This window comes from Ostrea edulis, chromosome 6 (genome assembly GCF_947568905.1).
Source record: "Ostrea edulis chromosome 6, xbOstEdul1.1, whole genome shotgun sequence".
Lineage (NCBI taxonomy): Eukaryota > Metazoa > Mollusca > Bivalvia > Ostreida > Ostreidae > Ostrea > Ostrea edulis.
The window spans coordinates 16,646,993-16,719,081 of NC_079169.1; the positions used below are offsets into that span (position 1 = coordinate 16,646,993).

At 35.7% G+C, this 72,089-nt stretch overlaps 2 protein-coding genes across 2 annotated transcripts in view; both read right to left on the reverse strand.

The window, feature by feature from the left end:
- Positions 1 to 5,729: 5,729 nt before the first annotated feature.
- On the reverse strand, positions 5,730 to 53,519 carry LOC125683868 (uncharacterized). The gene is made up of 12 exons (XM_048925366.2): positions 53,029 to 53,519; positions 52,321 to 52,518; positions 49,676 to 50,640; positions 47,696 to 47,949; positions 43,326 to 44,117; positions 37,314 to 37,664; positions 30,719 to 30,985; positions 18,065 to 18,213; positions 11,956 to 12,194; positions 9,496 to 9,553; positions 9,182 to 9,364; positions 5,730 to 8,010 (listed from the first exon to the last, which is right to left on the reverse strand). The coding sequence occupies exons 2-12, from the start codon at positions 52,444 to 52,446 to the stop codon at positions 7,879 to 7,881; spliced, it is 3,516 nt and encodes a 1,171-aa protein (XP_048781323.2). The 5' UTR covers positions 52,447 to 52,518; positions 53,029 to 53,519; the 3' UTR covers positions 5,730 to 7,878.
- Positions 53,520 to 71,090: 17,571 nt separating this feature from the next.
- The window catches only part of LOC125683855 (peroxisomal acyl-coenzyme A oxidase 1-like), a 20,451-nt gene continuing 19,452 nt past the window's right edge, over positions 71,091 to 72,089 (reverse strand). The window contains exons 13-14 of the mRNA XM_048925346.2: positions 71,579 to 71,785; positions 71,091 to 71,452 (exon numbers count right to left, since the gene is read on the reverse strand). Of these exons, the coding sequence (XP_048781303.2) occupies positions 71,381 to 71,452; positions 71,579 to 71,785 (279 nt within the window). The 3' untranslated portion in view covers positions 71,091 to 71,380. The remainder of the gene's footprint in view (positions 71,453 to 71,578; positions 71,786 to 72,089) is intronic.

Consider the following 72,089-nt stretch of genomic DNA (forward strand, 5'->3'; position numbering starts at 1 on the left):
CACACTCAGATTTGCGAATCAAAACAAAAGCACATCCATAGACGATTTATTCGCAACTGGAGGAGTTTTTGAATAGGGAACCATAGTTTGTTATACAAGGATATCACTTTGAACTCATAATTAATGTAAATGCCAGCCACATCGACGATTTTTCATCGGAGGACGAAGATCGATCAAGATCCTAATTTATTCCGAATCGGTTGAAACAATACTGACTGATTAATGATAAATGTATGATAATTCCAGAGTACATTCTCTGATGACAATAAGAGAAATATAGATAGTTATTACTTGCGCTTTCTAATCCCATGCAGACACAGCGACGCAGCATCGGTTTTTCCCCAAAGGGGGGGGGGGTGGTGAAGGTTGACTGACAAAAAAGGTGGGCACCCCCTCATCCCTCTTTGGTTTTATGTACCCAAGTTCCACCCTGACTCGGATATATTTTATAGCCAGATCGAAATTTCCTTTACACACATCGTGAACGCCGTTTTTTTTTTTTTAAATTTATTTTCATAGGATTTTTACAAGTATCCTGTACAGCTATTTTAGTTTAACAGGTGAATCTAATAAATATAAATGGCTTTAACATTCTTTTACAATAAAATTTGCGACATTAGGGCCTATATGAAGAATAATTACAACATTAGACGCTATAAGGGCTCTTTCTTGCGTATAATGGTTGGAACTGGAAGCCAGAGGAAGAACGAATTCTTCGTCTGGACCAGTTATTGAAGGAACTGTCGAAAAATCCGAATGTCCTGACTGTTTTTGTAGGCCATGCGTTATGGACGAGTCACACAGACAACTTTAGGTAGCCAAAGAATTCTGGAATATATTGAGTCATCGTGGGGTGTGGGACGATGATCGGTTCATAAGCTGTACATAGCCAGAAAATCTGCACAGTATGCAGGAACTCAGGTCGGAAACTGTATGTTTGGCTGTCATACATCGTCGGATACTGGGTATCCGACGAAGGCAGTCAAATGGATACAAGAAAACGTAGAAAAAAGAATAATCTGCCTAATTTATCAATGGCTAACGTTCTCATATATACAAAATAAATTTATCGAGCTTTAATTCTTACATGTTGATTCATTCAACTGACCGGTTGTTCAAAACCCTCGTTTATTATTATTTTTTTTTTACCCTAATAAGGAAACCAACGTGCAAAGTGCTTCATTTAAAAGGGAAAAAATCATCCCCCAACTCTTGCATGACCGTAAAAATTGGTTTATTTCACCCGATATAAAAACTTGTAATTTCAATATGTTCCACCATTTGCTTTGAACATTCTTTTTCAAACAGAAAAGAGGGGGGGGGGGCTGATAATGCAACTTTCAACATATAAAGTTAGACCTATTCATCTTCAATTTATTTACTTATGTATTCAGAGAGAAAAATTCTGATCAGAAGAGCTTCATATAACTATTTCATAGTCAGATTTCATTTCTAAACTAATCAGATCATGCATGTTTATACTAAATTATGAATATCTGTACTACATGTAGTCTACCGTCATTATATACAGTCAACGTTTTGCAGGATTTTCTCGTCTTCGCCGTGCTTGCCGTTGGTTTGTAGCCTAGTCAAAAATAGTTAGAACTGCATCTGGTCGAAGATTTAATTTCATAAACCCATTAATTTTTGCCAAAGTAGAGTGAATACAATAACGAAACTGATCCTCATCAACCCCCGTAATCGCGTAAAATGATTGTCAAACAACTTCGAGTTCTGTGTTCTCGGTGTAGATTTCACACCCAAGTCTTTCTGAACGTTGGATCATTTAGACAAAAGTATATAGAAATACCTGACTTGCTAAATTACAGTTGAATGTAAGCACATTGAAAATTTTGACGGCTAAAACCCGCAGTTGTTAGTATAAACAAATACACATTTGCGTCAGGCTGGTCTCTTTTGACGTCATCAAGCAAGGGAGATAAGTAATCTTACTATTTTGATACTTCACACCACGGCAACATTTGACGGTCTGTAGCGCCTGTTACCTTACGATTTTTTCTGAATGACTTCTTTACATATGTTAAGTAATTAAAGAAGAACACATTTTCGTGCAAAACAAATATTTTTTGAAAATCGTCTCCTATGACCTTTAAATGACGTGTACGCGGTGGCGTATACACGTATCAACACTTCGCGAAAGTTACGTCCCTTGTCCGCCATCTTCCGGATAAAAATCGTATTTCCCTACGTTGGCCTTTGTAATTTTCCTCTCTGTAGCTTTGATATCTGTTATTTTTCCATCAATTGCAGTCAACTACAATATGCCCCAGATTGGGGCAACCCATTAACTTGTATGGAAACTTGGTAATTGGCTAAAATTCAAAGTAATAACATCTTACATTTGGTAAGGTAAAGAAGGAAAACTTGGTTTTTCACCGATTGACCTTTGGTTGACCCCGCAAAGGGACGTAACTCGCGGCGAAGTGTTGATACGTGTATTGGGTAGGCAGCTACGAGTCTGAACTCTCATATTCTAAAAAGAGTGACTTGTTTATTGGTATATTGATTCTTGTCAATATTTCATTTTTTAGGCAAGTTAAGTTATTCAGGTATCCTCCTGCGATCTCTTTCCGTCAAATTTAATAATTTTCACTAATGGAAAACTTACGATGTGTGAAAAACAACTTATTGCATTTGTATGGCCTAAAATGATATGATTGAGCTTTTCTGTAAAGACTAAAACCAATCCAGCCCAAATTATACTTTGTTCCAACAAGAGGTACTGTGGGCAATGCTCACTAAGAATACCCCCCTCTTACCCCAATCTCCCAAAGGGTGTTGGTAATAGGTATAAACTACCTCTTTTCTGAGTGTAAAAAAAAAAATGGCATGACAAACCGAACCATATTGCTACTTCGATGTCCAGTGCGCGTGACCTTTGATCTTTTGACCCCAAAATCGATAGGGAACATCTTCATCCCATGGGTAGTCCATATGTATGATATGGTGACTGTAGGTGGAAAGGATAACGCTTTAGAGCCTGGAAACCATATTGCTACTTCGATGTCTAGTGCGCTTGACTTTTGACCTTTTGACCCCAAAATCGATAGGGAACATCTTCATCCCATGGGTAGTCCATATATATGATATGGTGACGGTAGATGGAAAGGATAATGCTTTAGAGCCCGGAAACCATTGCGTCTACAGACGGACGGACGAACGGACAACCCGATTCCAGTATACCCCCCCCACACACACACACAACTTGTTGCGGGGGGTAATAACCTTATATAGTTAGACGACAAACAACTTTTATGTATATTACGCAAATATTTCATAAATTCTGTAAATTACCAAATGACTATGCTTATAAAATGATCACGCCCAGCAATAAGCAACTTCATTGGATGATTCATTGTTACGAAATTACGTATGGTCTTGTCCAATCATAACTCTGCAATAGCGATGTTTGTCTAAGGCTTCGTCCTTGACCGTAAGAAGATGCTTCAACCACCTCTTTTATAATTAACTTTTGTGACTTGTTAATGGCAAATAAAACTTCAAATTACTCGCCCTTGATTACAGGTGGCGCACGATCCGTTAACGTCCAAGGCGTTTCTAACCAAGTTTAAGAGAGCGTCGGGAGGACATGTTTAGATTAGAAAGTTGTTGAATATTTAGTAACGATGGCGGATTACGGCTCGTAGGACCTCACTGCGCTTAGAGACGAACTTAGAAAACGCATTGCAAGACTCTCTGGGCGGGAAGGAAAGCACGTTGAGAGTTTCAGCTGTAACCGAATTTTCTCTGTCACATCGATTAGATAAAGACATTCAATACACATTGAACGTTTTTCATTATAAACGACTTCGTGATTAAGTTTACATGCTTAAACAGTAGTTTAGGTTGAATATACAATACATCATAATTCTTTATAAGTTGTTGAATTGCATATGTTTAAAACAATAAGATGCGCCCCCCCCCTCCCCCTCTATCTCTCTCGATCGAGGATTAAGAATATCAATTATAGATATATCCATATATATCTGAAATTCTATTATTAAGCTGTTAAAATGTGCAGTAATAGTGAATGTATATGTATAACTTCTCTTTATGAAATAAAATTCACAATAGAGAAGGCACATGTATGTGGTATATCATACCACATTAAACAGTTTATTTGCGTGTTTTAACTTATATCATTTACGTGATGACGTCATGATAGGTAAACAGTTTGCGATTAACATTTTTATTAGTCCATAGGGCAAGCGAGAGCATAATAATTGGCAGGTCAAATAAATTTTACTACCCCATATGCTAGCTGTACAATAATGGTTCAAAATTTCGAGTTTCTACATTTTAATTGAATATTACAATTTGGATTGCAAGTTTAAGACGGAAGTTCAAGCTTTCTTTCAACTTCTAAATTCACGTCTCCATCCATATACTATGATTGATATACTATGAGTTGGTTGTACTCTGCGTGAAAAGCACGACTAGTTATAAACTGAATGGTTGTATCCTAATGACGGTTGTCCATGGTGTTGCAGGAAACTGATGTAGGTCTACATAATTTGACCCGTGTTTACTTTCATGTATAAGATTTATGTTTATATGTACCATGACAGTTCATTATATGAATGATTTAATACTAAAATACATCACTTAACAAATGTAGTACACTTTTCAATTTGAAGGTCAACTTGAATGTTCATACTTCAGATTGGAATCGAAGTTACAGGTGAATATTGAAAAACGTAATGCAATGATTTTTTAAAATAAAAACCACAATGAACAATAGGCCTATACACGTGGCTTTTATTATAAACACAACATTGTATATATGATAGTGGGTGGTGCTATTAGCAATCGCGTTCATTCATATTTTGACGACCTTGGTTAACTCTAAAATTAATTTTCAAATGACACCTGAAATGTATTTTTGTACCATACGTGGTTTATATATTGAGGACTCAAATTTCCCCTGTTCGATTATAGATCTAGTCTAGAAAGAGGGGGGGGGGGTCATATAATTATAAGATCATTGATGACTGTATCACTAAGGATAAATAAAATTTCAGCATAAAACATTCATGCAGAATATTACGATCTACAGAGCAAATGTTTAATCCCCCGTAAATACTATCTGCAACAAAGTCGTCATCTAATATCTGTGAAGTCGGACTGAACTGAAGACTGAAGTTTATAGCGCACGACGCTGAGTGGAACAAATAACGATCGTTGTCGCTGTCACATTTGATGACAATGAACCAATTGATTTTTTTAAAAGCTTCATATCTCGGGAATTCTACCCCCGCTCCCTGTTTGCACAACAAAAACCTTACACTCTCATATAAATCGTACGTACACCGGAAGTCAACAAGGACGTAAACGAGTCTTGCGCCACCTATGTTTGAAATAGGGGAAACAACTGACAAATATTCGCAATTGTTCGGCTACATTTCTGCAAGAAACAAATTCATGTTGATGAAGTGTAACAGATATGATTTCTTGTTCAACTTCATCTAAAAGCGATAATACATCGCAATGCCTTTGTGTGAATGTTGTCTCAGAATAACAAAAATAGTTTGGAATAAATGATTCGCTGCAAGGAAGACTAAAGTTTGATGTCTACTTGTTGTGCTGAGAATACGCCACCGCCTTATGTTTCTTAAAATACTGAACACGGCGTTCAGCTATGTGCTCATTATCTTTTTATAACGTACTACTATAGAAAGCTAACATGTACCTCTAAACCACAAACAACATTTCTTGTACAATACAATTTAATGTTAAACAAAGGAAAGTTATTAGTGAAAAACAAACAAAAAACAGGAACCATTAAAAGATCATGTAGTTCTTTCAAGGTTGTAATTTTGCGATATACAATATGAATCAAGACAAATCATCATTGTTTTCAACATCCATAAACTGTAAATACATCATAATTATGTAGACTCGACAATTGAACATTAATACAGTTTTAAAATTCTACTACAAGGCATTCAGTACCATATGTCAATTGCCACCAGTACCATGCCGACAATTGTGAACAGCAGCATTATGTAATGCTTTTTGTATCATGTTTAATTATGCTTTATATATAAAAATATCCAATTTTTCATGAATAAATATGGCAATCAAACAAGATATATACGGCACAGCACACATTCCCATACATAATTGACTCGCGTACATGAAGTAGATTAAAGTCTGTTTACCAGGTAAAATAAAGCAATTTCGCTGTACCTCTAAAGCTTCCTCTACTGTGTGTGTATTTCATATTCCAGAATACTGATTGCAAAAATATCTCAATTAATGTACATGTATGATCTAAATTCACAAAGAAATTAATTATCTATGTCTTTATTAAACCAACAGATACACCCGCCTGTTGAAATTTACTATGTGATATTTACGTGCCGTATATACTGTTGTTACTGTGATTGAATACTAGGTATGTTCACATCTTATTCAGCATTTGGTTTTTAAAACATGATTGTCTATTCAATATTCGAAAGGGAAAACATGATACATACAGGTATGGCATTTCATGCATTGATATAAATCTATTAACATATTAGAGTTATGGAAAAGCTATTCCTACAAGGAGAAGTTCTTGTTGCTTCTTTTGTAAATTTTATGTCACACGAAATCAGAATTAGTATTCAATTGCACATAGATTGACAACAGTTGGCAAGCAGTTCTTTCAGAAAGAAGATGAAGGGGGTCAAAAGAAATGTTGGCGTTTATTTGTTGAATTTTCTGCAAATTTATGACATTAAATCATCTAAACCAAATGAGATGAGCAGTGATTCAGAATTTCAGTTATATAGCACTCAAAACCAAATGTGTAAAACAAAATTGGATGTCTGGATTTCAAGATCAGCAAGAAAAAGAACAGCTTTCATTTTTAAAGGCATCACGTGACAAAGATAAAACTTGGACAGCAAAGGTGAAAATGGCATTCAGGTTTTTTTTTTCCATTTATAAAAGAGAGAGACGAAAGAGCAATAGACAATTAAAAACACTGGTTACATGTAGTTATCCATGGACATGTACTCCAATTATGTATAAATTAATTTGACAATTTCACATTGAGAATATTGTCCAATCCTTCTGTTACTGAGCTCAAATATGCGGAAAAATAGTACCACGTCTGCTCATATACCGGTATTTATGAAAAATAGTACAAAATATATATCTATATATATCTACAAGGTTCAATTCAGTAGGCACACATTAAAAAAAACTGACATCCTCCATCAGAAGTTAATACAAGCTTATGGATCAAGCAATTGCGTACGAAATATATGAAAATCCTAAATATATGTAGAGTTGTAATATCATTCACGCTCAGAATATTGTTCTTGAAACAGTTCTTGAAACATGTAGCTAGCAAAAATACAAGTGAAGATTTAGTACAAAGTAAAGGTGTGCGGAATGAACGGAAGAGAGACAAAATCTAAAGAAAATGCATCCAGACTATAGCAAGTGGACTATTTTACGACCGACTTGTCTATAAACTAAACGCAGCCGTCAAGTCAGAGAAACATTTCGCACAATACTTCAAATAGGCTCACGTGCTGATGTTCTAGTATGCGTTTATCAAGTCATTTTTCGATAAATCAAAATATGCGGAAGGTTCCCGGTCTGGAAAAAAAAAAACAAAGAAAGAAATGGAACTAAACATGGAAACGAAAGAATACAAAAACCCACTTCGTTGTTGGTCTATAGTAAACCAGACAGGTCTACAGATTCCGAAGCTGTGGTGGAACAGGTGTCGTACGGTATAGAAAAGTTAATTTTGCAGACAGAGTTAGGTAAGCATGTATAAACAAGATTAAGAAACGTGGAGACGATGTGGTTTTCGCTAAAACTTATTTGGTGAAGTTGCAGCATCTAGTGTATCCTGTGTTAACTTTCCTTCGGCTTTCCCACTGAAATACCGTTTTGACAGCAGCAATGAGTGATGAAATGGTTTTTAGATTTTCCATCTATTTCTGTCCTGGGATTCCCAATCTCCCCGAGTCCTGACCAGTAGTAAGCCTAGAGGAAGATATCAAGGATATAAAATACAGTACTCCGACCCTTAACAAATAAATCTATTAAAACTACATGTATCATCAATTTGTTCAAATGAAAATACCCCTTTTTTCAAATAATGAGATTAAACTAACAAGATCATTTATATTCTGGTATTGTACATAACAGGAAATGACTAAAGATAAAGAATTGATGTGGTACACATATAATTTGATATGAGGTACATACAAAGGTTTTGTAACGTAACAATTTAGTCAGTATTGAGTTTAACAAAATAATGTACACAATGAAAATGTGTAATGATCCAGCAACGCCAGTTATTTTGCACGCTATTCCTAGCAGAATTTTCATTCTTATACCTAAACATGTTTTCTGATTAAGCCTTAAGACAATGGGGAGATTTCACACACGAGTTCGATGATTTTCACATTTTTGATCTATTGTCCGTCAATTGATTGGATCGAATGACTAAAGCTCATACAAAATCACAAAACTAAAGGTAAAGGGCTTAACTTTATTTCCTGCTCTTATGAAATATTATCAATTAACCTTTCTACCTAATGAATGTATCTGTTTACATGCATGTAGTGCAAGTCTGTACAACCTTAACGTTTTAATATCTTTTATGTCAATGTCGCACCTAGAGATATGATATTATGTATACAAAAAGTTTAATAATCTTAAATTTGTTAAGGGGGATATCCCTTTAACAAGAGGCCCATGGGCCGTAACGGTCGCCTGAGTATGCACATTTTCTGGTCTTTAGAAATTATTGTATTACCTGTGTGTTCTTCATGCTTCTCCATTATTATAATTTGTACTAGATGATAGATACATTGGTATAACTGTCGTACACATGTACACAATTGATAGTGTACAGTCCTTTTATACGAGATTAAGTTTATCACAGCAAAATGCGATTTTCTGTTTGAGTTCTAAAAGATCTTTGTTGAATACAACATGCCACTGAATTCTTTTTCGAAAAAAAAAAAAAGAACTTGAAGTTTTTGTTTTGTTTTATTTATCATTTTTATTAAAGAAATGCAGAAAAGTTTCGGCAATTTTACTCAATATGTACAGGAGTAATTAAGATTTTCTAAAACGCACTGCATTTTCAACGTAAGATCAACTAAGCCCCACTCTTGGGGCTAGAATACCAAGCAAAACCACTTACAACCCAATATGATGTGATGGCACCTATAAAATATCCCGCCAACACATCTGGAACGTGATGTTTATTGTCGGTGATGCGTGACATCCCAGCGTACACCGCCCATAAAAACGCCGCCCACTGGAAAATGGCCCATCCCAGATGAAACTGTTTTTTTCTAGTCATGAAAACCTCTTGTGTAAAAATCTGAAACAGCGAAAACTTGAAGATAGAAAATCTATATTTGTCAACATCTACATTTCTTCTATATTCATTCTACACTGTACGTGCAGTTTATGACAATGTGTAGGGTTAGAACGTAGTACTATTGTACTCACAATCAAATATAGTGCTCCAAATATGGTAATCCCAGCATGACTTGACGGAAAGCTTCGCCTGCAAATCATATGCTATAGTTTTAGTCGTGCACATAATAGTTGTATCATTGACTCTGATAGAACACACTCACATAATAGTTGTATCATTGACTCTGATAGAACACACTCACATAATAGTTGTATCATTGACTCTGATAAAACACACGCACATAATAGTTGTATCATTGACTCTGATAGAACACACTCACATAATAGTTGTATCATTGACTCTGATAAAACACACTCACATAATAGTTGTATCATTGACTCTGATAAAACACACTCACATAATAGTTGTATCATTGACTCTGATAGAACACACTCACATAATAGTTGTATCATTGACTCTGATAAAACACACTCACATAATAGTTGTATCATTGACTCTGATAAAACACACTCACATAATAGTTGTATCATTGACTCTGATAGAACACACGCAGGTTTAAGGTCAGTCACATCCTTATTAAGAATTAAGTATAACATATACTGCGTAATTTTGGTGTGCCAAAAAAAAAAATGGTTTTTCTGATGGGTGTGGAAAATCCGCCAGAAATGAAATACCCATGCATATATTATCACATTATCCTTGCAAAGTGAAAATCCCCCCAGAAGTATAGTACCAATATGTCAAACGATCTTTGTTGAGAAAAAATATCGAAAAATATTTTAAATATTATCCCCAAATGGCTAATCAAGGTGTATCATACAAAGGGATATAACTCTAGAAATGTAGGTCAACTGCAACGAAAATCGAAACTGAGTTATTGTCAGCCATTAAATAGACATAAATCACATTTCATAAGAAAGGATCTTTCTACCCCCCCCCCCAATTGGGTTAACCATGACGACACCACAACCAAACCTAATCTTTAACTTGTCAATAGACAGCATATGCATAAAAGATTTGAATATTAATATCTATAGGCATTATGATAACAGACAGATTATTAGACGTACAAACGACGAGAATATCAATAGTTCTCTCTGGGTTTACTGGTAGGTGCCTAACTATACATAAAAATATAAAATGCATTCCTTTCTATAATCATACTCTAATACATGCACAAAATATCTTAAATTCTTACGATTTTGTAATGAACCTGAATCAGCACACTCGATGGCAGTATGGTAAGATAGTGATTATACAAAGGTAGGATGGCGATGACAGTCTGGTATAGCGATGACAGTATGGTAGCGATGACAGTATAGTATAGCGATGACAGTATGGTAGGATAGTGACGGCAGTATGGTAAGACAGTGATTATACAAAGGTAGGATGGCGATGACAGTATGGCATGATAGCAATGACAGTCTGGTATAGCGATGACAGTATGGTAGGATAGCGATGACAGTATGGTAAAATGGCGATGACAGTATGGTAGGATAGCGATGACAGTATAATAGGAGAATGATGACACTATGGTAGGATAGTTATGACAGTATGGTAGGATAGCGATGACAGTATGGTAGGATAGCGATGACACTATGGTAGGATAGCGTATGGTAGGATAGCGATGACACTATGGTAGGATAGCGATGACAGTATAGTAGGATAGCGATGACAGTAAGGTAGGAAAGCGATGACAGTATGGTGCATGTAGGATAGCGATGACAGTATGGTAGGAAAGCGATGACAGTAAGGTAGGATAGCGATGACACTATGGTAGGATAGCGATGACAGTATAGTAGGATAGCGATGACAGTAAGGTAGGAAAGCGATGACAGTGTGGTAGGATAGCGAAGACAGTATAATAGGAGAATGATGACACTATGGTAGGATAGCGTATGGTAGGATAGCAAAGACAGTATGGTAGGATAGCGATGACAGTATGGTAGGATATCGATGACAGTATGGTAGGAAAGCGATGACACTATGGTACATGTAGGATAGCGATGACACTATGGTAGGATAGTGATGACAGTATGGTAGGATAGCGATGACAGTATGGTAGGATATCGATGACAGTATGGTAGGAAAGCGATGACAGTATGGTACATGTAGGATAGCGATGACAGTATGGTAGGATAGTGATGACAGTATGTTAGAATAGCGATGATAGTGATGACACAATGATGGTGCAATTTAGAGTATGGTACCATCACTGCCGTTACAGCTCTATCGTAAAATTCTATTTGTTGATACTAAGTACTAGTACCTGTAACATAACTGTTATGTCGTTACCTAAGTATTACGTAACATAACTGTCATGTTGTTACCTTAGTAACAAAACTGAAGACACGTGGACGTGAATCACGCCATTGAGCTTGCCATGTAACTATTTATACACGTAATGAGTACCACGATGTTATGTACAAAATTTACTGTCAAGCCTAACAGCTTCTTATTATGTTGTAGGGGTGTAAAACGTATTTATAATTATCATTTGATAAACGTGGTACGTGCTTCACAGTACTTACATGGACTCTATGACAGCTTTCCTGTTAGTCCCTGTACAGTTGAACTCCGTTACATATTTATTACAGTCCATTCCCGGCCACACTGGTTTACAGGCTTCAAAGAAATTGGGCCTTAGTTCCCCATAGAATAATTTCATGACGTTCATGAACAAATAAATCGAAGAAATTCCGAATGCATATGAAACCCATATCATGTGCAGCTTTCTCTGTGGTATCACATTATACGCTGTTATTATGACCTGCAGAAGAAAGAGATGGATCTTTATTACTGCCAGTTGCAATAGTCAGCGCAGTATTACATATCTATAGGATACATTGTAACGTTATTCAGATATTACGGTCTTTGAGCAAGTGGGGTGTCTTTATCGTGCCACACCTGCTGTGACACGGAACCTCGGTTTTTGCGGTGTCATCCAAAGAACCGGGGAGATCACTAGGGTTTAGTCGCCTCTTACGACAAGCAAGGGGTACTGAGGACCTATTCTAACTCGGATCCCCACGGGGTAGGATCTTTAGGATATGACCTTTAAAACATAGGTCTCGTGTCGCGACAAGCGTTGGCACATTAAAAAACCCTCACTGAAAAATTCTCGACAGAACATTTTAACAAACAACCGACAACCATATTTAGTGTTTTACACATAATCTAGCATAATAGGTTTAGTCTAACGAGTCCTTATTCCTATATATCTACATTTGATGAACTTGCTATCGCCATTGCGTTCTTTCCACTTGAACCACGTGAGGAGAAAGAGCGCGCATTTCATGCATCAGGATCGGATTTCTCGAAAAAAAAAATCTCAAACTTTGTTTGAGTTTTCTTCTATTTGAGCAGTCAAAATTTGAGTAAAATCTCATACTTATTTTCGAGAAATCCAGGCCTGTACATTATGTAAATAAGGTCGACTGAAGACGTCCGAGAGAATGGACTAAAAATATCGACCTGTTGCTATATTTTACGTTGCACAGGTTTATCATATATCGCTATCATCGATATATTGCCCACGTTAGTTTGGAAACTATCACTACGAATACACACGTTGCTATAACGTTGAAACATTAGTGTTTAAACGCGACACCCTCGCACTTAACCATTGTAATTAAAGGGGCATGGACACGATTTGAAGTAAAAAATTTCAAAGGTTTTTTTATTTTCCACATTTTCAATGTATACAATGTTAAACTAAGGTATTTCTGATGGTCAGCAGAAATTCGAATGTTAGTTGTTGAGTTTCACGTGAGATACAGCACTAACAATTCTTTTTTATGTAAACAAGGTCCGTGCCATGTTTTTATTTACATATAGATTGTTTAATAAACAAGAAATGTTTGTAAAACATATATGCCCCCATTGTGCAAAATTGAACAGAGTTATGCACATGCATCATTTACATGATAGTAGTGCCAAACCAAAATCAAGATATTGAGCAGACAGTATCTTCCTATGTCCAGAGTGAATTGACCGTGTGACCTAAAATCAATAGGGGTAAGCTGCTCCTTATGCTGTACCAGGGCCGTAAGTAGGGTTCTAAATCAGGGGAGGCAGGGGATTGGGGGCCGCCGATTGACTTTACGACTGAAAATGACACTTTTTAAATCCCAATTTATCATGTTTGTGTTTCATTTGTACTATGTAAAGAATCGTAATATGGTGTCAAAGACAAAGGTGCTTGTCTTCATTTTAAACATATATCCTATAATATAACATTTATATAATTTTATTTTCTTTTTTGCCAAAAAATCAGACGAGGCAGTTGCCTCGTCTGCCTCATCGGCAGTTACGGCCCTGTGTACAGTGTACCAAGTTTGGTGCCAATCAAGCAAATGATTCTTAAAATATAGGAGATAATATATTACTATGGCCAGTTTAGCCATTGACCTTTCACCATATGAACCCAAATTTTATAGGGGTCATCAACTCCTTATGATGTACCAATGTACTAATTATGATGTCTGTCAAGCAAAGGGTTCTCAAGATATTGAATGGACAGTATATTCCTATGACCAATTTGATCCTTGACCTTTGAACATGTGACCTCAAAATCAATAGGGGTCATCTTCTCCGAAAGATGTACCAGTGTACCAAGTTTGATGTCTGTCAAGCAAAGGGTTCTCAAGATATTGAACAAACAGTATATTACTATCTCCAGTTTAACCCTTGACCTTCGATAATGTGACCTCAAAAATCAATAGGGGTCATCTACTCCTCACAATGTAACAGTGTAACAAGTTTAATGTCTGTCAAGGAAACGTTTCTCAAGATATTAAGCAGACAACATCTTCCTATGTCCAGAGTAGATTGACCCTTAAACTTTGACCTTTTGACCTTAAAATTAATAGGGGTCTTCTTCTAATCGTAACCAACCCACATATGAAATATCATTACGATGAAGTGAATGGTTCTCAAGATATTAAGCGAACAACATGTGGTCTACTGACCAACGGGTGCAAAGCAATATGTCCCTTTTCTTTGAAGGGGGAATAAAAATATATCTAAAACAAAATGATCTGTTATTTACACTACAATATGTTTAATTGTATTCAGAATTAGCTTGTAAATTGGGGAAAACCCTTACGTTTAACATTCATTCAATCAAGGCCTTTCGCATGCGGAGCGAACGCTCTAACCTCTAGACCACCGCGGCAACAAATTAATCGATACAAATGATTTCACAAACATTTGAATCGCGTTCTTGTGACGCAGTTTCTTGATGTAGTGAACTACCTTAATGGCTCGTTTAAACGCCTCTTATGATGCATGTTTCACCATCGAAAGAGTGACACAAACTCTCAATTATTTTCTCAATTATTTTAAATAATAAGAATATCAATGACGGGAAAAATTGGAATCTAATATCTTTATTTGTAAACCGGATCCATATTTTAACCGTGTGACCAATGAAAAGATAGCTTTCATTCACAATAAATATGAACATTTTAAACACGTGTGTTTATCAGCTGTTCACGTTATAAATCCCATGATGGACCGGTGTCAAGTTTGGGTGGTCAATTACCACTAAAATACGACGACGTTTTATCTAATCATGTTCATTTTCATTGATTATACACGGTAGCACGATGAATTAAGAATAAAAAGTACCACAGAGTCTTCCACATCTCTTTCATATTTTGATGTTTTACTGAACACAGACGCCAGTGGCAAACTAACAATCAACTTTGTGAAAACCGGCTTCAGCTTCTGATGTGTTTCATAAAACTTGTTGGGCCGTTCTTTTCCAACTAATTTTGACCACAGACTATCTGATCCAGGAAGATGGCTCAGGGCGGTCTGACCGGCAAACAGTAGATGCTTTCTTATATAAACAGTACCATTCCAAATGCCAAATACTAGTGATGTTCCCCAATTTTGAGGTTAAAAATATCCGGCAACAAACCGTAATTCGCGGTTCTTAATTCGCTTGTTTTGAACATATTTTACTGATGAAATCAAAAGGATTGGGAATAAGTTCTAACAACATACTGGTCCTTCTGGTACAATATGTCATGCGAGATAATAATTAATAGGTAAAATGTACAATAATTAAATTAATCTACTAGTTTCATCTATAAATTTGTGAACAGCTAAAAAAATAATTATATTAGTCTGCAATGGTAAATTAACACCAATGTTCAATGATAGATTTGTGTCAATATTGACCAAGTCAAGCATAAAAAGGCGATTAAAAAGATCATTTCTAGCTTTAGAGTAATTTTTGCAAGCAAAAAGAAATGATATACATCAACGTTATGTCCACATAAACAAAATGGAGAATTTGTAATATTACGCTTATAATTGTGCCTTAGTTTTGTATGAATAATGTTGCTGAAGCATTTCCAAAAAGAAAAACATGATGGTGGGCTTGTGATTTCTGCTGTTATATTTTGAATGAGTTGATTGAGATGGCTTCTACATTCAATAAATTCCAATATTTATCGAATCATATACAAATGATTTTTTTTAATAACTCTAATCTGCATCTTGAAATATAGAACTGGTTTTTCTTTCGTGTATCATAAAGGGACCAATTTCATGTTTATTTGGAATAATGTCATTTAAGTAATGTGGGCTGCTACCATTGCAAATTTTTAACATGGTACTACAAGTAGTCATTTTTTCGCTTCGTACGAAACGCTGTACAAATTAACCAATTTTTCTTCACTTCCTCTTACATACATATGAATAAAAAGTAGAGGTAAATAAAATTGCGCTCATTAAGAGTTGTAAAATTGTAGACAAAGAATACTGGTTATTCATCAGACATGAAAATATGGCTTATTTAATGTTAATCCAAAAATAAACGACATTTGTTGATACGATGGAAAATTTACAATTTGTTCCATTTTGATGTATTTTTTCTCACTAGAATGGGTACAATTCTCGTAATGTAGAAAAAAAACCGCTGCTTGCTCCTGCTCGGCACCTGAACTGGTGTTCCCCAGGATTCCTATTTGCCCTTACCTTTACCGCGATAGAGGACTAGTGGGTCACAACGATCACCTGTGTTACAGGGTACCTTGCTCTTACAGAATCTGATTGTATGGAAGTTTACATAGGGAGTACTTTTTTTAAATAACGAACGACCCATCCGGGCATAGAGACTTTAGTTATTCTGAACTTATTCAAATCATTGGTGATTTACAAGAAGGAAATTGCTGTTTTCAAAAATAATACTTACATATGTATCAAATCTAAAGTAAAATATTTGACCTCTGATAGATCTTTGATTTGACCACGGCGTAATATGAAGGAACTTGATTTTACATAATTATATATAACACAGACCACGGCGTAATGATATGAAGGAAATTTATTCTTTTATAATTATATATAACACGGACCACGGCGTAATGATATGAAGGAAATTTATTCTTTTATAATTATATATAACACGGACCACGGCGTAATGATATGAAGGAAATTTATTCTTTTATAATTATATATAACACGGACCACGGCGTAATGATATTAAGGAACTTGATTCTACATAATTATATATAACACGGACCACGGCGTAATGATATGAAGGAACTTGATTCTACATAATTATATATAACACGGACCACGGCGTAATGATATGAAGGAACTTAATTCTGCATAATTATATATAACACAGACCATGGCGTAATGATATTAAGGAACTTGATTCTACATAATTATATACAACACAGACCATGGCGTAATGATATGAAGGAACTTAATTCTACATAATTATATATAACACAGACCATGGCGTAATGATATTAAGGAACTTGATTCTACATAATTATATACAACACAGACCATGGCGTAATGATATTAAGGAACTTAATTCTACATAATTATATATAACACAGACCACAGCGTAATGATATGAAGGAACTTGATTCTACATAATTATATATAACACAGACCATGGCGTAATGATATTAAGGAACTTAATTCTACATATATATAACGCATGGTAATATGATTTTAAAAATTAACACTTTAACCCCTTAGAGATGTAGTTCTTCTGGTATACTTTGACGAGGAATTTAACACGTCACGTTTTATGAGATTGATCACTGTTCGTTATATTCGCCTTTCGTTTTATAGATATTTTCAAACGAAAGTACACCATAGTAATAAGTGCCAAAAACAAAAAAAAAACAAAAAAAACCCATAGAAATGTGTTTATTTGTTGTAACGCGACATTCAAGGTAAGCAATTTTTTGTTGCAAACCACACATTAAAGTAAATTTTCATAATCTACCAGGAAACAATATTCCTAAACCAAAACATTTTAAAACTTATCCTTTACTTTTGATCCATCACAAGCTTGATAGGTGCGTTAAACAAGAACACAAATTTTAGTGTAAACAAATCATTCCATGCTGTTGTTTTATGTAAGCTTGCCAACAACAACAAAATAAAAAAAAAAACTCACTGAAGCATAACATTCCTAGCGGATGCACATTATAATCGTCAGTAAATCTTGTCAATCTAATTAAAATCAGATCCTAAGATACGCTTACAGGCGCGGATCTAAGTCTGATTCTCTAATTAGATTGTAAATCTTGTCTACACACAAACTGAATAATAAACATGTAGGGTACTCTGAATTACTTCTATGCGTTATTTTCTACTTACAAAGATGAGAGGGAATGTGCCCGTGGCATAAATAAGGGAGTTAGGGACTGTACTTTCACTATAGGGGTAGCTTAGCCGCTGATCTCCACAGAAAAATCCCCTCACAACGTACGGCTCAGCTACCTCCAAATCCACCGCTTTATAGAGAACTGAAACAGAAAATATTTCATAAAGGTAGATATTTCATTGTCCCTTTTTGTCATGCAAACACGTGCTGAAAAATAAGTCAACGGATATGCATAACATCCCGGATTTTGAACTTCGCGATGACCGTTGACATGACTTACCTACTGTGCTTCCATATTATTTCACAAAACAAATTATTCATCAATGAACAGATAAGATAAAAATACGATTTATGAAAATATCTAAAACAAATAATCAGAATGATAAAGATCAATTTGTACTAGTAAATAAAAATTATCGGTAAGGTTTTATCATCTATGATGTAACAATGTTTGACAAAAGAGTTGTCAGATGGCAACATACATATATGTAGCTTGCCTGAAAGTGTGACTCTAATTACCCCCTTCTCTTTGGTTCAAAAGATATATCCCCGTAGCCAAGGTTAGTTTTAAAAGTATGTCAAATACCAAGGTCAAGATCGCTGGTTTAGTTCTAAATGGAAGGCCTGGTCATGAGGAATCTATAAGTGAATTTATATCAAAACCCTATCCCCCTTGGTTCAAAAGATATAAGGTTAAAGCTTTTTCTCTTACTACTGCGAGGCCGACACCCGGGAACATTCGTCCTGGCGAGCTAAATAGAATTAGGATTGTGGTTTTTTACATCTGGCTGCAACATCACTATGTGTGTAGTCCGTTCAGTGTACTAGAAACCGTGGTGGATCTGATATTTATTTCTTACCCTGTGTATGTCACCCCCCCCCAACTGAATTTCTGAATATTCTTCAGATTTCTAAATACTATTGCTATTTTACAGTAAAATTAGAAAGAACTATGAATTACAAGACTATTTGAAATTTCCAATTGCGAAAGTAGTATGCTCTAGATTAACAAAACTAAGAATATCTGCCCACCCTTTAGAAATTGAAACTGGTAGATATTCAAAACCATGTATTCCAAAAGAATGTCGTTTTTGTCAGTTTTGTAAAACTACTGTTGAAGATGAGTTACATTTTTTATATGACTGCTTCATGTATAAAGATATAAGAAAGAAATATTACCCTTTGAACATCTACAATTCAGACTATGATATATCAAAAGAAAACCATTGTAAAGTACTATGCAACCCTGTCAATGTAGTTCATGCTAGAAGGTTTTGTGAATTTTTACATGAATGTTTTGAATTGCGCACCAAAAGTAGAGTGCTATAACTACATTTAATTTATGTAATATGCAATACTAAATTGCATACATAGTCTAATATCTCAGGTACATATCAAATATATACTTGTATTTACATATATGTAAATGAACTGTTAGTAATTAGTTTATTGTCATAATATATCTCATATTGTGTAACATGATTGTATGCCAACATGCTTGGTGAATCAATAAATAATTGAAATTGAAATATCACTAACAATAAATAATTGAAATTGAAATATCACTAAGATTTCTTGTTATACATACATGTATACGTATTTCAGTAGAAGAAAAAATCTCGGTGTATCAGAGACCATGTCAATAATGTCGTAAATATCTAAAATACACCAACGTTGGGGGGTTTCACCTGGGATTCATTTGCCTTGTCCCGACCCTATCAATCCCCTGACGACCACTGAACACATATACATGTAGTTAAAACTTTCATAAACAGGTGATGTTATAAAACTGCAAAAATGCACCTAGTTTATCATTCTTATATTGGTATAACACGTATAGTGTCCATTTACTTTTGTATACACCATATTTGTAAATCATTTAAACAATAAAATATTTTCTTCGTTGTTCTATCAGGTGATGAATGTAGCTCACATTGCAGAAAAAAGTCATAACGCGGGCAATATGATTTTGTTGTTGTTGCAACGCTAGCTACCTCCATCATCCGATAAAACAACAAAGAAATACATTCCATTGTTTATATCTTTATGTATTTCTAAAAAGTATATGCAAGATTTGAATGCCTCGTTCACACGGATGCGCATTAAATTCTCCGTGTGAACGCGGTTCAGATTTAATTCGCATTAACTTATGTTTAATGCGAATCAAATTCTTCGTGTGAACAAAGCACTCGACGTTTTAAATATCTATAATAAAAAATTGCCTTCCTGTAAACATAATATTATGTTTACAGGAAGGCAATTTTTTTGTTATAGATATTTAAAACGTCGAGAGCCTGTGGACATAAGTATTGAAATATTTTCGTTTACTTTAAACTGGACAGCCAATGCACCCTTTGACCTTGATGATGCTACATATTTTGTACCGAATCGGATAGGTATGGCACGCCAAATTCACAAAAATGAGCTAAACATAGTTTCACAGTTGATAAACTAGGTTTATCGACTAGTTTACGGACCGTAAACTATAGTTAACGACGTTAATCTATATTTCACATCTGTAAACCATAGTTAACAGATAATCTATATTTCACAAGCGTAAACTATAATTAACAATGAAAACAATCATTAGCGATTGCAAAACATAGTTTATCTGATAAATACGGTTTCACGATTGTAAACTACGGTTTACAAGTCTAAACTATTATTAACGAATGTAAATGATAGTTTACGGTTTGTAAGATATAGTTTATAGTCATTTAATGCGCCGAATTCACAAAAAAGTGACAAACACAGTTTTGTTTAATATAGTTTATGAGTAAAAATGGCAGTTAGCTATAGTTTACGATCAAAAACTATAATTAACGAATGTTAAACAGAGTTTATCTGATAAATATAGTATCACAATTTGTGAAACTAGGATTAACAATTGTGAACTATAGTTAACGAATGTAAATTCTAGTTTACAAATGTGAATCTGTATTTATCTTTACAAATGTGAATCTGTATTTATCAGCAAAATCTATTGTTAACGTTTATTTAAAGACAGATAAACTTGGATTAGCATTTGTAAACTATAGTTTACAACCGTTAAATATAGTTTTACGGATGAAAACTATAGTTAACGAATCGTTAACTATATTTTACAGTCGATAAACCTAGTTTATCAACTGTGAAACTATATTTAGCACATTTTTGTGAATTTGGCGTGCCATAGATAGGACTAGTTTGCAACAAACATGCATTCATCGTCTATCAATTTCAAAGGAAATATCGGAGAAAAGATTCAGTGAGTGTAAATAAATAGTTTCCCTATATATGCTGCATCTACAGTGTATATGTACCTATATTTATTATCAATATTGTAACCTTTTCTGAGACTTCTTTCTTTACAAACTGTCTTTGCTGAACATTATGTCCCCATGGCCCAAACTTGGAATAAACTTACTAGTATCTTATAAAATTAATACATGTATATATCTTATACTAACTTAGTCCAGACACAAACTACATGAAATTCTGACCAACCACAGAAAACCATCCAGGTCTGCATCCGGTCGGACAGAGATGTAGCCATATCAAGTTCAACATCGGATTCTATGTAATTATTTATATATGAAAAATCAAAGATGTGTAATATTTATACAGCTGTGAAATAAATTAGATCTAGCATCACGTGCTCATACAGTGTCGAGGTCACCCTTTTAAAAGGTGTGCTAAAAATATCTATCCGATTACGGTTAACGTTTAAAGTCCTGGCGATAAGTATAATACTGGGTTAATATTACGCTCGTGACTCCAAATATCTCCACAAATGAAAGATAAAATACAGTAACTAAGATTTATCAATCAAATATGGACTTTGATATAGATAATGGTGAATGGAGTAAATTCAGATAATGATGGACATCATTTGGAAACAGTAAATTAAGCTGGGTGTTGTGTACGCGTCTACAATATCTAATTAATGTGCCCAGAACGCCGCGCTATACATTTGATTTGATATATGACAGTTTTTCATGTGATGAAGAGTCCATGTTTAAAAAACACACATGATCGATTGGACGACACGAAGTTATACATGCATGCCAGGTTTCAGTTTCCGCACTAGTGCTTGCAAATACATTTCTCGAGATTCAGTCAAGTTTATAATGTTTTATTTATTTCAGTTCAGTCTGTGTGCAATCCTGTTTTGAGGAGAGAGAGAGAGAGAGAGAGAGAGAGAGAGAGAGAGAGAGAGAGAGAGAGAGAGTGTGTGTGTGTGTGTGTGTGTGTGTTCAACTTTAAAAATTTCTACTCCGCCAAGTGTAAATAATACACTTATAGCCATTGTTTTCAAGAGAAATAAAGTCCAAGTTTATATGCATGAGTAAACCCGATGACAGTCATGCAATCACTCAATCGCGACAAGGTATGTACATCGTGAAACGCAGAATTATTGAAATTGAGCAAACGTGAGTAAATAATACAAGCCATTCCACGTTTTTAAAACATAGCATATCATAATGGTATAAAGAATTATTTCCTTTAATCTTAAGGTATATTCCCTACACATGTTGAAACTAATATTCAACAGGACCTGATATGAATGAAATGTGCTGACCAGGATGAACCAAAAGTCACTTATTTAGCTACTTACCTAGAAATGGAAACACAGTTTCCAGGATAATTCTAGCCATGTTAAAACTATCCATTACAGCTGGGATCTACCCGTGTTCCATTCGAAATCAAGGATTTACAGTTCCGAACGCGATCATTCGATGTCCGCACCACCCGGCGTTGTTTAGTTTTAGAGTGATTTCCCTTAGATTTATTATTGTAAAATCCAAAATTGATACGGGAAGCCGTTCTAAATTTCAGATATATTTTTTGATCTGCCTGCGTTGCACGTACAAAGTCCCTCGTATAAATAAACTTGATGCTGATACTCTTTGCACTTTCACCTCTCGGTCATCGTTAGGGTGGCATTCGTGGGAAACACCGATCGATTCATCTATGGTGATGCGTTAGTGTCACTTTAAAATTTCAACCAAAAATTCACTGCGTCTCGAACAGACCTTGATGTTTATTAAACAATAATCTATGAGGGTAAACATATGAAGGATTAGACGGCCGGTTGATACAAGCCTTCTTAGGTACACGGGAATGTTCCACAGATAATGAAATATTACAACATATAGTTCTAATATACCCGTTTTTTTCATACTAAACATTTTAATCCCGTTGTCAAAAGGTTATTTGAAAACGTTTTGAATAAAACATTATACAATTATTTTAAAACATTTCAATTTGGTTGCAAAGATGTAATCATTTTCATAATGTTTTAAAAACCTTTGTTTTTTTAAAATTATCAATGTAAACACATTTATCAAAATGCTTTGATTATCTTCGTATCAAGAATTTTTATTTATAAAAAAAAAAAAAAAAAAAAAAAAAAAAAAAAAAAACCCGTTTTTATGTTATTTAAAAATGGGTAAAAAACTATGGGTTTTTTTTTTCAGTTACTAAAGGAAAAAAATTTAATATTTTCTATGAAAACTGAAAAATAAAATGTAATTAAGTAACTTTTAAATATTTTGAGACAAAATAAATAGAACATTGTTTGACAATGTTTTAAAAACATTTTTAAAACGTTATAAAGAAAAGTACACAAAGTGCATAACTTTCCAAAACATTTTATTGTTGTAAATCATATGATGATTTAATAAAATAATTTTGAGGTCATTAGAATTGATGAAAAATTTAAAATATCTATCAAATTGTTTTGATTACCTAACTGCTTTTCAAATGTTTTATAGATACTTTTTCATTTATGCTTTTGAAACTTGTAAATAAAATAATGTGTTTTTCTCTTAGTTATTTAATTAAAATAAATGGTACAAAGATTTTCTTTAAAACTAAAACAGCAACGTCCTTGTGGTGGATAAAACTTTTTAATTGGCGTCAAGTTAATGTATATTTTAAATTGTGATGTTTTTGATCCAAGGTGAGGATTTAAAAAAAAATTAATTAAAACATTCAGTTCTTTATTGTCCTTGAGTTATACAACTCATCGGAATACATCTAGTACATGTACATTTGTATACACAATATATCAAATTGTATAAGATAAACAACGGGCGAGTGGACAGGAGAAGATAGGAGGAGAAGAAATTACAAATAAAAATAATATATATGTAATCGCATTATGAGATGCACATGTTATTAGAAAAATACTATAATTATATTATTGATTTACAATGCTAAACTTCGTATTTTCACAGCTTGTTTTCAAAATTTTACAAACAAAATCAAATAGATTATAAACGTAATCTCTCTCAAAAAGATTTTAAACAATATTGTTTTGTGTTAATGGAATGGCACAGCGGGATGCTATGGCCAAGTTAGAGCAGCCCATCCTAGTTATTCAATTTCCACGTGATTTGAGATTTTATTGGGGTCAGTGCTCGAGAGACTCAGATGACCTACAAAACAAACAAGTATCGTTTTGAATTATTCTCTTTATTTACATTTAGGCCTACTTATACAAAAGTATATGTTACATACGATATTCAGTGATATTTATTTTACAGTACACACCAAGTACATTATACATGCATGCATGAATGCAAAATTTCATTTAAAGAAATTAACAATTCTACAACTCTTCAATGTAAACACCCGGTATTAGAATTCTTGACTATGGAGGGGGGGGGGGGGTCCAAACACTTAATTCCCTTGAAACCAATGACTTTCGAACATTTGAAACTGGAATTGTTGAATAGACATATTTTTTATACCTCAAGAAATACAACATGTGAACTCATATGGAATTCTGTTACATTTACATTTCAAGCAAGTAAAATATATTGTTTCGTATGCAATATCATCCGATTCATGATTCTGTTACATTTACATTTCAAGCAAGTAAAATATAATTATTGTTTCGTGTATGAAACCCTATGAATCGCAATGAGTTCTAATGATTGTAATAGTGTTTATCAATTGATTTAAATAAATAAATCTACACAAATGTGTATATAGATTTCAAATTAAACATTATTTGAATAACCACTACATCGAGATGTGTTTTATGCTCACCCAAGTAGAACAGGCAGTACCTGTTCTGATTTAATGAATTTTGCCTTAGGTCATTGATTAAACTTTTGTATATAGGTTTGAGAGTGTTCGAAGTTCCTATTGGTTTTAGTGTTGTTAGCTGGTGTTTTATTGGTCAGTTCTTTTTCCCTCCAAAAGTTCTTGGTGGTGTTCAGTCATTCTTTGTCTACATGTAGTTGGTTTATAGAGAAGTTGATAAAAATATATGACAGACATTTGACTGTTGACAGATCATTTCTTTAAAAAGATAAGCTTATTTTCAAACTTTAATATTATTTCTAATTAGCAGTCAACTTAATAATTTACAGATTTAATTCCATAGCACTTGCACAGTGAGAATGATATTTTGTGCGGCATAAATCATATAGATTGAATTAAGTTAAAATGTGTTTCACAGATTTGATATATCTTTAAATACACGCTTAACATTTTTTATGATGCAAGTTTATCTATATGAAACTTCCTAATTTACAGTCAATCTTCATGGGTATTTTTTGTTAAATGAGGGATTATTGCCACATCACTTATTCCCATAGAATGGTAGGGAGGTGTTCATGATATATTCTATGATTAATGTCTGTATAGTCATTATGGAAATATCATAAATATAGTATTAGTGTTTTAGCTTTTAATACTATCATGGTAAATATATATTTTAAAGAAGTGATTTCTGTAAATAAGTAGTACATTTGTATATGATTGTAATTTTATTTGTTTGACATGTTTCAGAGTGTCATACATATATATCTACAGCATAGATTCTGGCAATAAAATGGAGGTGATCGATATCTAAGAACCCATATAGGACTTTGTTGTTCAATTCGGCAGAAACCCTATTACATGATGGATCTTTGATTGGTCCGGCCTATACGGACCCCGCTGACCCATGGTATTGCTACAAGTATCCCATCATCGCACGTCGCTTCTAACAGTGGGTTAATCTCATCACTATATAATTCCATCACACAGCTAAACCATCCTTACCAAAGGGCATTACTCATCAAAACGATTCTACAAATATCATAAGTTCAAGCGCATATACATTATTTACAGGGACACGAAAAATCGATATGATAGTTGTCTGGTTTTTTATATGAAGACGTTAAAGGCCTGCGTATAAAGATAAAGGAACAAACGTTAAAAGCCTGCGTATAGTGCCTATGGCAGAGGTTGCGAAAATGAAACTTGCGTAGCACCTATGAAAAAGATTGTGAAAATTAAACTTGCGTAGCATCTGCGGTACAAATTGTGATTTTGTGAAGCTTATGTAGCGCTGATTGTTAAAGAGAAGCAATATTGCGTAGTGCTGGTTGTGAAAGTGAAACTTGTGTAGTGCTGATTGTGAAAGTGAAACTTGCGTATTGCTGGTTGTGAAATTGAAACTTGTGTAGAGCTGATTGTGAAAGTGAAACTTGTGTAGTGCTGGTTGTGAAAATGAAGCTTGTGTAGTGCTGGTTGTGAAAGTGAAGCTTGTGTAGCACTGATTGTGAAAGTGAAACTTGTGTAGTGCTGGTTGTGAAAGTGAAGCTTGCGTAGCGCTGATTATGAAAGTGAAACTTGTGTAGTGGTGATTGTGAAAGTGAAACTTGTGTAGTGCTGGTTGTGAAAGTAAAGCAATATTGCGTAGCGCTGATTATGAAAGTGAAGCTTGCGTATTGCTGATTGTGAAAGTGAAACTTGTGTAGTGCTGGTTGTGAAAGTGAAGCTTGTGTAGCGCTGATTATGAAAGTGAAGCTTGCGTATTGCTGATTGTGAAAGTGAAACTTGTGTAGTGCTGGTTGTGAAAGTGAAGCTTGTGTAGCGCTGATTATGAAAGTGAAGCTTGCGTAGTGCTGATTATGAAAGTGAAACTTGTGTAGTGCTGGTTGTGAAAGTGAAGCAATATTGCGTAGTGCTGTTCGTGAAAGTGAAGCTTGCGTATTGCTGATTGTGAAAGTGAAGCTTGCGTAGTGCTGTTCGTGAAAGTGAAACTTGTGTAGTGCTGATTGTGAAAGTGAAACTCGTGTAGTGCTGTTCGTGAAAGTGAAGCTTGTGTAGTGCTGGTTGTGAAAGTGAAGCTTGTGTAGTGCTGGTTGTGAAAGTGAAGCTTGTGTAGTGCTGGTTGTGAAAGTGAAGCTTGCGTAGTGCTGTTCGTGAAAGTGAAGCTTGTGTAGTGCTGGTTGTGAAAGTGAAGCTTGTGTAGTGCTGGTTGTGAAAGTGAAGCTTGCGTAGTGCTGGTTGTGAAAGTGAAGCTTGTGTAGTGCTGGTTGTGAAAGTGAAGCTTGCGTAGTGCTGTTCGTGAAAGTGAAGCTTGTGTAGTGCTGATTGTGAAAGTGAAACTTGGGTAGTGCTGATTGTGAAAATGAAGCTTGTGTAGTGCTGGTTGTGAAAGTGAAGCTTGCGTAGTGCTGGTTGTGAAAGTGAAGCTTGCGTAGTGCTGGTTGTGAAAGTGAAGCTTGCGTAGTGCTGTTCGTGAAAGTGAAGCTTGTGTAGTGCTGATTGTGAAAGTGAAACTTGTGTAGTGCTGATTGTGAAAATGAAGCTTGTGTAGTGCTGGTTGTGAAAATGAAGCTTGCGTAGTGCTGATTGTGAAAGTGAAACTCGTGTAGTGCTGACTGTGAAAGTGAAGCTTGCGTAGTGCTGTTCGTGAAAGTGAAGCTTGTGTAGTGCTGTTTGTGAAAGTGAAGCTTGTGTAGTGCTGACTGTGAAAGTGAAGCTTGCGTAGTATTGATTGTGAAAGTGAAGCAATATTGCGTAGCGCTGATTATGAAAGTGAAGCTTGCGTAGCGCTGTTTGTGAAAGTGAAGCTTGTGTAGTGCTGTTTGTGAAAGTGAAGCTTGTGTAGTGCTGACTGTGAAAGTGAAGCTTGCGTAGTATTGATTGTGAAAGTGAAGCTTGTGTAGCGCTTATTGTAAAAGTGAAGCTTGCGTATTGCTGATTGTGAAAGTGAAGCTTGCGTATTGCTTATTGTGAAAGTAAAGCTTGCGTAGCGCACTCTGGTAAAGATTGTGAAGTAGAAATATGGGAAAATGAAGCTTGCGTGATGGATATAGACAGTTAATGGGGAAATGTACTAGATAAATCCCCTGGTTATTTACCATACTTATTCATGTACGGGTCGGACGGTGACCGTCTCTACATTCGTATAACTTAAACGTACACGTAACTTGAGGTTGGAAATTTGTGTAGCAGGCGAATTGCAACCGAGCATCACAAAACTGTCTTAAATTGTTGCCTTGACTTTCACACATATGGTTCGACTTCGACCGTCATCGATTCTCGCATTCTATATATAAGTGAATGCTGCTGCGCATCTTTCATACCCGTCTCCCCAACGCCTCTGTTATACGAGTAGTTTCCCTTATAAGAACACAAAATCGCATGTTGTTATAATTCAACCAACAGCGTTTTCATAGTACATGTATATGATTTCATTAGGTAAGAAAGTTGGTAAAGTTTTATTTTGTTGGAAAACTTACTTATATGTAGTAGTGTTACTCCATAGAAGATCGAAATTAGTAGTGGGAAAAAATATAATTGTGATTAAGGGTGTGCCTTAAATTATATAGATTTCACACAATAGAAATACGGAGGGCTAGACAGAGTACAAGAATTCAGTCAACCAGGAGACCGAGTTCACAAGTTCAACTGCGGCAAAAGTGAAACTTAAAGTGAATCTAATCATTCGATATTAGATACCAAATTTAAGTATTGTTAAGAACAGTCTGGGGAAAAAACATTCAGCACAAAGTTTCATAGATTTGATAATGATCAGTCCAGGGGTCTAGAATTACGCTTTCCCGTTGCCCGGGGCAGGTGCATTGTTGTCTCGGGGAAACAGATCTTGGCATTAATTCCATTTTTGGTAATCGTACTTATACTCCAACTGCCCTTTCAAAGGATGAAATTCTTAGAAACCATGCTTCAGTTTTAGACACATTTAATATTCTAGTCAATGGGTAGGATGAATATAAGTTACCGTACCTATACTGGATTCCTAAACTACATAAAAACCCTTACAAACAAAGATACATTGCTGGATCCAGTAAGTGCTCTACCAAGCCCCTGTCTTTGCTCCTCACAAAAATACTAACAGCTGTGAAGGAGAAACTTCGAACGTACTGTGCGGCTACATATGCCAGAAGTGGTGTACATCAAATATGTGGATTCTAAAAAAATCTACAGAACGTTTAGTAAATTTGAAATTGCAGAAATTTTTTCAAATCAACAACATCAAAATGTACGACCTTCCAACACTTTACACGACTATTCCTCACGATAAATTGAAGACAAGACTTTTTGACATTTGCTTCTTCAACAAAAATGGAAAACGGAAATATTCATATCTAGTGGTCAGTCATCCAAAATTTACTTGTTAAACACCACTCTGATTCCAAGCATAAGTACTAAAGTTGGATTTTACCAGTAGGTTATCTACATTGTAAGTATGAAGCAGAAGTGGATGACTCTGTGGTGTCTTTTATTTTGCGTTCACAGGGATATATCGTATCGACATATAAATGAAAATTATTATTGTTAATAGATAATATGTCGTCGATATATTTGAATGTGTAATTGAAGGCCACAGCAAAAAGATTTTTTCTTCTCATGTAGGAGTTTTTGAATAAATTCTGCTTCATAGGAATATAAAAACAGTTCAGCTAACAAAGGAGCAAAATTCATGCCCATGGGAATTCCAACAGACTGTTGAAATAAAAAATATGCTAGAGTTTCTCATTGACAATGTCTTCATAGTCTTTGGTATCAGCACCAAAGACTACGAAGATATTGTCAATGAGGAACTTCAGCATATTTTGTTTCATAAGATGACACTATCAACATGATGTCATGCTATCATCAATATTGACATCGAATTTGGTCATTGAAAACAGCCATGTATATGATAGATTATAACTTTGTAAGATTTTGACATGATATTGCCATGTTATTGTCTACATCATCAATAACGACATCGGATTTGGTCTAAGACATGTCTGTGCGAAATCACTGAATTATGAATCCCACTAAATCAAGCCCACATACATTACATCACATCAGAGACACACAGAAAACTAGATTATGTAGCTTTTAGTGTGTATACAAAGATTTTCCTTTCAGTGACCTTGACTATCAGCAACTGACCTTGACAACATAGGAACCAAGATACATGTACAAATGTGTATGCTCAAGGTATCATTCCTACAAGTTTACAAAAAGACAGATGAGAAGCAAGACATTTCTACGTGTATATCTTTATGCATGGTACAATTCCTGACATGTTGATAGAAATTAGGTACATGTAAGAAGAACAGATTCAATCTTGTATACAAGTCTTAAAAAAACCCACAACTACACAAACAAGCAAGTTACTACATGTAAATCCTCCCACATCTCCTTTGCAAGGGAATCACAGATTCAAGATGATGCAGGTAATACTTGTTCAGGTGTCCAATAGATCTGCAATATAACTCAGTGGTTCTCAGTGTCACAATATTCTCTAGTCTGAGACTGCTCCCCCCCTGCTTCTTCCTCATAGAAAATCTCTAACGCTCTATGATACAAATAAAAACATCCTTGTTGTCTCTTACAGAAAGGTATATTGCACAATTCACATTTATGCCTTGTGTACTTCCTCCAGCCGGACTTGGTTTTCACTTTTGTTAAGGAACAATAATAACAAGGTCGTAATTTGCGTTCATCAGTGGACACCAGTCGGTGAGCTGGATCAGCTGCCCAATCAGATGGTGGGATTTCAAGGGTTCCACTTAACAGATACTGAGTAAAGCCTTCATCCTCCTGAAAGCGTGGATAGACACGGGTGTTCCCTCCTTTTCTGTTTTGGGTTTTCAACATGAGCTCCATGTAATTTGACAGAGCATCTACAATGTGTAAGACGTGTATTGAGTAACTAACATATCCTGTGATGCTATATAATACATATATGTAGAAGATGCTATATCTGACATTTTTAAAGAAAACTGAACAAGAGCATCTCAAAGCATATCATATCCCCTCACAAAATCGCCCCTTTCAATGAGTATACTATTCTTTAACTGTTGAAATATTAATTTTCAATATGTTACAGTATTTACAATACTAGATTTACTAGGACTTAGATTTGGTACATGGATTTCTCTCCCTCCCATCTTTGTAGCAAGAATACACTAGGATGGTGCTCTTTGTATGTTGTACACAACATTTTTTATATTCATTCACTGATTTCCACCTTAATTAATACAGACTTTTGATTTAGAATCAATAGACATCTTCTGTCACCAACTTAAAATGTCTGTGGCAAAATCATGATTGAAATAACAATATGGCAATCCCTTCGCTGTCCATAACAATCTTATTATCATCCAATAACCTTACACCATTTTAAACAATGTATAGTTGAAATCTCAAACACCAATATCTTGAATGCCGTGGAAATGATTTGGAAGTCACATGCAACCACTTATTCTTGAAGAATTTTACCCTTGATATCGAGAAGTTTATTTTCTCGGTCCCATCAAGTTTGACATAATGAAGTTTGCCTGTAATTAGTTACTGAGTGTATAACCTTGACCTTTACTTCTCTTCTTCTCATCACTGTAGTAAGTACAAGATTGAAAACTAAAAGAGGTCCATGGGCCACATTGCTCACCTGAGCAGCAGTTCCTAGCAATAAACAAGCTTGAGCAAAACTATCATAATACAAGCAGCTTGGTTCAGAAAAAAATCTTTTCAAAGGTAATGACTGAAAATTCATTAATTATCAAACTTAAATATTACACTTGACTACAAATTCATCAATTATCATATGCCTTGTAGACGGATATGGCCTTTCATATCAACAAATTTCATCTAAGTATGCTTTGTACCAAGTTTGGTTCCCTATACATTTGCATGTAAAACTTTGATCCCCTATTACGGCCCCTTCTTAACCCCCATGGGTCATGATTTTTACAAACTTAAATCTCCACTTTGTCAGGAACTTCATCTTTCATGTAAATTTCAGCTCTTCTGGCCCAGTGTTCTTGAGAAGAAGATTTTCATATGACCTCATTCTATTTTTGCATTTTTGAATGGGGCATGACCCTTCATTTGAACAAACTTGAATCCCCTTCACCTAGGGATGATTCCTTTCAAGTTTGATTGAAATTGGCCCAGTAGTTCTGGTGAAGATTTTCCTATACACCAGCATGCAAAACTTTGACCCCACCTGGGATGTTTCACTTAAATCTCTACTCATACGGCCTGGTGGTTCTTGAGATGATTTTTAAAAGATTTTCCCTACATATTCGCATGTAAAATATGATCCTCTATTGTAGCCCCACAATACCCCCAAGGTCATGATTTTAACAAACTTTAATCTCCACTATGTCAGAAAGTTTTCATGTAAACTTCAGCTTTCTGGCCCAGTGGCTCTTAATTAAGAAGATTTTTAAATTGCTCCACCCTCATTTTGCATTTTGGTCATTATCTCCTCTTTGAAGGGTGCATGGCCCTTCATTTAAAAAACTTGAATCCCCTTCACTGAAGGATGATTTGTTCCAAGTTTGATTGAAATTGGGGGGGGGGGGGGGGGGGGGGGTGATCTGAATGAATTTGAATCTACTTTATACAGTATCAGGAAGCTTTCAGGTATATCTCCACTCTTCTAGCCCATTGTTTCTTGAAAAGAAGATTTTTAAAGATTTTCTTTAATATATTCACATGTATAACTTTAATCCCTCATTGTGGCCCACCATACCCCCAGGGGTCATGATTTTTAGAAATTTGAATCTCCACTATGTCAAGAAGCTTTCATGTAAATTTCAACTTTTCTGGTCCATTGGTTCTTGAGATTTTTAAATGACCCCACCATATTTTTGCATTTTGATTATTACATCCCCTTTGAAGGGGACATGGCCCTTTATTTGAACGAACTTGAATCCCTTCACAAAAGGATGCTTTATACCAAGTTTGGTTGGAATTGGCCCAGTGGTTCTGGAGAAGAAGATGCAAATGTGAAAAGTTTATTCTGACAGACAACAGACAAATTTTGATCAGAACAGCTCACTTGAGCTTTCAGCTCAGGTGAGCTAAAATGGTACCCCTTATCTATATGTCTATAAATTGTTCAATCACTGACTGCAACCTTGACCTTGGACTCAATGACCAAAATTCAATAGACACCTTCTCCCTACCTGCCATCTTTGTAAAAAAAAAAAAAACAACCCACACATGATGTTGACATCTGGAACAGTACTCTTCATCACAATTTTTTAAATGCATGTGCAAACACACACATAAGCAAATTACTTTATCAATTGCAATTTGCTATAAGGGGTTAACAGATTTACAGCTGTTTACCATAAAAGCAAATTGATACCAGCTTATATTACATATCAATCTAGATAGGGTGAAATGGAATAGTCGATTGAATTTTAGGGCTCTTTACATGCAATATTTTAACAACAAATTGTTCTATTTGTGAAAATTAAATATGCTTGATCGTATGGGGTGTTTGCAAGTACACAAACATAAGGGAGAAATGTAATGATTTGAAACAGGGGCCCCCTGAATTTTTAGTCAGGTGCTCTACCGAGCTACCTCGCCACCAGCGATCGACCCCGTCTGACCTCCACATTCCTTCCTCCTAATATTGTCTCAACCTTGAAGACACAAGACCCGGATTCTTTTTGCCCCTGGCAGGACTTTCACCTGCAAGTCCAGGGGTGGTCAATGGCACCAAATGTAACAGGGAGAAAACGCAACTGACCAGATCAGGATTCGAACCCGGGCCCCCCGAATCTCTAGTAAGGTGAACCCGGGCCCCTGAATCTCTAGTCAGGTGAACCCGGGCCCCCTGAATCTCTAGTCAGGTGAACCCGGGCCCCCTGAATCTCTAGTCAGGTGAACCCGGGCCCCCCTGAATCTCTAGTCAGGTGAACCCGGGCCCCCCTGAATCTCTAGTCAGGTGCTCTACCAACTGAGCTATCTGGCCAGCAGCCATGGAACCTGTCTGACTGACACCAGTTGGCAGTTTTATCTAAGAAAGTCTACTGTAACAATGTAAACAGCAACCACAGCTACGCTGTTAAATCATGGGACTCTAAGACAACTAGACAGTATAACAAAATGTGTTCATGGGACTCTAAGACAACTAGATAGTATAACAAAATGTGTTCATGGGACTGTGGGTGTATTTATATGACAACTAGATAGTATAACAAAATGTGTTCATGGGACTGTGAGTGTATTTATATGACTAGATAGTATAACAAAATGTGTTCGTGGGACTGTGGGTGTATTTATATGACTAGATAGTATAACAAAATGTGTTCATGGGACTGTGGGTGTATTTATATGACAACTAGATAGTATAACAAAATGTGTTCATGGGACTGTGAGTGTATTTATATGACTAGATAGTATAACAAAATGTGTTCGTGGGACTGTGGGTGTATTTATATGACTAGATAGTATAACAAAATGTGTTCATGGGACTGTGGGTGTATTTATATGACAACTAGATAGTATAACAAAATGTGTTCATGGGACTGTGAGTGTATTTATATGACTAGATAGTATAACAAAATGTGTTCATGGGACTGTGGGTGTATTTATAAGACAAGATAGTATAACAAAATGTGTTCATGGGACTGTGGGTGTATTTATATGACTAGATAGTATAACAAAATGTGTTCATGGGACTGTGGGTGTATTTATATGACTAGATAGTATAACAAAATGTGTTCATGGGACTGTGGGTGTATTTATATGACAACTAGATAGTATAACAAAATGTGTTCATGGGACTGTAAGTGATAGTATAACAAAATGTGTTCATGGGACTGTGGGTGTATTCATATGACTAGATAGTATAACAAAATGTGTTCATGGGACTGTGGGTGTATTTATATGACTAGATAGTATAACAAAATGTGTTCATGGGACTGTGGGTGTATTTATATGACTAGATAGTATAACAAAATGTGTTCATGGGACTGTGGGTGTATTTATATGACTAGATAGTATAACAAAATGTGTTCATGGGACTGTGGGTGTATTTATAAGACAACTAGATAGTATAACAAAATGTGTTCATGGGACTGTGGGTGTATTTATATGACTAGATAGTATAACAAAATGTGTTCATGGGACTGTGGGTGTACTTATATGACTAGATAGTATAACAAAATGTGTTCATGGGACTGTGGGTGTATTTATATGACTAGATAGTATAACAAAATGTGTTCATGGGACTGTGAGTGTATTTATAAGACAACTAGATAGTATAACAAAATGTGTTCATGGGACTGTGAGTGTATTTATAAGACAACTAGATAGTATAACAAAATGTGTTCATGGGACTGTGAGTGTATTTATATGACTAGATAGTATAACAAAATTGACTGGCAATTGTATTACAGGCATTTTGTGTACATTTGTATTACAGGCATTTTGTGTGCATTTACACAATTTGTAATTATTAGCCTTACAACTGAGTCTGTAAGTAGGGATGGGTGATGTATCAATTATCACCGATTTTAATCGATCATGTTTGATTATTAGTAAGATAACAAATCCAATATGGAATAACAAATTCACTATACATAGAACTCTTACTCAGTTCCTTTAAGTATGGAGTCAGATAAAATGTCCTGCAGCAATAAAGTTTGATTTTTAAATATGAATTGATTTAAAGCTGTATGACCCGATGTTCATGTATTATTTTTGTACATAATTACTTTAAAGAAGATTAATTACTTTATAAAGTTATTAACTTTCCCTTAATTACATGCTTGAAAACATCTGCATGTAAAAGAAAACAGTGAGAATATTATTTAGAAAGTAAATATAGTGACTACATATATAAATCACCCCATAATAGACGTCTATAAATAGACCCACGCGCGTCAAGGGAATCCCAACACGATATATTAACTCATACGCAACTGTCTAGTAAGGCTGAAAGAGCGTAAAACAACGAATTACTAAGAGGTATTTGATATTTCTATTAAACTTATGGTACGGCGCTGTTATAACAAAATACACAGCTTTACACAGATAAGACCACCAATGATCTGAAAGTTTGAACTGGCCACGTGACTGTCACTTGAAATGGCAGAGTGACGCGGTTATTTGTAAACATCGATTTAAAATCAAATTCTTTGGGTTAAATCAGGTGAAATAATTTATGATATGTCGTACAGTCTCATAACTACATACGTGCGATGATTTAATGGCGTTTTTACGAGATGGAAAAAAATATTGTAATTCGGACCATACAGCTTTAATCAATTCACTCAAATGATTTGGTCTTTCGATTATTTTCGATTTTTTCCCATTTCCCATCACTACCAGAGACACGTGTAAGTTTGGATGTATGGTAAAACAGCTGTTTTCAGTCAGTTATTAAACAGCCGCGGTGGTCTAGCAGTAGAGCGTTCGCCCCGCGTGCAGAAGGACGGGGTTCAAATCCTGGCAGCAACAGACCTAAGTCCTTAAAACAGGTAGTGACAGTTCCATCGCCAAACACTCGGCATCAGGTGTGAATGTCATGGGTCCTCGGAGGTGACCTTAAAACCGGATGTTCCGTGTCACAGTAAGTGTGGCACGCTAAAGAACCCTCACTGCTCAATGACCGTAAACGTTGATCATAGTCCTAAATTTGAAGCCCTTCACCGGTCTTGGTGACGTCTCCATATGAGTGAAAAATTTTCGAGAGGGACGTTAAACAAGATACAATTAATCAATCAATCAGTCAGTTATTACCAATAACACATCTGAAATAATCTAAATTTTCATCTACTGTTAGTACATGTACATGTTGTTTTATTTCGTTTGAATACCATTCCTCCCCATATATACATGTAGACCAAATACTTTTTAAAGACTAATGCACAAACACAGCGCTTTATACATAATATATCTAATAATGGAAATTGTGTTAACACTTTTTGGTAATGATTAAATAACTCATGCATACAGTAGAGATTTTAATGTAATCTTTCTTCTTTTTTTTTTAAAGTTGTACAACATATGCCTCAAATTCACTATGTTAAAGGCACTAAACTGTCTAAATCACTTTTAAAAATCCAATGCTGAACTGACTTTTTTCTTTGGTTAATTAAGTGAGCTCGTAAGTTAATGGCCGTGCCTGTTGCATTTTGAGTTTGTTATGATACTGGATAAAGCAGTCTCTCTTTATGTTGCAGAGAGGCACGTCACACACACTACATCGGTAGTAACATTTGATGTGCCACCCACATGCTGTCTTGTTTCCCATCATTTTACAGTAAACGCACGTTAGAGCTTTGTGCCCCGGGTTGCCAACTAGTCTATGTAACTGTCCCTGGTCATCTTTCATAAACAAGTCCTTGGAGTCGAACATGCTGGGATTATCAACCAGGATCGATTCAAGATTTTGTTGGCTTTCTGCAATGTACGTTATTGGTAAGTAGTTTTCAATGGTGGGTGCACTATTGCTTGGAGATTCTCTCGTATTCTGTTTAAACAAAAGTTGCGTAGAAATTGGAAAATTCTTTTCTTTCTTTGACAGCCCTTGCCCCTGGGCCTTCCTGAACCCTGAAAGGATAAAGGAAGACCCAGTTAACAATATAGTATATTCACAATGTTACATATCTTTTAATTCATAATATAATTTTTGAATTAGTGTTCATGTTATATAATCTAAAAAACCAAGACGTGTTTGTACAATACTGATGCCCCCGTATGGCCATGGTCAGGGTGTCAAAATAAAATTTCAGCATGAAAAGAAAAGTCTTGTCACAAAATTTTTTACACCACCATCAAAACGTTATGGTCACAATTAAAGTTTTATAAACAAAAGGTCCATAGGCCACATCGCTCACCTGAGTCACCTTAGCTCATATTTAAAGATTTTTCCTATATATTCGCATGTAGAACTTTATTGTGGCCCCAACCTACTCCATGATTTTTACAAAATTGAATCTGCACTATGTCAGAAAGCTTTCATGTAAATCTCAGCTTTTCTGGCTCAGTGGTTTTTGAGAAGATTTTAAAAGATTTTACCTAATATTTGAATGTAAAACTTTGATCCCTTATTGTAGCCCCATCCAACCCCTGGGGGCCATGATTTTAAGAAAATTGAATCTGCAATATGTCAGGAGATTTTCTCTATATATTTGTATGTAAAATTTTGATCCCTTACTGTGACCCCATCTTACCCCCAGGGACCATGATTTCTACAAACTTGAATCTGCACTATGTCTGAAAGCTTTCATACAAATGTAAACTTCTTTGGCCTTATGGTTCTTAAAGAAGAAATTTTTAAAGATTTTTTTTATTAGTTATGTACAACTTTGATCCCCTATTGTGGCCCCTTCCTAGCCCCAGGGATCATGAGTTTAACAAACTTGAATCTGCACTATGTCAGGAAGCTTTCATGTAAATCTCAGCTTTTCTGGCTCAGTGGTTTTTAAGAAGATTTTACCCAATATTTGAATGTAAAACTTTCATCCCCTATTGTCACCTCATCTTACCCTCAGGGGTCATTATTTTAACAAACTTGAATCTGCACTATGTCAGAAAGCTTTCATGTAAATCTCAGCTTTTCTGGCTCAGTGGTTTTTGAGAAGATTTTAAAAAGATTTTACCTTATATTTGAATGTAAAACTTTGATCCCTTATTGTAGCCCCATCCAACCCCTGGGGGCCATGATGTTAAGAAAATTGAATATGTCAGGAAGATTTTATGTAAATTTAAAAGCTCTTCTGGCCCAGTAGTTCTTGAGAAGATTTTTAAATGACCCTACCCTATTTTTGCATTTTTGTGATTATCTCCCCTTAGAAGGGGGCATGGCCTTTCATTTGAACAAACTTGAAAGCCCTTCACCCAAGGAGTTTGGTTATAATTGGCCCAGTGATTCTGGAGAAGTCGAAAATGTAAAAAGTTTACAGACGAAGAGACGACGGACAACAGGCGATCAGAAAAGCTCAGGTGAGTCAAAAATCACAAGGAGATCAAACAACATGATCAAGGTCAAAAGTTTTGATAGGAAAAGAAATGCCTTATCACAAGGAATATACATATGAAATATGAAAACCTTACAACTATCCATTCAAAAGTTAATATTTCTGTTGACAAGCAGACCAAATTATGTCCTCGGAGCTCCGGTCATAAGAGCATGCAATAAAAAATTATCCATGTATCATACATTTATAGTTTAATGAAATGCCTTTCATATGAAGACCATTTGAGAGCTTTGGGAAATCCATTCCATACCAAAGGGAAGATAAGCATGGTGAAAACGGATGTTTTTGAAACAGAGGGAACACAATACTAAGATTGAAACTGTAACTGTACTTGCATATCAGTTTTCGTAAAATACCATTCAACAAATGCAGTATGTAGCTTTTAAGGCAATTCTTTGTAATGTGCACCAAATGTTTAATGACATTCCCGTGAATTCATTAATTTTATACTACAACATTCAATGAAATTTGTTCATCTGCAATCTTATTACTAACGTCGTGAGCTATACCATTCTGATTAAATGTGCATGCATGAACCAATTCTTCATGTTCTTAATTTTCCTATTACTAGCAATTTAAAATCATTTTTCTCTTTTAAATGATATTTGCAGTTAGGGTATTTTTAATAGATCATTTGCAGTAAGGGTCTTTTTCTAGATGTAAAACTTATACGGTACCAATTTTGATGCACCAGATGCACATTTCGATAAATAATGTCTCTTCAGTGATGCTCAACCGGAATTTTTGAAATCCGAAATAACAATAAACTTGTAAGAGCTATTTTAGGGAAAAACAGAGTGCCAAAAAGTGGAGTCAAATTCGTCTTAGGATAAGAGCTATGCATGAGGGAGATAATCCTTAATTTTGAAATGAATTTCTAAATTTTATCACAGCAATTAAATATACATGCGTATTTTCAGATCATTTGCAGTTAGGATCTTTTTCTAGATCATTTGAAGTAAGGGTCTTTCTGATAGATCTGGAATAGTTGCCCAAACCTTCTCAAACTTTAAATTTGCAAGTATAAAACCTTTTCTTACGTAATTTGTGTACCCCAAAATAAAAAAACTGGTTAGTTTACAAAAGATTTTTCTCTCTCCAAAATTTAGGCTTAAAACTATCAGTGATGGAATATAGACGTCCTCTTGACTCTCCAAAATGTTCATGGACTCACTTCAAAGGCTGTCAAAGAAAACCTCTAAAGACTTAAATGCTATTCCACGTAAGAATAATGCAAAATTGAATTTCCACGGCACATCCAATGTTACGAAATTGGGCCAAACTTTTAGAAAAAAATTAGTTGGGTGCATAATATATGACAATCTGTTTATTTTCATTTTTTGTCACCCAGTATAATTTTTAATGAAAACTATCCTTCAAAGTCTAAAAATCCCTATGTGATGTCTCTGGACGATTCGACTTTACAGGATTGTACAGCAAAGAACCGAAAGCATGTGAAACATCAATACAATAAACAAATCATGTGTGGAATCAAATCACATCAAAAAACCACTCCAGATATTGCAAAAAAGAAACTTTATTTAAAACCAAATATTTACTTCACACTCATATAAACTTGATATCAAAAAATTACAATAAACACATGCTAAAAATGATAGACATCTGCATGCACTATCAGTAAGGTGCTGACCTACATGACACCGTCAGAGACTATATATACACATGTAGAGAATTCTGTATCAAAACACTCATAATCTAGAGATCATCCTCCCCCTTTTCGAAACATAAGTGTATTGTCATGTAATTGAAATACACCAGACATTTTTTTTTTACCATATGTGGATTTACAAATGCATTTCCTTGATTGCTTTGTAAGAATTTGAAAGGAGGGGGAGGGTGTCTATTTGTTCAAATGTAATTTTGTGGATCATTATATGAATTGTGCATTTCACTTTAACAAGGGGTATAAACAGACCCCCCACCCCCACCCCTACAAAGAGAAAAAAACCAAACTTTAAAAACAGAATGATTCCAGAGTTTTTTAAAGCATGCAAAGATCATCTAGTGCTTTTCCACAGTCAAATTTACAAAACAAAAATCCATGTATATTGTAAGAGAAGCTGAGAAATGAGATTCTAATATACATATATATAATTAAATAACATCAGCAGTAATGTCAGACACCTATTTACATTGTAAGGATCTAAATGTGACAGTAGGAGGGGATCTAAATACTGATTTATAATGATTTATAATTCGTTTAAAAAATAATTTACTTAATTATCATTACACCAAAACATACAGTCATTCTCACAAAAAATAACAAATCAGAAAATTCTAAAACTGTAAAGGTTATTTCAAAAGAAAAACCCAAGGATAGTTTACACATGTTATCTGATGCTACATTGTAACTCCTTCTATGTATAATGAGTTTCATTATTTTGTAATTAACATTTACTAACCTGTGTGCACTATCATCGTGTGAGTTGAACGACATAGGGTACGCCAAAAAACTGTTATAGAACTTTGTAAAACTATTTGAAAACGTTCTAATATTGCTAAAAACCCACTATTACCACAAAATTTCCCCATAAAACACCTTTATTTTTGCATTATTCACAAATCTGTATTGAAAATTCAATGTAAAAATATTCCACAAACATAGAAATCCTTCAAAAGCGTCTTTTTCTTGGTGGATACCATGTATTATTGATCGATTTACATGGCTATTAGATAAAATAAAAGTAAATCCCACGTAAAAACAGCAGAATCTTGGGTACCCTATGACCATTAAGGTATTCATAATGAAATAGTGCATTGTCTTGACTTAACAATTTTTTTTTTATCAAACATGAAAATTTCCAAGGCACAAAATGACATATGCTACATTTGGCACAATGTTTTCGAAATTAACTCTAAATGTAGCTTTGGACTGCACAGAGTTCTCAGGTCATGGAATATGCTAACAGATTAAGTATGGGACTATCATAAGATCATTTACACACAAGTACACACATATAACTCCAAACTCAACGTTTCTAAGACATTAGGGGATAATAGCCAGTTTCCCACAGTACTTTGTGAGTTTTACAAAAATCAAGCTGTGAAATGCATCTGACATGGAAACAATATATATATTAACATCTACACTATAAAAGAATTAGCACCAAATAAACCTGAGAGCAAAAACTACCAGCTTGGCACTGTTAATGATTATGGACCTGGCAATATTTGCAAATAAAAATTACTGCACGTCTTTTTCAGAATTCAAAATTACAACTAGGCTATGACTAGAATAAATATTGTATAATGAGTAAAGTTGGGGATACCTGACAAAATTCAGCATGAAAAATAAGGCTTTGTGTGAATAGATTTCAGACAAAAAAATAATCCCATGAGAAGTAACCAAAATTATACACAAAAAAAAAAATTACAGAAAAGATATTGCTTGAACATCAATGGTCTGAAATTTTTTTTTATAAAGAGAACAATTCTCTTCATAAGATAATATCTTGCAAGTAAAATTTGATACACAAATTTGTGCAAGTAATTTTGTCCCCTTAGAACTTTATGAAAATGCATAAAAAGCAGTTTTATGATACTGATATTATTCTCCACAAATCGTTATAAATGCAACATAAAATGATGGTGAAACACATTGAACAGCGTTAGTGTTAGTACATGTAATTTAATATTTAATAATGACATAACATTTAGTCGATACTCTTGTATATTGTGACAAAATGTTTCTGGAAGAAAAAAATTGCCTCTCTGTAAAATTTACATCGTATGTTTCTGTATAAAAATTTCATTACAATTCTGTAAATGAGTTTCTGCAAGAAATTATAGCATTACAATTCCATAAAAAATATAAAGCTATACATTGCACAAATAAAATTTCTTCTTTATCAAAATGAAATAACATCAAGCATGCAGTGACCTAATAAGAACTAGTAGACATTTACATAACCTTCAAATAACTGCAATATTGATATGAATAACCATCATATAATAGTACACATTTTACCCTCGATTAGTTTCACTGTGTGTGACCTTCACTGTGGCATAGAAATAAAGGATTTCCCAAGCAATTAAAATTTGTCAGTGTTTGGTAATGCAGCCTACTCCATGTGTTACAGCATTTATTGTATAACAATGTGGGACTGAGTCCGGTCTTTCCTGGTACCAACTGCTGACATGGCCCCATTTTTTGCCTTGTCAACTGACACTTGCTCCTCCATGGGAAAATCCCCCTCAATATTTGATTCACTAGAATCCTCATTGGCCAGCAAGTTGTTCTCTTCTTCATTGATGATAATTTTCATCGGTTTTGTTTTCACTGATTTTCTCGACTTCCTAGTGTTGCCCTCTTTAGGTGTTTGGCGTTCCTCCTTGTTTCTTTGTGGTGGTGTGGGTAGTTTCTCCGGTGTTCCACTGTTACTCTGCTCGGGAGAATCAATATCCAGGGGGGGAACATTGGAGGTGTTATACAGGTAGGGAGTCAGTAAGGGAGGGGCTGGATTCTGCTCGGAGAAGTCAGAGGGGGATAGGTGAGCCCGAATGATGTCTGCCGTTGTAACAGATTCCTCCATGGATACATTAGTTGATGGAGACGATGTATTGGACGATTTCATCTGTGAAGGAGTAACATTGTGTAGAAGCAGAGGCTTGTTCTTGGTTTTCAGTCTTTTATGCAGCTCCTTTGGGGGGACGTTTGGTTGTTCCAGCCTCAACTCGTGGTATCTCAAGAAGCACTCTTTATCAGACTTGCACAGTGGTATGTCACACGCAAGACACTTAAAATACGATTTGATTTGCCATCCAGATTTGGTTTTAAGACGCTGAATGTCACAATAGGCACATGCTTTTTTACTACCTTCAATTCTTATCAGCCGATGACCCGGCAGCACTTCATCATAGAATTTCAAATCTGTGCCATCAAATTTCATCTCCTTGCGGTCAAATTTGGTCTCGCCTCCCTGTTCCTCATTCACAGCGTACGGACCCCCACCTGTGTCAACACTATGCCAGGTGCCCTTTTCAGTAAAGCTCTCATTTTCAGCTGGAAAAGAGCAAAGAGAGACTCTGAAATCATCATTGCCTGAATATCTAACAATCAAAAGGAGCAGGAAGACAAAGAAATAAGTTTTCATTTTGTCATATCTAATATGAAGCCGTTTCTTTTCAATACAGAAATATCAAAATTTTTAAACAAATTATATCAAACTTTATCCACAAATTTCCATAAAATTTTACATTAAATAAGAATACTTTGTTCTAAAAAAAAAAAAACAAGTTTATTTTTCATTATCAATTCAAGATGAGTTCAAGAAAGACATAGGGTAAATTATAACTTGCCTCTTTTCAAGTGATATAGGGAGAGAATTCAGATCATGCTGAGTTAGTATTCTTTTCAGACACACATCAGAGCGTTGTTGGTATATGTTCATGCACTGAGAAATCACAGCCTCTCTTTGGTACAAATCCAGTCCAATTCAGTCACATCCAACAAATGTTTAATAATGCACAATTTTTTTTTTCACATGTAAAACCTCGATATGGAAGCATACTGTCACATGCTAGAACACTTCTTTTCTATATACACCATTTCATGTACATTCCGAGTAAGTTTTATCTCCAGATACACTTAGATTCTGACATACCGGTAATGCACAATAAACAAATTTGACATTTTGCATATTGTAGATTGCTTATGATATATATGCAAGTCATTCATATTGACCACAATTTGATAGCCTAAGAAGCCTCTGCTGTAAAATCAGAAAGATTGCTCATTCATCTATCGCTAATTCAGAGATTAACAGAGTAAGCACTTGCGTTTTTACATTCTTGCGAAATGATGCGGAATAGTGATTTCACCAAATCAAACACTCCTGTAATACAAGGAATCGCCAGTATACAACATCATTTATCCACAGGAATTTTCACAGTGAACAAGTGTTTGACTTACGACAAGTCTTATCAAAATTACTACAGACCCTGAACCATGCTACAACAACCGTTACAAGCGTCATTTTGCTTCTTGCACGTAAGACCGCGGAACAGTAATTGGCAAGATTAGAAATGTACAGAGATCGTGACCGTCACCCGTTACCAGTGGTTGCAATTAAAACATTTGACGTTACAAATGAAAGGGGCAGGTACAATTCAGCTTGGACGACCTTGAAAACATTGGATTAATCAGTGCTCCAAGTTGCGAGTAAAACCGTCGCATTTGCGACCTGAAAATTGATTTTGCGACTAAATAATATAATTAAGGCGCATTTTCACGAGTGGACAGAATTCGGACTTCCAGTGAAATTTTATCATCGGGATCGGAGGTTTGAATAAATATTTTTCAGTCTCTGTCAAAGCAACATTTTAAAGCAATCAAGAATGGCGGAAAACAAGGTTTAGAGCACGCATATACGGGGTTGCTTTTTTATTGAAAGATATCAAATTAAAAACACAACTTGCAAATTTTATTTACAAATTATTTTACCATGGCGAGTAGAAAAATTGTAATTGGCAACTAGAAATTTTAAAATAGCGACCAGAAATATTTCTAGGTTGCCATTTCTCGACCTGATAGCAAATGTGACTTGGAGCACTGTTAATAAAATAGTTTTTTATATAATCAGTTGTCAATTTCTATTCACTTTATCATAGCCAATTTAATGGGTATCAGGTACAAACATGTGACAGGCACATAGAATTAGGGGAGGAGGAAGCTCCCCCCCCCCCCCCCCCCACCACCCCCTTTTTTTTTGATAATGACCATGTCTTTGTTATTTGTAATACAAATAAAAGAATGAGATGAAATAAACTTAAGTAACTGAACTTAGGGAATCTGAAATGCATTAACGATCATTAAATACTATAGTAAACTTTAAGATATGTATTTGAATGTCATAACCCTCATAAGAAAGTTAATCACTTCACAAAAAATCCACTAGAAGTTTTTAACGACATCATAATAAAATATTTTTTGTACATTAACTTTTCATAGATAATTTTCAATGAAAAGGAATTCCATTTAACGGTTATTTTCTGGTGTTTTTATAGTCTTGAAAGGAAACTGGACCATTATCTGCCTTTCCTCACTTGCCTTTTCTATGTAATTAATAGGTGGTATCGGACAAGTTACAAAACCATGAATATTAACACTACATTTATTCACAATTGGGTACATTGTACACGTAAATGGTAACCATAGCAAAGCTTAAGATTTTCACTTCACTCCAATATGCTAGTAATAACAGATAAATGTATCTCATCCATACCCCTAACCCACCCACCCACCAACCTCCACCCCCACTCCCTAAAAAAAGAACTGTACTCTGAAACTTAAGTCAAAGAACAAAAAGTCTGAATCCCTTTTAATACTGATAAGTCCTGACTGTATATTTTGTACTGTACAAGAATAAATTTCTTGCAAATGCTTGAATGTTGTTTAACTTCAATGTATAAAAAAAAAACTTAATGAAAATAACATTACATCAGTAAAATCAACTTGAAGCAAATTGGAATCGATTCCGATGAGTACATGATATATCTGATAGTTCTGAGTATTAATTTAGCAAATGAATATATCGAAGTATGATTTCTTCATTGTCTAAATTGCAAGTAATAGCATAACGATGTAACCCATGTTACACATTTAAAGGTGAACACCTACTTAAACATCACTGTGATGATCACTTTCTACTGAGTCACAGCACGTTAATTAATACAGACCTAATTTTGAGTAGAGAGAACATGCACATGCAGTTACATGTTTTTGACATATATATCAAGTGAAAAAAAAAATCACTTGAAACATACATGTACAAACAAGAGGCTCATGTGCCACGTCGCTCACCGGAGCACTATACTATGTGTCAATGGTCGCACATCAATTTTACAAATTGCACTCCTTTTGGATTTGTGTAAATTTTCAAAAATATTTGTAAAACTTTCTTCATAATTTCTTCGTAAACCTTTAAACTCCTCTTGTGGCCCTGCCTTGAACTCAAAGGTCAAGGTGATAGTAACCTTAAATATACACTATAAACTCATTTTGTGGCCTTAATCTGGTCCCAGGGCTCATGCTTTGAACAACCTCAAAAATCTTCATTTCTAAGGAATTCTTCACACAAGTTGTGACTTAAATAGTTCAGTAGTTCTTGAGAAGGTATATACTTGCCCCACACTATTTTCAGTTTGATAATCATCACCCCTAGGAAGAGGGTTTGCCCTTTAATTGAACACCTTTGAATGCCCTTTGTTATGGTGATATTGGACTTGTTCTCCTTGAGAAGATGAAAATAAAAAAATTTACGCTAGACAGACTACAACAAGACAAAACTTCATCAGAAAACCTCATCTGATTTTTCAACTCAGGTGAAATATAAACTAGGTGCAAACATTTGACATGAACATTTTAGAGAAGAGAGAACCAGATCAGGGCTACAATGTATATGTACCTCTATTTTGATGGAATATAAAAACTAATTTACCATCCTGGCATATTTCAAAATATTTCCATGCTAATTCCCAAATCAAAGAACATAATCTACGTTCCACTTTCCACCTCAAACATTTTTGTATCAATTTCAACCATTCCTGATCTCCCTCCAATTCCCGTGAAATCTACCTCACCTGCTTGACCTCCTATCCATGAGGCCTCGTTGCCTGGATCCCCTGCGTAGCTGTCATCTGGGGGTGGCTCCTCAATCTCCAGGTCACTGGACACTTCCTCTTGCTGCTCGCTGTCAGTGTCCGGACGACGGATCATCATCATTCCGTGTTCTTGGACATCCACATATGCTGTACTGGTCCCGGGCTCCTTTTTTACGATGGAAGGGTCTGGGCTGGTAGTTCGACTAGATCGAGATTCTGAGCGGCTCTTTATTCTACAAGTATTACAAATGTTCATAAAATTCATAACTATATCAAACTAATTCCTTGAATATTTACACTGTGTCTATAGCAAACTAGAAAGCTAACTCAGTCAGGAGGGGTTCCATAGAAAGCTAACTCAGTCAGGAGGGGTTCCATAGAAAGCTAACTCAGTCAGGAGGGGTTCCATAGAAAGCTAACTCAGTCAGGAGGGGTTCCATAGAAAACTGAATACATGTTTACATGTACTAGTAGGAACGACACAGAAGTCGTTTGTTTGTAATGACAGACAGAAGTGATTATTTCCTTTTCTTTAACTGCATGTTAAACTGCAGGATCAACTACTTTTGTATATATATATATATAAAAAAAAAAGAAGCTCTAAATGTAGTCAGCTTAGTGGAAAGCCCTACTGCTGTAAAACTTGACCTTTGACCCAATAACCCCAAAATCTTTAGGTGTCTTCCTATAATGATCAATGACTTTTTATAAAATATGCAAGTTCTTGTTGAGTACTGTTCAAGATATTGAGTCAAAATGAACGTGATAATGGACAAACAGACAGGCTAAATACCACAATCTCTTGATTTCCTTTTTTAATGAAGAACTAACTATCTATGAAAGATGAATAAGGAAAGCTTTGTTTTGAAAACTTTTCAAGATACTGTGTTACAATTCTGTTGTGACCTTGACATTTGGCTTTGTGACCACCCAATCTGTCTTTCTTTAACTACCTTTACATAAAAAAAATGAAAGGTCTATGTTGAAAGTTTCAAATTTGTCACAGTGAAAAAATATTATGTTTATAGATTAAAAGTGTATTGTGAGCTTGGCCTTGACCTACAAAATCTATAGGTGTTTTCCTTTAATGGTGAACTATCATTATGTCTGTGTAAATTTGAATATATGTTGAAAATTATTCTGGGACAGACAAGATACTGTGTCACATTGAAAGTTAGGAACAGATGGATGGACAATTGTGATTCCTATATGATATCTGAATTTATAGTGCAGGGTCCTAAAATGTGTGATATCTTTCAAACTATTAACATAAATAACTTGTAAGTATATATGTACCTGCACATGTATAGTAAATGATTTAATAAATTTATATCCTTTCAAAGATAGAAACTAATTTTCTACTCCTAGTAATGGAAGGATTTAGTACCGATGTACATGTAGACATGTAGGGTGACAATACTCACATGATACACCTTATAATCAATTTAATAACGATAGTCATTAGTTCACTATATTAATTCTTGATGCAATGTTAATCTGACATATTGAAAAAAAGGGACCCCTCTTACAAAAATACTGATGACTGAGACAAAATTTTTAACTTGGTCCCAAAATCTTGTCATTAAATTAGAGAAACTGAAAAATGCTCATTGAATTTCTCCATCTTGCATCACATGACAAACTTGAAGTAATTAAAACAATGAAATAATCAACAACTGCCATAATATTTGATCTTACCCTCAAGTTATTTTATAAAACAGTGCCCTACATTCTAATAAATGAACATAAATACCTCCTCAATCAAGACACACCCCCACCCCCCGCCAAAAAATTCATTGAAATCTGCTAAAATCTGATTTGAATATTTTGCACACACAGACACATAATCTAACATAAAACTAAACACAGATCTGTGAAAACTTAACTCATGGAAGCAACAAATACGGAGTTGTGTGCTTTGTGTTATATGCTGAGTTTGAAGTGCATGTTTTCACTAACCCTGTGTCATCCTCGGTGTTAGAAGTCGACAACGTCTCCTTCACAAAGGATGGAAACTGTGCTGGGCCAACAGGTACCATGGTCGGGCTGCCCATGGCAAAGGACTTTGATGGTGGTAGCACGGTGGCTCCATAACCCCTAGGGACCGCTCCAGCTATAAAAACAGGGGAACCTGATCTGTTGTCTGTTGTCTCCGTGGGAAACGGCCCTGACAGTGGAGGTTTACTGGGAATTCTGGGTATCAGAGAAGGAGACGAGGTAGGATGAGTGTTTCCCATGTTCAACACTTGAACACTTACATTAGAGGAAATCTGACTGGCCACAGAGACAGACATTGCTGATGAAGTGTCTACCACTTGTGAAGATCCAGGACAGCCCTCTTTATCCACAAGGTGGATTTGAACCCCATCCTCTACAATATCCCCACTACCATTCGGCCTTCTGGACACACTAGCAGGCCCCATTTTATATGGACGGAGAGCGTCTTTAGAATTGATGAGATTTGACAGGCCAGTTCGATCATCAACTTTTGGACTAGCACCAAATGACGGAGAGTCAGAACTCTGAACTTTCTGCCGTTTCCCGCCCTGACTTGTTGTTTTAGAGTCTACAGGTCTCTTGTTGGATTTTTCACTTAACTTCAACATATCAGTCTGCCTAACATGTTTGAATTCAATGTGATCATAATAGTCATACTTGTACTGTGAGGATGAATTTAGGCATTTGTAGAAATCAGAGCAGCATTTAATGACACTGTCCACTTGGAGAATTCTTCCAATTTTCTCAATATCTTTGTAATTATCTTCTGTTAAAACCATACAGCCTTCATATAAATACTGCAGAAATGTGTTGATAGACTCCTCTTTGATGTCAGAAGCTAGCCGAATTTCCAGGTGAGATCCCACGGAAGCACTTTCCATGGACTTCAACATTGGGCAAGCAGCCACAAGAACCAAGCGATGTGCCTGACAATGTAAAATGATACAAGCATAACAGACAGGTCGTATATATCTACACACATGCAGTTTTTAAAAATTTACTTTACATCATTTGTTTATAGACAGTTTCTTAAATGTATTTTTCAAAACATTCTTTCATTCCTCTTTCTGTGAATTGAAGTATCGGTTTTCCATTATTTATCAAATAAAATTCATAGGGCATGAAGAATTCAATACGCCGGTTTCGAGATACGTCCGAGTTATTTCCCTTTGGAGAACTCTCGTACATAGTAAGGCGTGAAAGAATTTGTTTACTCGCGGGAGTGGGGCAGATATTCATCACAGCGTAAGTGAATGTACTCAGTAAGTTTCTCATACGCTGTTTGGTCACCCGAATTCGACTGATACACAAACTAAGTAAGTGATAAGTATTTAGGGAGTAATTAAATACATAGAATTCTTATCCTATCACGTTATTTCGCTGGACATAAGTACCATATCCAAGATATTTCTTGCAAATATGACATTGTTTGTATGTTTCCTCTTCGGTAAAACATTTCTTTCGATAGTATTTAGTATTTCCCACATTTACATATTTAAAGAGAAGCCGCTTTTAATACATTTCATCGTCCTCCTCATTGGCTGCATATCCACTCTGTCCCACTTAGGCATTCAAAGTTCCACTAAATGCACCTCCTATACAGAAGAGTTCGTATCTCGAAACTGGCGTATTCCATGACCAGAAAAATGTATGATGAACATAATTTTCATTTCTAGTTTACATGTATTTGATACTTGGCAATCAAGAGCTCTGCAAGGGGAAACATACACCCTCGCAATGAATGTCTACAAGCTATTTCAGGATCTATTTCAGAATCTACGAAGTTCACAATATAGTGACCTTGACCTTTCGATCCCAAAATCAGTAGGGTTCTTCCTCTCTTGATTACAAAGCTAGTTGTGAAGTATAAATTAAATTCAGTTAAACATTTGACCTATCACGTGTCTACAAACTCAGCATAACTACCCTATACACAACCATATTATAGTAATGAATTGTAAGGAGATAATAAGTTTAACATAAATACTGGAAGTATGGGATCTAAAAATAAAAACACATTAAAAATCATAGAAAATCTCCATCACTGAATCATAAAATCTGCTTAATAGAAGTTTTCATTGTCATCAGGATTGTAAAAGTATTTAAGTACAACCGACCATTGCTGCCCTACACGCATTGTAAGGTGTAACGAGCAGTAGGTTTTTTTTTTTTTAACTATCAATCATGTAGTAACATAAATTTCTGTAAATCAATCCATGGAACTGTGGAAATCTTTCAGCAACCTTGCTCTTTAAATATTTAATAAACAAAATAATGAAAACTTAAAGATGAATAATGATAAAGATGAAAAATGATAAAAAAAAAAAATCCATATTCAACATATTTGATAAATGAGATATCCTTCATACAAGTTGAAACATGTTATTTGAAAAAACCTTACTGGAAAATATATGTTTAAATCACAACAGATGCATAAAAAAAAATATTCATAAAGCAAGCTACACATTTTTACATGCATTTATTTCCTTATTATAATCACATGCACACCACATGTGGCACACAGTCCTGATGCCTGTAGAAATTACAGAGGGTCAGTCCTGATAACAAACACCAAGCTAGGCCCTTCTAACAGGAAACACATGTACCTTGGCTGTGATAGTTCCAGCTTTAATAATAGCATCACACAGTGCTTGGTTCTTCCACATCTGGGCCAACTCGCACAGCAGCGAACTGCAGTGAATCTGGTTCATGTATACCTTGTGTTGGGCCATATTAAGTACTTTTTTACTACTTTTTATTGATTTTGTTGAAGTTCAATTCCTAAGTCAGCTGCGTCTTTACACCTGTTTAAAGAAATAAATGAATATTCAAACATTTTTACTTTTCTTAAGATATTCATATGAACATATACATGTATATGAGGATTAATTTTGCTTCAAATATTTTAACTAATGTAGATTGAAATAAAAAAACAACAACAAAAAACAACTAACAATACAATGTATAATGCCTGCACAAATTGACTTCTTAAACACCACAGGTACATAGATACACAAGAATACGTCAATTTTCAACCAAACGTATGCATATATCTAACAACCCTGTAAATAGCTTTTTATGTTGTCATGTTATCATTACATTTAACTTTGATTAACATTATCTTCAATGGAGACAGATGATTACAAACATGCTTTCCCAATGAACTTTGACATGTTAATTTCCATTAAACAGGTGACATGCAATTATTTCCCACAATTTTTTTTTTTAATTCGTTATAGAACAAGTTCTTCGATCAGAGCTGTGCCATCTTGAGTCAATTATTCCGTAAAGTAACAAAATTAATCAAAACTTACATTCCCGTACGATCCACCACTCGGTATCGGAATCAACATTGGCACAATGTACTCAGTAGAGCTGTCTGGCTGTCAAGTATATAAATTTAGGTCCTTAATAATCCAAAAGTTTTAATCTTTGTCTCCCTTACACAATCATACAAAAGTGTGGAGGTCTCTTTTGAAACTTTCAGCTTCCGACAAGACCCCAGCCCTGATATACGATACCAGCGTAATTTATGCGGACTGGACCGCGCGGACCAAAAAAGGAAAACAAAGAAGCCGACCTCGGGATGCCTCAGGTCTCTGCCGATTTCCGTGTCTGCGCAGTCAACAGTTTAAGCCAAATAAGTGTGAGATTAAAAATTGAGGTAGCAAGTACTTTTGAAATATTACACAATCTTCACTTTCTGGCTTGACAAACACACTCTGTCTCAGAATCAAAATATTTCGCTTTCCCCAAGCCTATTATTCAACTTCCGGTAAAAATAAAGGAAAAAACTCCAAAATCTGTCGATCCGGAAAAATCATTCCAACGTAAAATATGTCAAACCTACAAGTATATTAACTATATCTAATCAGTGGGGGTGAAAAACTGCCTTGAAGTGGGTCCAGGGCGAAGACATTGGCAGTGGCGGATTTAAGGGGGCCCCCCACTTTTTTTTCAAATTTAGGGTAAATTGTGGTCTCTTGTTTAGAAAAATGTAAACGATAAAAGCAATCTCTCCAGATCAGAGGGCGTATTACGCTACGCGACAACACCTCTGTCAACGTCTGAATGTCAAGACTCTTGGCAAAACTTATTTCTACCTATTGCATTATAAAGTATGATTTTACAAGTTTTAGTGTTAAGCTTAAATTAAATCTTACAGTAAGTTCACAAAAACAACGAATTCCATGATTATTCTAGTATTATTGGATGAATGAATATTCATATAAACCTTTTAATTCGCTCAGGTGTCTCATATTTACCAGCTTCTGCGTTTATAAAATTCAGACAAGTGTTTGATTTGCTTAGATATGATCATTACAGTTTGATATGCTAAGTTAGTTTTTAGTACGTTTTTTCTTCCACTCTCGATCGGAGAAATAAACTATAAAATCCTTTGATTTATTGAATTACTTTTATTGGGAGAACTTACATTTTTTTCCAAAAGCCCTTAAAATTTGCGTCATTATATTAATTTCGGGTACATGTACATGTAAAGTGTGAAACGAAATCGAAACGAAACGAAACCTACCGAAACGAATCAAAACAGATTGTGAAACCGGGTTCTGTTTCGTTTCGTTTCGGTAGATTTCGTTTCGTTTCGCACTTTACTGTTACCCATTAATTTCACTTAATATGTTTTACGGCGTGACCGTGTTTGAGGGCGAAGCAAAAAAGTTTTGGCATTATTATCTATATCCAAAACAGGACAAAAATAACCCGAAGTTAGCACGAGGACAGAGCTGTATCAAAGCATCCCAATTTTGGACATTTGATCCACCTATATATTGAACGCGGGAAATATAACGCAATCAATGTAAACAGTACATTGTGACGTCATAATTCAGCGTCGTTATTTAGCAAATTTACAAACAGCGTTTGAACCACAACAAAAAACATGGCGTTAATCGTGGAGTGATTTTATATGATTAAGAAAATCAGATTTACAGGTTTTTACGGATTTTATGTAACATCTCAGAACGACGTGAACTAGGGTAGACGAGATTCAAAATGGAGGAATACATGTCCACGCGCTAATATTCGAATCGACGCCATTGGTACCAAACTTTTCAAGTTCCATAGGTATGGTTTAATTTTTCAATATTTTCCTTTATTTTCCTTTTAAACATGTATATACGTGTTACCTATAGGGAGAGCTCCGCTCTCAGGTCCCTTCGGGCCGTGAGAGGGCTTCGCCCTCTAATACCGAACGAAGCTCGGACAGGCCGAAGGCCCGTCCACGAAGCAAGGCTCTAAAGGTAACACGTATGTAAAAGAAAAAAGTCAAATTCAGCCAAAGAAAAAGAGATAATATCTATATACGTTCACTGAAATTTTCGTGATCCATATGGGCGCCGCAATTTATTTTTTCATTACCTGCTTCAACAGTTATTCGTAATTTATTTTGAATGCCAATAATAGAAGACTCTGACGTGCAATTCGTAATTTAAACACTCAGTTTGTTCAAAGTAAATAGTATAATTATCATTATAACAGGTTTTAGCAAATAATTACATAATATGTTTTACGGCGTGACCGTGTTTGAGGGCGAAGCAAAAAAGTTTTGACATTAGTATCTATATCCAAAACAGGACAAAAACAACCCGAAGTTAGCACGCGGACGGAGCTGTATCAAAGCATCCTAATTTTTGGACATTTGATCCACCTATATATTGAACGCGGGAAATATAACGCAGTTGATGTAAACAGTACATTGTGACGTCATATTCAGCGTCGTTATTTAGCAAATTTACAAACAAAGCGTTTGAACCACAACAAAAAACATGGCGTTACTCGAGGAGTGATTATAGATATGATCAAGAAAATAAGATTTACATGCTTTTACGGATTTTATGTGTAACATCTCAGAACGACCTGAACTAGGGTAGACGAGATTCAAAATGGAGGAATACATGTCCACGCGCTAATATTCGAATCGACGCCATTGGTACCAAACTTTTCAAGTTTACGTCGCCTTGCGTTTTATTTCCCGCGCTCCATGGATAGGCGGATCCTGTAAAACTGTTCTCCCCATATAAACCCCTTTAATATTGAGATCTTACTGGGTTATCAACGCAAGGAAAATTTCATTAAAAATATATATTTTTAAATGAATCATAATCTACCGTACTTAACGGAATTATGATTACCACTTGGGACACTCCAATGACCATTACATGCTTCGCTCGGTCCAACGGTCACACCGTATACATATTATGTTTTACGGCGTGACCGTGTTTGAGGGCGAAGCAAACAAATGTTGGCATTAGTATCAATATCCAAAACAGAACAAAAACAAAGCGAAGTTAGCACGAGGACGGAGCTGTATCAAAGCATCCTAATTTTGGATATTTGATCCGCCTATATATTGAACGCGGGAAATATAACGCAATTGATGTAAACAGTACATTGTTACGTCATATTCAGCGTCGTTATTTAGCAAATTTACAAACATAGCGTCTGAACTACAACAACAAACATGGCGTGAATGGTGAAGTGATTATACCGAGCGAAGCTCGGACGGGCCGAAGGCCCGTCCGCGAAGCAAGGCTCTAAAGGTAACACGTATGTAAAAGAAAAAAGTCAAAATCAGCAAAAGAAAAAGAGATAATTTCTATATACGTTCTCTAAAATCTAAATATTTAGTATTAAAATTTGTATTTGTTAAATAAATACTTACCTTTATAAATTTATAGATTTAGATATTCACCTGCTTGCAGTCTTGTATCGAAAAAAAACCATGTAAACAAAAAAGCACCCTTCGTGACCCGCCACCTCTGACATGCTCAGAAACCAACATCCGGTATCATCTATTCTTTGACATAAAACAAAAAATTAGAAGGGGGATGAAGGGGAGGTGGGTTGGGACCTCTGATTTATAAAGGTAAGTATTTATTTAACAAATACAAATTTTAATACTAAAAATTTAGAATTTATCACAATAAATACGTTACCTTTATAAATTTAGATAAGCAGAATTCAAAGTAGAGCTGAATCCCCCTGAGATTGGCAACTAGGAGGAAAAACCACTTTTTGAGCTGAAACTAGAGGTCCAAGCGAGAACAAACTGTCACTATGAAGGGGCATAGATCTAAGGTAATGGTTATAAAAGGTACTATCAGACCTCCAATAACCAGCTGACATGATTTCCGACATAGAGGAGGAATTGAAAATAGCCCAGGAGCAAGACAAGGCTCTAATTTCATGTGCCTGAACTTGAACACGAGACAAGGCTTCTGGAGATGAAGATTGGTAAGCCATCTTAACAGTCTGACAAAGCCAAGTAGAAATAGTCTTAGCCGAAATATCACTTAAACCTTTCTTAATAGGAATGAAAAGTCTAGTAGAACCAGAAGGTCTGAGCGTTGACGAAACAGAAATATATTTCTGAAGTGTACGCACTGGACATAAATCCTGATTACCTAATGATTTAGGTAGAGCAGGAATAACAATAGGTCCAGAACCTTTGTCTGATAACTGATTCTTGGCTAAGAAAGATGGATCTGTCAACAGAGTAACTGAAGAATTATCTGCAGAAAATCTGAGACAAGAATCTGCAATGGAGAAAGCATGAATCTCACTCCTTCTACGACCAGAAGCTAAAGCTAATAAAAAACAGCACTTCAAGGTCAAAAACTTAAAGGGAGCTAAAAATAAAGGTTCGAAAGGAGGAAATTGTAAAGTCCTAAGAACCAAAGCTAAATTCCAGGATGGAACCAACCTACGTTGTCTAGGTCGTTCCAAACAAAAATTCTTGACCATGAGGGACAAGAACTCATTCTTCCCAAAATCAGGACCTCCTGACAAAGCTATAGTTCTAGATAAAGCTGAACGATAGCCCTTAATAGTAGAGGGAGAGAAACCTTTGTCTTCAAACAGATAGACTAAAAACTCAGCTAACTGTTGGACAGTAACTGCGAGAGGATCAATTTCCTTTGAACGACACCAAGAACAGAAGATGTTCCACTTAGAGTCATAAATTGCTCCTGTATATTTTCTGACTGAACTAGAGATACGTTTGGCTGCTCTGTCAGAAAAGCCATCCTGTCTGAGAGATTCCCTGACAGTAACCATGCGTGTAGATGGAGGTTGGAAAGATTCTGATGAACTTTCCTGCCTTTGAATTGAGACAAAAGATCTTTCCTGAGAGGAAGAAGAATTGGTCTCGCACAACACAGTTGAAGAAGATCTGGAAACCAAGATTGATGTGTTCTGTCAACTGGAGACCGGACCATATACCTGATGCCTCTCTGCCTTCCAGGGTAGCTCCCCAGCCTGTCAGAGAAGCATCTGTAAACAGGGTCATATAAGGAACTGGGGGGTCTAGCGAGCAACCTATCATAACATTCTCTCTCACTGACCACCACAGAAGATGAGGATACAATCTGGGAAGAATGGGAATAACAGCTTCCCACTGTTGTGAGGCTGGTACCCAAAATTCCCGAAGATACCACTGAATGGGGCGAATATGAAGAGGACCTAAAGGTACTATGTCCATCAGAGAAATCAGAAAACCTATCAGTTGTAGAAACTGGCGAGCTGAAGCCTGTTTGGCTGAAGGTAGTTGATCCAACAGATACTGAAGCTTGAGAAATTTCTCCTCTGGAGGAAGAACTATCCCAAGATCTGTTCGAAATTGTTCTCCTAGGAAAATGAAACTCTGACTGGGAACTATCTCTGATTTTTCCCAAGAAATAAGGAAACCCAGCTTCAACAGAAGATGAATAACTCGATGAGTATGTTGATGAAGAAGGTTGAAAGAAAAATTCTTGATCAGAGAATCGTCTAGATATGTATGGATGAAAATGGACTGGGAGTGTAGATACGCAACCACTGTTTGAAAAAATTTTGTGAACACTAGTGGAGCAGTAGATAGGCCAAAAGGCATTGCCCTGAAAGCATATACCTTGCCCTCCCAGACCAGACGAAGAAACTTCCGATAAGCCGGAGCTATAGGGACATGAAAATAAGCATCCGTCAGATCTAAAGACGTCCACATCCCTGTATGGAGAGAGGTTCTGATCGACCTGTTGGTCTCCATTTTGAAATGTGGAATCACCAGATACTGATTCAGAAAAGAGAGGTCCAACACAGGTCTCATTTGTCCATTCTTTTTGGGTACAAGAAAGAGACGAGAGTAGAACCCCCAACCTAGAGGTGGACTTACTTCTTCCAATACATTCTTTTGGAGAAGTAGAGACACTTCCTCTTGTAACAACAGATTTTTCCGCGGGTCTCTGGTCATAGAAAATTCCAGAGGAACCGCAGAGAGAGGAGGCTGTTCTCGAAATTGAAGCTCTAAACCCCTCCGTAGCACAGAAAGAACCCATTTGTCCGACATGAGATGGGACCAATGAGGAAGAAAAATAGAGAGGCTTCCTCCCACAGGAAGATGAGGAAAGGGAACACCTACTTCCTCGGAAAGAGTGGATTGTGCTACAGGAGGGGGGGAGGCATCAAAACTGAGATTTCTTACCCTTGGCTACTTTGGGTTTTTTATTATTAGATCCAGAAGCCGATGGGAAAGAACGATGCTCATTACTTCTCTTAAGATTATTTGAACCTTGCAGAGAAGAGCCAGATTTAGTAGAACCTTGCGACTTACTTCTAGAAGAGTCTGATTTAGAAGAACAAGAAACACGCCTAGAACTACCATTGTTGAGTTGTACATCTACTTTAACAGTAGGAGGTTCTTTGTGTAATTCCTCTTGTAATTTGCGTAAAGAGATGCCAAATAACTGCTCTTTATGAAGAGGAGAAAAAAGTAGGTTGTCTTTAAGAAACTCAGAGACGTTAGATTTTTGAAGAATCTCTTGTCTCCTAGCTAAAGAAAAATTGGCAATAGTGCCAAGATTCAAGAGCTGAGAAGTGCAAAGACATCTATCTACTTGGAGAAGAAAAGAACGAACATCATCAAATTCTTCGCCCTTATCTTTAAGAGAGGCACCTGCAGCAGCAAGAAAGTGCTCCGCATACTGTAAAGCTGCGGCAACACCCCGAAGATTGTTCTCCGACCTAGAATAAGAAGTCTGAGATAACTTGACCCCCTCAGAAGACTTAGCACCAAGAAGATTGGAAAAAGTCTTATCAAAAACAGGTTGAGATTTTCCCAAGGAAACATCATGAATATCAAAATACTTCATTCTAACCTTACCAGGGAAAGAAGATGTACTAAAAGCCAGATTTTGTCTAACTAAATTAGATGCCCTATTGGAGGACATCTGATCGTCGACAAGATGAAAATTAATGGAAGCCAATGCAGATTTAAAATGACTAGACTCGGGAAAAGAAGCATACGACTTAGAAGAATCTCTCACAAGACCAGAGCAGGACTGAAAATCAGAAGGTTGTGAGAACTCCTGGGAGGAGAAACTAAAGAATCGGGACCTGACAATTCTCTACGAATTGCGTACACTTTAGCTTTCAGAGTGAGATTCTCTACAGGAAGTTGCTCCTGAGAAAGCCCAACTTCATCGACTGAAGGAACCGGAGATAGGCAATTATCACTGAGAAAAGATGCCTCTTGACTACTGGGAGCCAAAGATAATGAGTCAACCTCCTCGTCCGCTTTATTATCAAAAGCGGGCCGAGGGGTGACAAGAGCAGCCCCAGGAACAGTGGGGGACGTAGCTGATTTGCATTCAATCAAATCTAGTCTACGTTCCACTGTCATAAATTTTGAAGAAATAGAAGCCTCAAGTTTCTGAATAGAGGAAACCAAACATTTAATTTCGTCCTTATTGGAGGACTCAATTAAGTTTGGTTTACTAACAAAACCTTGCCCTGTCCACACAGGTTGAGTCGAGTAGGGATAAGGTGGCACAGAATACATGGGATGAGGAAATCTAGCTGGCCACCTAGACCGATAAAACGTCTCCCTACGATTACCCGAAGGAAAACTCTCAGGGCGAGAACTAGCCACCGGACTACCAGGAGGTCGCGTAATAGTAGATGTAGCTCTAATTTGACCTACCGAAGTAACCGGGGTAGGAGGAATTCCTGGGGAATCCATGACATTCCCATAAGAAAGAAAAGGGTCAGATTCCATGGGACCAAAACTTCTAGAGTCAACAGAGTCCCAGTACTCGCCCTCTACAGCAATAAAAGGTAATTTAACATTTTCACCTTCATTCGCCATAATGCTTAATAATGTAATTAAGTAATAACAAAAACTACCATGCAATACTTAGCCAAAATTAGCAAGTAGAAAAAAGTCTTTTCCTTCTCGAGAAAAACGTGACTGCACTCCACAACGGCGGAAAAGAAAAGATGATACCGGATGTTGGTTTCTGAGCATGTCAGAGGTGGCGGGTCACGAAGGGTGCTTTTTTGTTTACATGGTTTTTTTTCCGATACAAGACTGCAAGCAGGTGAATATCTAAATTTATAAATTTATAAAGGTAACGTATTTATTGTGATAAATTTTTCGTGATCCATATGGGCGCCGCCATTTATTTTTTCATTACCTGCTTCAACAGTTATTCGTGTTTTATTTTGAATGCCAATAATAGAAGACTGACGTGCAATTCGTAATTAAAATACTCAGTTTGTTCAAAGTGAATAGTATAATTATCATTGTAACAGGTTTTAGCAAATAAATACATATAAAACCGTAATACGACTAAATAGATGAACGAGTTCATGAGTTTCTTTGAATAAGAATATACGATAAAATTACGTTTACTTTTTTTTTACCATTTTGAATTTATTGGTTAATTTAGTTTAGTTTTAACGGCCTTTTTCATTGCATACGGAATGTATTATTGCTGTTTATAATTGTTTGCTTTGAAAAAGAGAAAAAAGGTCGAGGCTAAATGTGACGTCAAAATGCACAGTTTACGTCGCCTTGCGTTTTATTTCTCGCGTTCAATGAATAGGCGTATCATGTGAAACTGTTGTCCCCATATAAACTCCTTTAATATTGAGATGTTACTGGGTGTTTAGCGCAAGGAAATTTCATTCAAAATATATATATTTTAAATGAATCATAATCTACCGTACTTAACGGAATTATGATTACCACTTGGGACATTCCAATGACCATTACGTACATGCTTCGCTCGGTCCAACGGTCACACCGTATACATATTATATGATTAAGAAAATAAGATTTACATGCTTTTACGAATTTTATGTAACATCTCAGAACGACGTGAACTAGGGTAAACGAGATTCAAAATGGAAAAATACATGTCCACGCGATAGTATTCGAATCGACGCCATTAGTACCAAAATTTTCAAGTTCCATAGGTATGGTTTAATTTTTCATTGTTTTCCTATATTTTCCTTTTAAACATGTATATACGTGTTACCTATAGGGAGAGCTCCGCTCTCACGGCCCTTCGGGCCGTGAGAGGGCTTCGCCCTCTATTAATTTCACCTCATAAAAAATGATAGAAAAAGTACAAAAGACTAAAATAGGAGATATATTTCAAGCCCTATAAAATCTGTAAAATCCAGGAGCTTCCGGGGGCTTTGCCCCCCTGGGTCCCCAGACCCCCCTGCCTCATAAAGTGGCGCCCCCCCCCCGTAACTGCAATTCCTGGATCCGTCCCTGTATAGTTAGAATGAATGCATAAGAGACATATTTCAAGCCAAATATAATCTTTAAATCCAGGAGCTTCCGGGGGCTTCGCCCGCTGGGTCCCCACCAGGACTTCGCCCTGGACCCACTGGGGGTCTCAAGGCGGCCCCAGACCCCCTGCCTCATAAAGTTGCGCCACCCCCCTAACTGCCATTCCTTGATTCGCCCCTGATTGAGGCTCAGGGGCCTAAGTCCTTAATGCTACTGGATTCTGACAAGATAAGCCTAGTTTTATTAAGGATCGTGAATTTAACGTTATTCCAACAGAATTGTTATATATATGCATATTGTGTGAATTTGAAAGAAAAAAAAAATTCCCCATTTCGTATGAAAAAGTGATAATGTCCGATAGGTAGACACGGGGATACCTCTGAACACTTGGACATCTAAATCTATTAATGACATGTTTTTACATTTGGAAATGACAATTCCTTAGTAGAACCGATTTAGAAAATAGCAGAGTAAAGAAGACTTGGAATTTTCAAGAAACCTTTCAAAATGAACCCATTCTAACCTGTCAACAGATTGACCAGTGGGTTCTCTTAGATTTTACATTTTTCAATGAAATAAGGCAAATGTAGCATTGTTTTGATCGTAATAGGCATGTTCATGGTTATACTTTATTTCAAATGATGATTATGAATTTCTAGACAACAGGGGCGGATCCAGGAATTGCAGTTACGGGGAGCGCAATTTTATGAGGCAGGTGGTCTGGGGGCTACCTTGAGTGGGTCCAGGGCGAAGTCCTGTTGGGGGTCCAGGGGGCGAAGCTCCCGGAAGCTCATGAATTTTATAGGGCTTGAAATATGCATGTTTCCTATTTAGTCATTTGTACTATTTTCTATCATTTTTAGTAAGGTAAAATTAATCAAATGACGCACATTTCAAGGTGGGTTTTTTTCTTCTTTCTTTTTTTGAAAAAATTAAGTTCTCCCAATAAAGTAATTCAAGAAATCAAAAGATTTTGTCATTCATTCCTCCGGAAGTGGAAGAAATTATTGCTTCTTAACATTGTTTAGTACATTTTTCTAAACTAGAGACCACGATTTACCTTAAATTTGAAAAGGGGGGGGTCTGTGCCCCCCTTAAATCCGCCACTGGACGACGTGGATATGCTAAAAGGAGCTGTGGATAGCTACACACTCCATGGGCCGCGTTCTTTCATCAGTAAATGATGGGCTCTCTTAATTAAGAATGAATAGCAGACCAGAACGAAAAGTGGAGGATATGTACACAAAATAATAATTTGAAATTGAAAACTTTCCAATTCACTTTATCTTGTCCAAAAAATGCAGTTTTAGTATAAAGTAAACTGGATTTTTTTTTAAAATTCCTGCTGGTACCCGTGATCTGCAGACCAGCATTCGACACGTTCACTGAATGAGCTACCCAGCTAAACAATCGAAGGATCAGTTCGAAAGAACTATTCGGGATAGAGAACAATTTTCCGGAAAAAAGTAAGATCGTTATATCAAGTTTCTTTAGTTATTTTCTGTCGTACGTACAAATATGTATATATGATTTTTTTTTTCTTTCATATTTTCATTTCAAGTCTATAAATTATTGTTGTTGATACATATAATTGGTATGCATTTTGAGAGCCTACAATCTTAAGAACAATTTACAACAATATTTTTTAGGAGCACCCTTGCCTTGGGGTTAATTCTTTTTTTTTTTTTTTTTTGCCATGGTTCGAATCCGCTCGTCACACTTTTAATTTAATTTTTTTTTTATTCACATTTTTTTCATATCTTATAGAATTATGTGTAAATTTTCCATCAATAATTTAGTTTAAAGCATTCTCATCACACCCGTAGCCCGTAGTACGAACCCCCCCCCCCCCCTTGAAAACTACTAAGCACTATTAAAGTCGGCATTTTGTTTGAATTGTGACTATTAAAGTCGGGATTTCTTATGAAAATCATGAAAATTCATAGTAAAAAAGGCATGATTCCAAAATTCAAATTAAGTGCCAGGAAATTGCTAGATTGCAGGATTTTGCACCAAATACCCCAGAGCTTCTGGGGGCCTTGAGCGGCCCCCAGACCTCCTGCCGTAGTGGCACCTCGCGGTGCGAGGTGATAGACTCGCGTTGCGAGTCTATGTACCCCCCCCCCCCCCCTTGAAAAATCTTGCCTACGGGCCTGCTCGTTCTTTAAATAAAAAGCATTTTTTCAAAAGAAGAAAATTACCTGTATACAAACGCAGTCAAGTGGGACTGCCACGCCCATTTTATTCCAAGATAATAATAATTCATTCTGCGTTACTCGAGAGAATTATATATGCGATCAAAAAGAATTAATTGATTGTATATTGTTTTTAAAATGTTCCTCTCGAGGATTTTTCACTCATATGGAGACGTCACCGTTGCCGGTGTCAGAAGGGCTGCAAAATTTAGGCCCATGTTCAGTGCTTACGGCATTTGCGTAGGGAGGGATCTTTATTGTGCCATACCTGCTGTGGTTTTTGCGGTATCATCCGAAGGACCAACCCATTTAATCCCCTCTTACGACAAGCAAGGGGTACCGAGGACCTATTCTAAACTGGATCCCCACACGAATATTTGGGAAAGAGTTCTGTTGTTGATGAAGTGCTGAAGAATCGATGTAGTTCATTGCTGAGGAAAGATGTACATTTAGGCGATGTTTTATGCCAAAAGTGTAGTAGGAAATTCTATCGGTGGGGAGATATATGCATTTAGGCGACGTGTAGGGGGTTATTCTATCGATTATAAAAGACTGGCACGGGAATGGGGTCCCTGTCTAGACATTAGGTAAGGATCCCCAAACAAAAGGGATCAGGATCAAGATATAGGGCTCACGGCGGGTGTAACCGGTCGACAGGGGATGCTTACTCCTCCTAGGCACCTAATCCCACCTCTGGTGTGTCCAGGGGTCCGTGTTTGCCCAACTCTCTATTTTGTATTGCTTATAGAAGTCATGAGGTTGATCACTGTTCGTTATGCATTGGATAAACTACCATTAGGAGAAGGTGCTGAGACCTCTTGCAGAAATCCTACTACTTCTACAAGCATCAATCTCCCAGTTATTTCTGTTGGGAAATTTGTCGCAAAGCATCAAAGTTTCTCGTTATTCCTCATCCAGCAAGTTCAGACATTTTCATAATGCAAGGTGTACTAGTACCACCTGGAATGAAGTGTTGTTTATCTCATTAAATTTAATTAACGACCCGTGACTTTTACATTTAATGCCGACCGTCTGGCGATGAAACAGTCGCTGTCTGTAGATGCATGTAGTGTCTAATGAAAGTGCTTCTTCGCACTTTCATTTCTATAATTCAAACACATGTACCATGCAACAGTTATATGTATTGTTGTTGACAGAAATAAAAGTCTTGAAACATGAATATCAAGTACAACTAAGACCCGATAAATAGCATTAAAAATATGAAATACATATAGAGCTCAAAATGCGTAAACAATGCATGCATCATGCTAGTACATCTTTGTAAGAGATCTATTAAACGTTTAAGTCTATGTCCACATATTGAAGGCATTGAAAAACAATCGATTTAAAACGGAACGTTATAGGTGAGAATCTAGAACGATCATGGGTGCGCGTTTTATAAAGACTAAAACGACATTCGGACAATTAGGTTTTTTTTTTTGTTTTTTTTTTTGTTTTTTTTTTTTTTTAAACAGAATTGATCTTTTCATAAAAAGGAATATTCAAATATTGCTGATATTTATATTTTCATTCATGTTTTAAAAGGAGGACGGGCATTATGACGATAAGATATATTTCCTCTATATTATAGACTATATATTAACTTTTCATGATTTTTCAGTCGAATAAGATACATTTGGTAACATCTTTCTTGTAACAGCATGTGTTTTTAGGAATAAAAAATAATGGTCCTTTCATTGCCCATACATGTGAAAAAATGTCATTCTAAAACACAATTTCATATCTGCATTCACTACACCCTGGGTCTAGGGCCTGAGATTTTTTCTAGACACGTAGACTGCTTTGTCATCTCCCACTGCTGATTGGAATCAGCGTCCCATCCACTGCTCCAACAAAATGGAGAAATCAATGATACTGTGAAACTCTTACTTGGTATTATTCAGTTTTACTAATGGTCGTAAATCCAGACGTATAAACGCATACTTATGTTGACAGAAACCGTGTTTACGAAAGGGCGTAAATCTGCTCGTAAGTTCGCTCGTAAACGTACAAGTTTTGATGTTGCTATGGTCAGAATAACCCAAAGTACCAAACATCAATTACACAACCAAAAGATTTTGCAATTCATTTACTATAGCAGGGTTTGACACTAAGGCACGTCCGACCGACCGAGTCTACTAAATGATAGGTCCTGTCGGGTAAAATGTCGATTTACTAGTCCGACTGGTCGTGTTAAATAATAAACAAGAAACTACCAATCTTGAATCGTGTGGTGGAATAATCTCTATTTTTAGTTCTAATAAATAAGTCGCGGTCGGTAGTGATGTTTTACGACATCTACTCGATATTAATTTTAAACAGTTTATTTGATTTGACTATAATAGAGTGTTTATCAAGTTCATAAATTACGTAGTAAATGTTTGTCATTAACATGAAGTATTTAAATATGGAGAAACTATCAGGGGTTTTTTCTGGAAAGTTGGTCAGGGCTAGTGGATATAAACTCAGGTCTAGTAAAAATCATTTGAAGTAGCCCGACTGGTCTAGTGCTCAAAAAAGTAAATGTCAAACCCTGTATAGAATATATCAGTGACAAAATACTAACTTACAGTATTCGACGTTCATAAGCAGTGTTCATGGTTTGTTCAGTCATCATTCAAGTACCTTTTTTGGCTGACTCGTTTTAATAAGGTAGCTCATTACACTAAAATCATACTTCATGAGAGGTGTTTTAACGAGCCATTAAATAAAAATTTAGTGTAATGAGCTACCTTTGATTTGTTCAATGCTAAACATGATATATAATTTAATGTACAACTTATAAATTGTACCGGACTCACGGTGGGGTGTGTGACTGGTCAACAAGGAATACTTACTCCTCCTAGGACCTGATCTCGATCATGGATCCAATCTCTCTTCTTTTGTAGTCTTTATTGGATTATCTTCACTCTTTTAAGATTTATGCAAAACATTATTCTGAAGAAGGGACAGGTCATCACTATGATTTATCAATCTGTTAATTAATCATTAATCTATTGATTTATTAATTATTAGATACACGTATCTAAATGTAATTAATGAAGATGTTCATGTAAATTCCGTTTTGGGACACGGATTGAATTCCTATCTGAGGTAGATTTATTTGAGGACGCTGTTGTGAAATTAATGATCTTTTAATTTCTAGTCTTTGTTTCTCAATTTCCAGTCCCTCGTTTTCGATTTCAAGTCTCTCCTTTTCAATAAACAATTTTCACTAATTTTTCTGAGCACTCGTCACCTTTATCCTTTGTGTATTTCCTAGAGGACACTCTTTGGGGTCTTAAAAATTATCCTTAATTTGGTAAATTTATAAGGATTCCAAAAGTCGTGCACTTGTTTTAGCTAAAGTATGTATTAGTGCGCATGCATTACATGTATAGATAGTAGTACATATAGTACTAATGATTATATCCATTTTTTACCATGTAAATTATATGTACTAGGTGATGTGCTGCATGCACCTCCCATTTCCCCATATGTGTCCATTCCTCCTGAAATTCCTTCGATGGATGTACTTCCAATAATTCCCACGATCTTTTCCTGCGGTGGCGTTATTTCGTGGGGTATCCATCCTCCCCCTGTCTCTCTCAGGTTGGATGATATTTTCTTCTTTGTATCACTAGCATACTGTAGGTATGCCATTTTCATGTTCCTCTACCGTTCTAGTATGTCTCCATGATACATCTCCGCCACGTCTTATTACTTCTTTATTTTATCAGTTTAAAATCATTCGCATTTCCATATCCAGATTTCGGAGAAATTTATATTTCTTTTTTGGCTCATTATGTGACGATGTCAGAATCGATATCGATCCCTTTTTAATCACAGTCTATGAGTGAATGACAATAACGGAGCTAAGCAGCACGAGGTTTTTTCGCGGTATAGTATCTATAATTAAGAATGTTTGCTGTGTAAACTATCGTTCCAACTATACCATGCAGGTCACTACGCTTGCAGTGTTTTGGCAGAGGCGTCTCGTGGATTTCAATGAAACAGGGTTTACTTTTGTTCTCAATGACCAATCACTTTGAATGAATGACGTAGTATGGTCAACCAAACACCATACAGCCAACCAGCGAGTTAAATTACTAACTGTAAAACTGTTACAGGAATGATGCTAGATAATATCAAGTTGAATTATTGAACTCGTTTTCTATAAGTAACAAACGTTCTATATGCAACATATTTTAAAAGTGATAGGGATATTTTGTTTTCAATATTCATAATATTTTTAGAGTCTTGCAGTGGTAATCTCTAATATGAGATTAGCTTGTATATATCTCAGCAATTTTTATGATTCACTTAGTCTAATATTATCGTTCATTAGACTGCAATGAAAGATTATTGAGAATCATTGTAAGAATTTCTCAAGTCTATCGTAGTTAGGATAGATCTAAGAGAGCTTGTATACTTACGATATGCCTTAAACAATCCCAAGAATCGTCCTAAGACATACCATAAGTCATGTATTATGACTATTCTTGGAAATAGGGGTCCGTGTTTGCCCAACTCTCTATTTTGTATTCCTTATAGGAATTATGAGATTGATCATTGTTCGTTACGAGTTATGAAATTGATCACTGTTCGTTATCTTCACCTTTATAGGAGTTGTGAGATAGATCACTGTTCGTTATCTTCATCTTTATAGGAGTTATGGAATTGATCGCTGTTCATTACCTTCACCTTTATAGGAGTTGTGAGATTGATCACTGTTCGTTATCTTCAACTTTATAGGAGTTATGAGATTGATCACTGTTCGTTATCTTCACCTTTACAGGAGTTATGAGATTGATCACCGTTCGTTGCCTTCATTTTTTTTTTTTTTTTATGTTTATGCAAAACATTTTCCTCTCCCCCAAGGAAGGGACAGAAGTCGTCCCTAAAATTTATCTATATGTCCGCTTTGTCATTGTAAAGTATATATATATATATATATATATATATATATACATGTATGAATACACAAGTATATCGCGCTCTCTCTCTTTCTTTATATATATATATATATATATATATATATATATATACACAAGTATATCGCGCTCTCTCTCTTTCTTTATATATATATATATATATATATTCAATTCTCTCTCTCTCTGTACATATATTCAATTCTCTCTCTCTCTCTCTCTCTCTCTGTACATATATTCAATTCTCTCTCTCTCTCTCTCTCTCTGTGTGTATGTGTGTGTGTGTGTGTGTGTGCGTGCGTGCGTGCTTAAAGCATTATCACTATTATTTTTTGTTATAAGCAAAGTACACAATTCTTAATAATATGCCTTTCAGCACAGAAAAATAAATAAATGCTTATATATGATAAAACAATCACTTTATTTCTTGTTGATTGATTTAATGTAATATGAAATTAAAATCACCGGGTAATAAAACAGGTTCTAAGCTTTGGGATTATTTTTTCGTGGATATAAGCAGAAGTGGAGATCTACATCTCCACATAACAAACGAAATCTACATAAAAAAGACGAATAATTTATCGGATGAAAAAAATGTAACCATTGGAGTTCCGCAAGGCTCTATTTTAGGCCCATTGTTTTTTATCCTGTATATTAATGACTATCCACAAGCACTGAAACATTCTCATGTAAATATGTATGCAGATGATACTTCACAAGATGTAACAGATAAGTCAGTGGAAAACATTGAGTCAAAGATGTGCGAAGATCTTCAGCGCAGTATAATGTGGATTATGGAAAATAAATTAAGCTTAAACCTGTCTAAAACTCAATGTATGCTTATTGGATCGGCACAAAAATTATCAAAGTATCGAAAATTAAATTTAGTGATAAATAACCATGTCATAAAATGTGTTCAGGAGTCAAAATTACTTGGTATTATTATTGATGAAACTTTGTCCTGGAAAAGTCATATAGAATCACTTATGAACAAGATATCCAAGAGAATTGGCATTTTAAGAAGAATAAGATATTTTATGTCAAACGATGCGCTGCTGAAGATTTTTAATACTATGATTTTTACACATTTTACATATTGTTGTACTATATGGAGCAATCCAAGAAATGCTGAAAATGTGAATAAGCTTTTTATATTGCAAAAACGAGCTGCAAGGGTAATTCTTAACATCAGAAATTTTGAAACACCATCTAATGTCATGTTTACATAACTTAACTGGTTGCCTCTATCAGATTACTTTGTCTATAGAAAAGTCATTTAGTGTATAAAGTTTTACATGGTTCAATGCCAGATTATTTAAATGTTTTTAAATATGTATCAGAAGTCAGTCAGAGGCAAACTAGAAATTCTTATTCAAATATATTGTATATACCCAGGGCAAAAACAGAATATTATAGAAGATCTTTCAGCATTTCAGGGAGCACAGTGTGGAATGCCTTGAGTCAAAATATAAGAAACTCAACAAGTGTTGCGTGTTTTAAGAGAAATTATCTTAGAGATTATCACCATACTTTTTAAGCTTCATTTTGTTCCTATTTATCTTACATTCATAATTATTTCTTAAGTTTATATGTATTCTACTTCTTTTAATCTGTGTTTATTTTACTAATATCTGTCTGTATGTATGTTATATGCAGGACCATATTGAAAACTAGCGTTATTGCTAAATATGTAATCCTGGATAAATAAAGGATTTATTATTATTATTATTATTATATATAATAACCAATTCTCACTCCTCGTCATGAAATAAAACCACATCGACATACATTGTTCTCAGTTCTGTATAACATTATGTTATCACATGCTATTCAATATCAAGAATTATTTTTCTTAGGTCAATAAACTACTGAGATATCTCTTGTCTTGTTTACAGGAGAAGGGGGCGTTGATCTTCTCATCACACTGCAGCATAAATGTTCCACGAGGAGTTTTCTGTTGCCAGTTGCCAAATTAAGACAAGTATCACAGTCGCGATAATGCAGAGGTACCTTCCCCTTGAGATGGTTTGACATATTTAAAGTATGAATCCAAAACCTGTGCGGAAAAAAAATAAATTAAAAAACACACATACATGTAAACACAACTGAAATTGGAAAACAGTTACGTGTATATACTCCTCTCGACAAATACTTGATAAAACACGAGATAGTAGTAACTTGCCTCTTTCTCATTGAAAGGTGAATTTTTGGCGTACTCGTACAGAGCTTGGTAAACCTGACCGTCATAACGCCCTAAACAGCTATCCAAGATCTTGTCCGGGTAATCGAACGCATCCACCACAGCCACAGCGTTGGGTCTGATCTCCGCCATCAACTGCGTGAGCTTGTTCTGAAGATTGGTGATTTGCAAGGGGCTAATGAAACCATCCTTTTCAAGAAAAGAAAGAGAAGAGAACTCTATATATTATTCCATGTAGACATGTTGCACATTGTCAATGAAATAAAAAAAAAAGCCCAGGGTACATGTTTATGGTTCTGTCTAAGCCAAACTGGCTTTATTTGTTAAAGCACATTTTCCAACTCTTTGCAACAAGTAGATTTAATAGTCATAGGTTGACAGGAAAATGTCTGTCATCATTCCATGAGCATGTAATTACGGGCTGCATATTCTAATTATAAATCAATGAACATCTTATCCACAATGTCCAAATTTCAAAGCCAAGACACAATGA

Bases quoted from the DNA above. Each gene is read 5' to 3' on its own strand.
- LOC125683868 (XM_048925366.2), bottom strand. From the start codon at position 52,446: ATGGCCCAACACAAGGTATACATGAACCAGATTCACTGCAGTTCGCTG. The intron at 37,665-43,325 runs GTGAATCAAATA...TTATCCTTTCAG, and splicing joins GCTGGCCAATGAGGATTCTA to GGTTCAGGAAGGCCCAGGGG. The intron at 30,986-37,313 runs GTGTGTGTGACG...TACACATTGTAG, and splicing joins CAAATGTTACTACCGATGTA to ATGCTCTGTCAAATTACATG.